We start from the raw sequence: 72,089 nt of genomic DNA, 5'->3' as shown, positions 1-72,089 counted from the left end.
TGGCAGCAGCTCAGCTCAACCAGCAACATACAACGGCTGCTCAGAAAGACCCGGTAAACAGACTCCAGTATGCCGAACAGCTACTAGAGAAAACCAAGATAGACATCAGAAACAAGAATTCTGAAATCAGTGCTTTGAAAGACCACCTTGAAAGGTACAGAACTGAAACGGACAATCTGACCCAACAACTAGACTAAACCAACGATGAGCTCTACATGGTCAGAAAAGAACTCCAAAATGCTTACAAGCAGAAACAAGAGCCAAGAAAAGAGAAACATCTCCTAGCCTCATCACTGCTGAGCAGAACAGAGTCCCACGTCAAAGAACTGGCATATGACGAAAGGAGCGAAGGGCCACAACCTAAAACTTCACTTGCCTTCGCCACACAACCCTTTCCTGCCAACGAAAGAAAACCTCCCGTCCAAGACCTTGGAGCTGCACACCGAATGACCATCAAAGACCTCAACAAGCTTAAAAAGTCTAAAAACATCAGCAGGTTCAACCCGGACTCCACAGAGAGACCCGACATCAAGGCTTACCTGTGTCACGGCCAGCTCGATATCGACCGTAACATAAAATAGGAGCGCTTGCACAGATTGGTTGACTTGCAAGTTTCTTTATTCAAGTGCCAAAATGATACAATACAAAAGAACATAACATAATGTCTAGGGTTTAAATAAAGAGAAAAATAATAATAATCCAAATGGTGAGGAATGATAAATAAGGAAAGAAGAGAAAGTTGGAGTAAATGACTTCTCCGGAGGCTGCCAATCCCCCAGGTGAAGTGCTGTCAATGGAATCAGTCTATTCATTTATCCTGTCCACAATCAGTGGAAATCGCTCAGCAGGGCTGTACAATCGACCACACCCTCCTGAAGTCATCACGCCACCAGCAGGCAAGAAAAGGAAGCACGGGGTCGTAACACCTCCCTCCTCAAAAAGATTCGGCAACGAATCTAAAAGAAAACAAAAAGAGAAAAATCAAGCTCCACCCAAAGGACCAAACAATGGAATGTTCTAATTGTCCAAGAAGCATCCTCTACTCCACTTTGTTCAACACCTCTGGGCCCTAGAGATGAAAAAACGAGAAGAGAGAAACATACCACAGACATCTCGATGTTACGCTCGGGAAAGGGTGTCAGCTATAACGTTATCTTTTCCTCTTACATGTTTAATTTCCAAATGGAAAGGTTGTAAAATGAGACTCCATCGCACAAGTCGTTGGTTACGATTTCTCATCTGATTTAAGAAAACCAAAGGGTTATGATCTGTATAAACGATGATTGGCGCAGCAATTGACCCCAAATACACTTCAAAATGTTGTACGGCCAACACCAAGGCGAGGGCTTCCTTCTCAATAGTTGAGTAGACCTGTTGATGCCGATTAAATTTCTTTGAAAAGTAACTAACAGGATGTTGAACCCCGTTCGAATCTTCTTGCAAGAGAACTGCGCCCGCACCGCAAGCACTAGCATCAATTGCAAGACTGAAAGACTTTTCAAAATTCGGGGCGGTCAAAACAGGAGCACGTGCCAGCAAAGCCTTACAATTTTCCAAAGCTTGCTGACATGTCTCAGACCACTGAAAATTTATTTTCGGACTCAATAAATCTGTTAACGGTGAAACTACCCTAGCGAAATTCTCGCAAAAACTCCTATAATATCCCACCATGCCGAGGAATCGGCGTAATTCACGCCGAGTGGTGGGGGTTGGAAAACTACAAACGGCTTCTACCTTAGTCCCGATAGGTTTCACACATCCGTTTCCCACTACCTTACCCAGATACGTAACAGTCGCCTTTACGAATTCAGACTTAGCAAGGTTGATAGTGAGATTAGCCTCAGCTAAGCGGGAAAATAATTCTTTGATCTGGTTAAGATGCTCAGACCAAGAAGAGCTATACAGGACAACGTCATCAAGATACGCCTCACATCCGGACATTCCATACAGTAGACGGTTTACCAATCGTTGGAAAGTCGCGGGTGCATTACGAACCCCAAAAGGCATTACTGTGTACTGCAGGAAAGCATCAGGCGTAACGAAGGCGGATAACTCTTTGGCGCGAGTAGTCAATGGCACCTGCCAGTACCCCTTTAGAAGGTCAAACTTACTTACGTATCGGGCAGAACCAACATGGTCGACGCAATCGTCAACACGAGGTAAAGGGAAAGAATCTGGTTTTGTCACCGCATTAAGTTTTCGATAATCGGTGCAAAAGCGATATGAGCCATCGGATTTATTTACTAGAACGCAAGGAGAACTCCATGAACTAAAACTGGGTTCAGCCAGGGTATGAGCAAGCAAATAGTTCACTTCTTTCTTTAACAAATCTCGTTTCAGTGGATTAACTCTATAAGCGTTCTGTTTAACAGGACAGGAAGTTCCGACGTCGATGTCATGTTCAATGGCAGAAGTACGACCAGGGACATCAAGGAAAAGAGAAGGAAATGACATCACTAACTCAATGATGTCACTCCTCTCCTTCTCTGTCAAATATGAAAGATGAGAGGACAGGTTAGCAAGGATCTCAGAGTTGTTAAGTCGTCCGTCTACTTTTTCTCGAGAAAGAAGATTCCCATCCTCATCAGCATTCTCTGAAGAATCACCACTTGTACCGCAAGAAAGAGTTGGATTAAAAGAGTCACAAGTGGTTACCACACTAACAGAGACAGAAGGAACAGAAGCTACATAAGATTTCAACAAGTTACTGTGACAAACTTGCACTTTTCTCCAACGGTCAGGAGTATTCAACAGATAATTATTATCTGAAAGGCTTTAGCGACACTGTAAGGTCCTGTAAACTTTGCTTGAAATGGGTTAGCAGGAAGAGGCAGCAAAGCTAATACCTGATCACCCACCTGAAAATCTCTCAACTTAGCTTTCCTGTCAAAAAGTTGCTGCATTTTTGTTTGAGACTTACTCAGTTTCCTTTTAGCAATAGCTCGTGCCTCATACAGTCTACACCGAAATCCACTCACATAGTCTAAAACGTTTTCAGAAGGCTTAGACGAACGCCACTCATCAGCTAAAACAGCAGTAGGTCCTCGTACTGTATGTCCAAACACTAGCTCATTCGGACTAAAACCAAGGCTCTCCTGGATTACCTCACGTATAGCTAGTAACATCCACGGCAGACCTTCTTCCCAATCCGCATCGAGTTCCACACAATATGACCTTAACAGAGATTTCAAGGTTTGATGGAACCTTTCAAGAGCTCCTTGACTCTGTGGATGATAAGCACTAGAAATATTGTGGCTTACTCTAAGCTGACGCAGGGCTTTGGAGAACTGTTTCGACATGAAATTTGAACCCTGATCAGATTGAATCACTTTGGGAATTCCAAAGGTCGACATGAAATTAGTGAGGGCCTTCAAGACAGACCTTGTAGTGATAGACCTCAATGGATACGCTGCAGGATAACGAGTAGTCTGGCACATAAGAGTGAGAAGATACTGATGACCAGTCTTAGACCGGGGCAAAGGACCAACACAGTCAATGATCAGATGTTCAAAAGGAGTGGAAACAGCAGGAATAGACTGCAAAGGAGCAACCGGCACTTTCTGATTTGGCTTACTGGTAATCTGACATGTATGACAAGATCGTATATACTTAGCCACATCTCGTTTTACCTTAGGCCAATAAAAGTGTCGCATAACACGATCATATGTTTTCCGTACTCCTGTATGACCAGCAAGTCCTCGATGAGCCAAATTCAACACAGAGTCTCTTACTGTAAGAGGGATTACAATCTGAGTTCTAGGTTCCAGAGAAACATCTTTATGCATGACCTCCGTCCGACAAAGGAGACCATCGTCAAGGAAGTACGAAGAAGAGTGGTGATCAGAACACTTCTTAGACCCTGCTGCAGAAAATAAAGGTTTAAGAGTGTCATCACTCTGCTGGGCTCTTATTAAATCCTCTCGAGAGATCTGTAACAAGGAAATCAGAGAACAGCCACCAACATCAGAGAGATCAGCATTAGTTTTTTCAGGAGTGGACATAACCTCAGATGGATCAACAGATTTACTTCGCAGTACCATAAAATCTTTCTGGTCAGAAGACAGCGAAGCACAGGCCTTCAGGTCTTTCTGTTTAGAGCATTCAGACGCATCAGATTCTGGTTCACCTGTATTAACAGTATAAAAGAAAGTGTCATGAAGGGGAACCTCTACAACTTGATTTTCAGACAACGGTTCAGCCATCGATCGAGTAACTGCACAAGCTGGAAACAAATCAGGGAATTCTTTAGGATTTTCGACAGATTTTCTGGGTATAGATACTATTATGGGCGGAGCTGCCACACTACTCTCTCCCCAAACATTCCCCCCAGCTAAATCATTCCCCAGAATAAACGTAATCCCAGGAACTGGAAGTGCAGAACGGACACCAACTACAACATCACCAGATACAATGGCAGAGGAAAGATGGATTCGGTGCAAAGGCACTTCAACAAACCCCATCTCAAAACCTCGTACTAGTACATAGGTTCCAGTCGCAGTTTCAGGAGTTAAAGGCAAAATTCCTTCTATAAGGAACGATTGGGCAGCTCCCGTATCTCGGAGAAGACGCACGGGTACAGTTTCGTTCGACCCAGGCAATGACACGGTTCCTTCAGTGACAAAAGGGGTATAATCAGAGGAAGTTACACACCGATTGAAAACAGTTTTACCACCTGGAATAGGTAACGGGTGATCTCTCTCATCACGAGTATCATCAATGAATGGCAAAGCAGCAACTAAAGCAACAGGTTTCGACAGTCTTTCTTTCTTCTTAAGAACAACACAGTCAGATATTTTATGGCCAGGCTTCTTACAATAATAGCAAACTATGTCTCGTGAGAGTACAGGCTTACTAGAATGATCAGAAACTGTCGCCTTAACGTTCCTACTCATCATAGGAGACTTAGTCTTCGCTTGAGAACAAAACTTAGACTTACTCATGTCATTCTTAAAACTGACCGAACTAAATGACCCCCGATGGGTTAACACAAATTCATCGGCCATGATAGCAGCTTCAGAAAGTTTATTCACTTTGTGTTCAGTGATATGTATAGCTACAGCGTGAGGAACACAATGTTTAAACTCCTCCAAGAGCACCAATTCTCTTAACTGTTCTTTAGTGGTAACTTTCATGGAAGTACACCAACGATCAAATAAATTCTCCTTTTCTCTTGCAAATTCAACATAAGTGCAATCATCAATTTTATTCAAATTCCTAAATTTTTGGCGATATGCCTCAGGCACGAGTTCATACGCATGTAACACAGCAGATTTTACAGTATCATACTCACCACTCTGTTCCAGTGTGAGAGCAGAATAGACTTCCTGTGCTTTACCTGTGAAAACACACTGTAATAACAAGGTCCAAAACCTTTTCGGCCATTTTAAAGACAAGGCAACTCGTTCGAAATGATAGAAATATTTTTCTATTTCCCTCTCAGAAAATGGCGGAACTAATCTTACATTTCTATGAACATCAAACACAGGTTCGTGTAATTCACTCGGCTGACGCCGTTCAACGAGAGGCACATCAGCTCGCAAAGCTTCTGCTTGTTTTACTGACCACTCCAACTCCAACTTCTTTAACTGAAATGCTCTTTCAACCCGTTCTCTCTCCAACTCAAGTTCCAGTCTTCGCACAGCTAACTGCTGTTCTCTCTCTTCCGCTCTCTCTTTCACAGCGCGTTCTCTTTCTACCGATCTCTCTTTCGCAGCACGATCCTCCCGCTCAGCGCGGAGTTTCGCTGCCTCTAAATACAACTGTTTCTCTTGCAATGACATCTCTAGGAATTTTATCTCACTTTCACTGTCAACTTCACAAGGAGTAGACACAAACGATTCACTAGGAGCAGTAAACTTAGTGCTTACCTCTAAAACTCCTCTGTCAACAAGTGATCGCTTCAAAGTAGTCACAAGTGTTTCCTTCAGCCGCTTATCCTGAGTAGTGAGATCGATACTGAAGCGTTCGGCGATGTGCACCAGTTGCTCCTTTGTACAACTCTCAAGTAAGGTTTCTGAGGGACAAGCGAAGAAATCTTCGAGCACCGAAGACATTTTGTTAGTAAATACACTTAAGCTACAACAAAAAAACAACAACCAGATCACACGCGTGAGACGCTGTTTACCCGAAATACAACTCCCATAAGCCCCTGCTTCAAAGAGGAACTACGTCAGTGTATTATGTAACCTACTCATTCACAAAAATTCCGAAGACTAGCTACAAGTCGAAAACACATTGTAGGTACGAAAAGAAGAACGCACTATACACACACGAGCGCAATTACTTACCAATTTTTGTAGAATGGATTCACTTTTATAAACTGAGAAACTCCAGCTCCTATCTACGAAAACACTAACTAATTTCTACCTAGTCTTCAAAGGTGTACCGGGCTCGGGGCGGCATTAAACGCTGAACTCCGTAACGATCAGTTAAACTGAAAGTCCGAAAGCGTACCCCCTACAGAGAGTTAAATCTCCACCCAGGATAACCCTCAAAAACAAGAAAGACAAAATAATAAACAAAACAACAAACAGTGTTCCGTCGGAAGGATTGTATACACAACCCAGCTGGATACACTCTGACTAACCGGAGTTCTCATTCATAAAGGTAACCATTCACAAAAAAATAATCACATTACTCACCAAAGGATCGCGGACGAGACCCCAATTTATGTCACGGCCAGCTCGATATCGACCGTAACATAAAATAGGAGCGCTTGCACAGATTGGTTGACTTGCAAGTTTCTTTATTCAAGTGCCAAAATGATACAATACAAAAGAACATAACATAATGTCTAGGGTTTAAATAAAGAGAAAAATAATAATAATCCAAATGGTGAGGAATGATAAATAAGGAAAGAAGAGAAAGTTGGAGTAAATGACTTCTCCGGAGGCTGCCAATCCCCCAGGTGAAGTGCTGTCAATGGAATCAGTCTATTCATTTATTCTGTCCACAATCAGTGGAAATCGCTCAGCAGGGCTGTACAATCGACCACACCCTCCTGAAGTCATCACGCCACCAGCAGGCAAGAAAAGGAAGCACGGGGTCGTAACACCTGTGAGATATCGAATTTCATCTGGAAGTGAGACCTCATGTGACTGACAGAGACTGGTTATACCTCCTTAGAGCCACATCCAGTCCCGAGGTACGAAACTTTCTAGATCGACAGCCCAGTCAAACCAAGTCAAACTACCAGCGACTTCGTGAGGTCCTGATTAAAGAGTTTACAGACCCAGAGTCTGAACATGGACTGTTAACTGCCTTGGAAACCACACAAGGTCGACAAGAGACTCCACAAGCTTACTACAACCGACCCTGACAAGCCTACTTTGGTGCACACAACAACCCTGACCTTGAAGAGGATGTTAACTTCAAAAGCCTCTTTCTAAGAAATCTGCACCCTGGAGTCAGTCACCATCTAGGTGTCATGGTCTGTCCGAACTCCATGACCCTCCAACAGTTGCGTGACCTAACACAGAAGGCCTATAACAAGCAGAAGATGGCCTCAAAGAAAGGTAACAGAACCTCCACACTCTTGAACTCTGTCAACAAAGACTCAAGCCTTGCACTGGACGACACCCAGTGGCATCACAATGCCAGAGGCTTCCATCAAGAGCACAGAGAACGTGACACCCATATCCACGACCGTTTTCAGCCCAACTGCTGGAAAAATACATGGGACCAGCCACGCTTCTCAAGAAACCAAAAGGATAAGAACATCTGGAAACCTAACCAGACATCCAAGGGTAATCAGCTGACTCATCCAAGAACAACTCGTGTGGGTAAGCGACAACAAAACCCACCTCAGCACCACTCAGACACGCACAGTGCTGAGTACTCACAAGAACATGACAGCTTACAGTCAGAAGACATGAAAAAACTGAGAGAGTTCCTTCAAGACAATTTATATGCATATGACCACAACGTTGAGTCATGCTCGCTGTGACCAGCGACAGAATGGAAGGCCGGTGATCACCGGGTGCACCACATCAGAGATGACGAGCACCTGTTCAACAACGACCCAGAACGAACAAGTCTTTCACGGCCAACCGTTTATGAAAAATCTGAGGTACCAAAGGACATCACCTCAGTCACTAACAAACTGTCAAATGAACTCCAACTCCAAGAACCACATTCCCTGTCTGTGCACCAGCAACCACCAGAGCACAGAAGGTCAGAAAGTCTGCTACAGCAAGAAGGCACCACAAGAAGAATGCAACATAGGAGACAAAGTTTTGCAACTCAGCTTCACACAGCCATGCCAAACTGCCTCCGACTGTCTGCTAAAGAACTTCCTGCCTTGCTGGACTGACCCCCATTAGACTATGGACACGCCCTCATCCAAGCCAAGGATGCAGAGAGCCAGTCTTCCGTGACATACTAGAAAGAGGGGGAGACAACACAGACTTGAACAGATCAGACCACACATGCACCACATCATTAACAGACATCACATTACCTACACCCAGAGGTAACCACATCTACTGATAACACATTCAACAAACGTATTCTTCCCACAGGTAGAATAGCCAACTTTTAGCGTAACAAAGTTACACAATACCCACCATGAAGAAACGTGCAGCCATCCTCACAATAGGTAGAACACCTGACACTAAGTTAAGGTTCATGACACACTAGCTGCACCTGACATCCTAGCTCAATAGTAGTTGTAACCCATGCTAGGAAAACCCACAGCAGCTTTGTTTTGTTTTGTTCTTCTTTTACCTATCCTTCTCCTCTTTCCTGAGTAGGTGAAACACCTAGACACCCTGCAAGGGTCAAAGGTCTGATATTAGGATTGACTCTGAACACCTAATATCCACCAGCCAGAGAGCTCCATGCAAGATGAGAATGAAACATGAAAATGAGATTACTAGAAAACTAACGGTAAACGTGTAAAGTAATACAACCTAGAAGAACCAAACAAAGTTAACCACAAATTTTTATTGATGAATCAAAATAAAACAACGATTTCCAAAACGATCTAAACTATCCTCAATGTGCTAGACTACATTGACTAATTGAACTTAACCAGGTGTACCTAAATAACCTGATGCCTGCACCAGTACAGTAACTGTCATGTAGGTGTTGTCTTGTTGTTTGCTGTGTTTGTCTGCTTCTTCTGCCTTTGTTTCTCCAGCGATCGACGATGTCTTCAGCTAAAACACCTCGCCGATCGAAAGGGGGATATGTAGCAGAAATGACTCGAACCAGACAAATTAAAGAGTCGATCGGGGCTGTGTTTGAAACACGAGCTGAATTCCTCAAGAAGTCATAAAACATTCTGTGCCACAAGTCCCAAGCAAGATAACCAACCAACCAAAGCTTTCACAGAACAGCTATCAACATTAACACCACTAGAACAATTATTGACAATTTCAATTCGGAGAAGAGATTTGTCAAATTTGTTGTTCGTAATTGATAAGCAATGCCAGGACATCGTGTAAACCCATGAGAGTACTACACAAGATCTTTTAACCCCCCCCCCCGCCCCCACCCCCCACCTAGCAGAACCAGACTGAAATTCCTAAGGGGGAAGGGGCTTTGAACCTCTGGTCTCCACAGAAGTCTTTGTCAAGAGAATGGCAAATAAACTTGTCTTAAACTAGTCTCTTGTACATATATATGGACCAGAATGAACTCAAAAAGACTTATAAATGAATCAGTCCATCGCTTCACTCCATATTCATTTATATGTAACCCACACATTTGACTATCACGTTATAATCACTTATTGTGTATGTCTTTTAATAACTATGGGATAACTTAAAAAAGAAAAAAAAAAAAGTGACGTGACATTCAGCCAAGTATGGTGACCCATACTCAGAATTTGTGCTCTGCATTTAACCCATCCGAAATGCACACACACAGAGCAGTGAACACACACACACACTGTGAGCACACACCCGGAGCAGTGGGCAGCCATTTATGCTGCGGCGCCCGGGGAGCAGTTGGGGGTTCGATGCCTTGCTCAAGGGCACCTAAGTCGTGGTATTGAGGGTGGAGAGAGAACTGTACATGCACTCCCCCCACCCACAATTCCTGCCGGCCCAGGACTTGAACTCACAACCTTTCAATTGGGAGTCCAACTCTCTAACCATTAGGCCACGACTTCCCAACTTAAGGATTCATAATCATGTTTGGTATGTTTGTGATGGAATGCTTGCTTTAAATAGGCCTGAAAATCAAATATTTATCAAATGTATCGTATTCGTGTTATAGGAATCATGTCCAAAATTATACCCTGCAAGAGCGGGAAAATTCGGACCACATGCTTGGTAAGATAAACATATGATTTATGATACCCCCGAGCCAAGACTATATCTGATTGGTCAAGACAACTTTTGAGGTATGGCCAACAGGCCAGTTTAAATACCCAGGACACCATAAAATCTTGCTTTTAGTCTCTAGCTATGCTTTTAGTTGTAAGCTTTGCTTCTGCTACTAGTCATGCCATCTTTTAGTTCTAGCCTTGCTTTGGCTATCAGTCATGCCAGCTTTTAGCTTTGCTTCTTAGCTTTAGCTTTTAGCCATGCTGTTTGTCATCACTGTTCTTTGAGCACGGTTCCAGCGTGCTTCAGCCTGCACGCCTGCTGCTACTTAGCCACGATGAGAAGAAACACCACCGATAGTCTCGTCAAACTTTACTTCTTTTCTTTTCCGTTTGAGAGTTTCGTGTTCTGAGTTAAGTTTTGTAACGTCGAGTCTCCGACGCCTGACCTCGGGTGCCCGTTCAACTTCAACCAGCCACACAACTCCATCTTCAGCCAACGCCCAACCAGGGTTTCCCAAGACGTCACTTCAACGACTACTGAACTTCCAGCCAATCAGCGACATCGGGAAAATCCCCTTTCAATGACAACAAAGGGGACTCCCTTTTTCACAGGAGACGCAAGTAACCTCCAGACTGTGACCTTTACTGGTGTATCTAATATAATTTTAACCTCATTGAGGAACTCAATGCGAGGGCTAATTAAGTGATTGATGGTTGTTCATGTCTATGCAATTTAACATATTGCTGTAAACTTGGGATTCCACATTTCCATTCTCTTAAACTCATCTTTCCCTAACTTTCGATCTTCCTGCAACTTGTGTGAATGTGTGCGTACGTGCGTTTATGTGTTAGATTAGTTTATATGTCTTAGATTTATATAATAAAGCCTTATTCATATTGAAAAAAGAAGTATCTTGTGTTTTGTGCTTACAAGTTAATGTCTTAAACTGCCGATCTTGTTACTGTGCTAATTGATAGTGTTTTCACTATACTTTGGATATTAATATCCAGCGCAGATTTGATGTTAAACGGCTCGTTCAGTGAATCGCAGGGCGTCTCAGTGATCAGCCGTGAAACAGTGATTCTGTTCAAATTCCCTTTAAAATCTTAAATGATTCCCTTTCAGCTAAATTGACCTGTTTCCTTTACACTATTGATTTCAACATGGATAATAATCAGAAATGTTTCATATTAGAGTGATTTCTTAAGGATCATGTGACACAATATTACTGTTTTTACTGTTTCTAGTTTTTCTGTAAAAAAAAAAAAAAAAAAAAGTAGAAGGACAGTAGTGTATTTTACATTTATTGCAAACTACTCAGATATATAGAGCTCACGGTAGGCCATGAAAGATTTTTGTTATTGTTAAAGGTCTAGACAGAAAATGATTGGAATTTGACTTCCATAACCAGCATGTTTATTTACCAGTGGTTAAGATGCTAAATTATGCAAGGTAAGAGCACTTATCATAATGGAAAGCCAATGAAACTATCCACAAAAAAAAAAAAAAAAAAAAAAAAAAAAAAAATATATATATATATATATATATATATATATATATATATATATATATATATATATATATATATATATATATATATATTCTACAGAAGTCAATGGCAACCACCAACTGTTTGATTACCAACATTCTTGAAAATATCTCCATTTATGTTCAACAGAAGAAATAAACTTATACAGGTTTGGAATAAGTGAAGGATGAGTAAATGATGACAGAATCTACATTTTTTGGGTGAACTATCACTTTAAAAGTTAAAAAGGAGCGAAAGTCTTTCAAGTTAATCTCATTGCTGTATAGCAGAAACAAATGAGATATCAGGGAGATCTCATTTGTGATTTTTCTTTCCTATGAGACAACCCTGTCTCTCACACATGCTCTAAATAGTAAGTTACACAGCTACGCTCGGGACTGGAACTCTTCCTGATGGCATGATGCCAGTATCCTTATCACGAGGAAACTATTACAGGGGCATCTGAGGTCTGAGGTTATGCAATCGCCAGGGCAGGTTAGTAGAAACTGCAACAAGTGCTTTACATGCATACCAGGTTTGTTTCCAAAGGCCTCAGAGAATGTACAACACAAACATGCAACCACACAGCGCAAACACACGCAGAAACCATCGCATCAGCAAAGAGAATTAAACAAAATATATATCCTAGAGACTGTTGGTTCAGAGCAACAGGAAGTGAAACTCTTCAAACTATATGTGACCCCGCTGCGCTTTATTCACAGACACACAGTGTGGTTAAAATGTCACCTCTGTTTTCTCACTTTCGTAGAAGTGTAGCCAAGGAAGCAGAAAACAAAACACAGCAAAGCAGAGAAGTGTAGTCGTATAAATAACACACAATATGTCTCACATTCTTTAAATATTATTTGCATTGGATAAATTAGCACACTGCACAACAATGCACCTAAGCGGTGTTTGATATGAGAAAAGAAAAATGCTCTTACTTTTTATAATTGTTACCTTTTATATTTTGGCCAATAGCAACCACCGAGCAATGCACTAGCAACACAAAAAACAATAGCAACTGCCTAAACTGCCTCAGCAACTAAGCAGAACGCCTTAACAACTCAACTACACTCAGAACACCCAAGCAACTGGTTACAAGTTAAAAACCACTCAACACTCCTTAACAACAACCTAGAAAACTGTAGCAGTCCCCTAGAAACCAGTCACAACCCAGTAGCAACCACCTGGAATTCCCTCAGAAACCATGCAACCAATTGACACCCTAATAATTCAATTGCACTGTACTGTACGTGGGGAAGTCGTGGCCTAGTGGTTAGAGAGTCTGACTTGCAATCAAAGGGTTGTGAGTTTGAGTCTCGGGCCGGCAAGAATTGTAGGTGGGGGGAGTGCATATACAGTGCTCTCTCTACCCTCAATACCATGACTTAGGTGCCCTTGAGCAAGGCACCGAACCCCCAACTGCTCCCCGGGCGCCGCAGCATAAATGGCTGCCCACTGCTCCGGGTGTGTGTTCACAGTGTGTGTGTGTTCACTGCTCTGTGTGTGTGCACTTCGGATGGGTTAAATGCAGAGCACAAATTCTGAGTATGGGTCACCATACTTGGCTGAATGTCACATCACTGTAACTCAGAACACTCTAGCAACTGCACAGAAACAGGGTAAAAACCACCCAAAACCCCTTAATCTTGCAAAACGCCCTTGCAACCACTCAACTATGGCCAAGTTATCACCCAAATTGTCCTAGTAACTGCATTGCAACATGCTAGAAATATCCAGTACTCCCTGATATCAACACTAATTACATGAGCAACTATATAGTAACATGCTAATAGCTACTTAAACACCTTAGCAACCACATAGCAATGTCCAAGGTATATCACGATCAAAAAGTCATGTAAAACATCCTAGTTACTGCATTAGAACATGCTGAAAACCACCCAGAGCTCCTTAGCAACAACCAAACACCCTGGCAACCACATAGTGATATGTTAACAGCTACTAAAACACCTTAGCAATGCTCAAGTACTCATGCAAAACTCTGCTGGAATGGACCCTGGACTCCCTTGCAACCACCTTGAATGTTAACAGCTACTAGCAAGTGCATAGCACCACACTAGCGACCACCCAAAAACATGCACCACTAACACTATTAGAACATCAATTCTTTGTTTTGCATGAAGTGCACATGTTGGATGCTTTTTACTGATGTATTTGTAATGACATATGTTTTTTCCCACAATCACAAACGCTTTCTTTGGCCTCCCGGAGCTCTTTTCCTGCATGGACTTCCTCCGGCTGAGGAATGCAGTAAACAGCCAGAGAGGAAAGTACATTGGGTCATTATCACAGGGAATGGAGCCATCGGGAGGGGAAGAGATGAGGTTTGGGAACAGTAGCGGCCTGCAGGGAATGGCACTCTGTGTCTGTGGAATGCAGGTCTGCTTTTAGCTGACAACCTTCAGTCTGCAGAGCAGCAACTCCTGCTAATGAGCCAAGGAGACACTGGCTGGCATGAGACTGCGAAACACACACACAAACATAAATGCAATAAGGCTTGGATGAGCATGCATCCTTGAGATTGCATTAAAGATCTATACTCTCCTTACTTCCCTCTCTCTCTCTCTCTCTCTCTCTCTCTCTCTCTCTCTCTCCCTCTCTCCCAATCTCCAATCAGCCCAGTTGCTGAATAATACAAAGCAAACACTGACCTACTTTTACACACACAGGGAACATGCGAGAACGAAAACCAGGAGTGGATCGGCAGAACTGGAGCAAGAGCGCTAAGAGCGAGAGACCGGAGGGGTGGAGATGAGAGGAGAGAAGTGCAGTAATCTGTGTTGAGTTCACTTGGAGTTAGTTTGATGCTCAGGTGCAAGAGGCCTCTAAACTGTATACATCTGTGTTACCCCTTTTCTAAAAAAAAATGTTCAGTCAAGCCCCATTCCACATATATTCTATTAACATATGCATTATTTAGTTTGCCATATCTAATGTGCAACGTCACGTCTAATCAGCACATGTTGGAGCAAAATTTAAATTAATGCAATTTTTTTTTACTTTAGAACTTGTGTGTGAGCATATTATGTAGAAACTATAACGTAGCCATTGTGAACAAGCTTTATTTTCTTTCAGGCCAAACATGATTTCTTATTCTTTCTTCTGATTCTGTGCTTAAATCTGACCAGGACACATTCCTGACAGCTTTCACAAGCAGCTCAGTGGACTGCAGTGGGTCTCCGGCTCCAGGTTTCCTGAGAGTTCGTAATGTGATTAAACACCGCGACACCACAGGAGGGCCTTTCCTCTCCTGGAGGCCAGTCTCCTATCCTCCTCTCTCGCTCGCTCACTGAGACACACACACACACACACTACAGGCTCTCAAGCATATTTCAGACCATCCATCTGATCCACACACCGTTTTTCACCTCTCCCTCTCCTTGATTTTCATGCAGGAGGTGGGTATTTTCCATTCCATGCCAGGCAGCGCTCCAGACAAGATCAGACAGGCTCGTTCTGGGCTCCCCTGAAGCCAAAAACACATCCCTTGATCTCAACTCCACAGCTTCGTTCACGGCTCCAGCTGATTTCGAGTGGGCCAAAGTCTTTTAAACTTCTCTGTCTGCCATCTGATGAAGTAGAACAATGTGTCGCCCCATGCTGAGAGCGAGAGAGATTGAAAGAGAGAGATTGCTGCTCAAAAGAAATTCTTGACAGACTGTCAAGAACAGGCTGACAGACAAACAAGTGTTTAAACGATTGTGTGAAACACTGAATCAGTTCAACTCAAACACTGCAGCCAATATCATCATGAGATGTTGACATTAGAGCCAGACATCAGACATGACTCAAGATTTTTACCTCTCTTTGAATGAGAAACAAAGAAAAGAAAGAAAGAAAGATCCGTTTTTCCTAGACAGCAATGAGACCGAATGGATATAAATCAGAGACTTTTTACTGAAGTCTAGATGATGAAAATACCCTAGTAATCACACCTGTGTCTCCTCTAGAGTTTCAGAAGGGATATCCACAATGTCTCAAACTCGGCCTGGAATCAAAACTTAAAGATCTCAGTATGATCTCATCAAATGATCCAAGCTGCTCAGCTGTAAACTCTACAACTACTGACTCATTTGGTTCTGTTTTAAATGTTCCCTTTAATTCCAAATGGAATCTGAGACAAAGTAACTTAAGGGTGGAATATGCTACATGACTTTATAAATCGGATTTTAAAACACTAGGCGTCATAACTTTCCTTAGTGTAGAGAATATTTTAATAATCTAAAGAACATTTTGTTAGAAGGGAATGGAAAGGTTCCAAGGACGTTAAAGGTTCTAGAACCATCAATGCCCATAAAGAACCTTTATTCTTAAGAGTGTAGCCAAGAAAATCATGAACAGTTTCTGTTGTAAATCTTGTTTCTCCTAGACAGCAATGATATTAAATAGGAAAAACACATGGAGACTTTAACTCCTGAAAATGTGACTCTGGGATGTAAGTGAGGAGTCAGAGGTGATACAGTAAATGATACCCCTGGCAGGACAGCCGGTCTCTAGGTTTATTATAAACAGAGATGTGGTGCACTCTTACTGAGAACCTATCTTCCTGGTACCCAACACACACACAGACACACAGGAGGACTCATATCATCAAAGGACACACACATTGACTTTTCACCTGCATTCTTTCCATCTCTCCATCTCAATAACCACTTCTCTGCATAAGCTTCAGGCACCATTGTACTCAAAGAATGAATTGATGTAACACCATTAAGAACAAAAATCAGACCAAAAACGAAGTTAGTTTTGGAGGTTTTTCTGGAAAAGCGGTCTCTTTTATATAATTCAGACACCTGGAATAAATCCGAGTTTGTGCACCCGTGTCTGTATTGTGTTTTAGGTCCAAACTTTAATGCTTGTCCAAGACATACAGCAGGCTAAGCGATACATGTCAGTCGTATGCAATTCGACATGCAGGATCACAGAATGAAACCATAGCAACAAACCTCATTAACTTGACTGAATGAAAGGTATTAGTCTTAATCAGCAATATGCATTCACACATATGGCTTCATTTGGATGCTTCGGCATGCCATAAATATAATACTGAATCAAAGAAATATGCTCTAGTGATGGCATTACGTAACATTAAGAGAACAGCTTCAATGTTTGTTTAATTTATTCATTGAAAAGAACAGTCCAAATTAACCATTTTGTGGAAATGAATCAGACACATCACTATTAGTGACCAAATTAGCTCCATTGCATTGATAAGGTCTATTAAAGAGGAGTCAGAACTTAGGTATCAATTGTCAATTCCCAACGCTTCTGAATCGATTCTTTTTGGAATAGACTCCCAACCCAATGCTAATCTTCTCCTGTTCATCTGTTTTTTTCTGTTCAGTCTGTTGAAGTCAGACACAATTAACAACATGAGCACTGTTTCAAGCTGCTTGCCTTAAAAGCAATCTTTTGTATAAAGTGCTATAAAACAAAAGTGCCTTAAAAATTGCTTTTAAAGAGGAGTCAGTTGCCTTTGACAGAATCAATTCCAACAATTTGAATCCCAACACCTCTTAAATGACTCTTTTTGGAATCAGTTCCCAGCCTAATGTGATCTTCTATGGTTAATTTCTTTGGTTCAGTCTGTTGAAGTCAGATGCAAGTAACAACATCAACACACTGGAGAGCTGCTTTACATTAGAAATTCGAGTTGCAATTCTAATTGAAAGTGAGACTGACACTGTTTTTTATTTTATTTATTGGTTCAAATCATTCTAAAATATAGTGCTATAAAGTGCTATGGAATTATTGTGACTTCATTTCACTATTTGCGAGTGACCAAGAGGCGATTTAATGATTTAGCTCTATTGAACTGAAAAAGGCTATTAATGGGAAATCGATTCCCTTTGACAAAGTCAGTTCCCAATTTTAGAATCAATTCTCGATTTTCAAACTCCTCTGAATCTATTCTTTTTGGAATAGATTCCGAGGAAATCCTTTACATTTAATTTCTTCTGTTCGGGCGGTCAAGGTCAGAAGCAAATAAAAACACACTGGAAAGCAGCCATATAGTGGAAATTGGGGTAGTAATTCTAGTTTAAAGCGACACTGACAGTGTTTTTCATGTTTAATGCTGTAAAGCTGCTTGCTTTAAAGCAATCTATTCCATAAAGAGCTATATAAAAAAAAGTGTCTTCACATCACTATTAGGGAGCGACTGAGAAGGTAATAAATGATTTGCTCTACTGAACTGAAAGAGACTATTTGTAGCTGTTTAATAGAATCGATTCTCGACTCCTAGTACCTCATTCTTTTTTTATCACTTCTTTTTTAAATTGATTCCCGTGATTCTTTTTTTTTGGGAGAATAAACTACATTTTCATCACAGGTTCTGAGCAAAACCCGCTTGGATCTAATTGGAATGTGTACAGTAGTAGGAAAGCTGCTGCTCTGTCTTTTGTTTGTTAAAATCTACAGCAGTAGAAAGGCAGGAAAGTAGTGTCCTGAGAGAGGAGGCCCGGAGCAGGGGACAGCGTCCATGAGGCCCCTGGGGGTCTGGAGATTCTTGGATATGCTTATTCATGCAGGAGAAAGACATCACAGCCAAACGACGAGCCTTTCATCCTGACCACAGCCTTTCAGTGCAGCTAATGAAAACAGACAGGGAGAGAAAGAGAGAGACGGGGCAGCTTTAAGATCTTAAAACAAACTCAGAAGCAGCTTTCAGTGGATGCTTGTCCTTGTGCTAACATTTACAGCAACGCACAGGTATACAAAAGCACGGCCAAGAACGCCATTGAGTGTCTAATGCAAACTGCATTTTTTCCAAACTGACTGGTTGTCTTTATCTGAGAGTCAATGGTTTATATCAGTGCACCAGCTGATATGCCATGTTAACAGTGCTTCAATGAGCACTTCTTAATTTATTGGCATCAAATTTTCTACAATCGGAAAGATATATTTCTCTTTTATAGCTCTGTTTGATTTTTACATGTTAATCAGACCATAAATGGACAGGTATTGGAATAAAGCTGCAAAATATGCTGGACTTCATGCTGATTATAAGTCGTCTTTCTCTGCAATGCTGTGCGTCACTATAAGTGCTTCGTGGCACCTGTCCATCCCACGCGGTGCATCTCTGGTCAGAGTGTGTGTGTGTGTCTGTGTGATTTTCAGCTCCTCTGAGGTCAGAGCGTTGTCGCAAATTCAATTTGGAATTTTGGTGATGAGTGTTTGAATTTTTGAAGTAGTGCCACGGCGATCTCCTGTAAAAACAATCAAAACAGAAAGTGTCCCTTGTCAGATGCTACATTACAGTCATGAGGCATTCTTTAGTTGATCTTGTATGTCTCAAGGCTACAAAGAGCCGGGCGATTTAGAATACAAACACTTTATGAATGAGATGCATTTAATTTACAGTAAGTAGAGATGTTCATGCAGTGCTGTGGGTTGGCGTGACAGAGATGTAGAGCAGATCCAGAGAGGCAGACAGAGAGAGCGAGGCCGCTCAGATTGGCTGACGAGAGATGTCACGGCATGCATAGATTTGCTTTGTTTCCGTGGGAACAGCAGACAGCTCTTGTTGCTGAGTAAACCTCATCAGGGGAAGTGCGTGTGACAGGATGCACGATTGTGTGTATGTGTGCGTGAGCTGACAGAGAGCTGCGGTGAAAAATCACCAACATACAGAGTTACTAGGTTCAGAATAGCACACGACAAGACTCACACTATTTCTGCAGTATGTTTACTGTTATCAGTACATAAACTCCTGTATGTTTTGAAAAATACTTATGGATTACTATATTTTTCAAAACATTAATTCAATGCTCTCAACTTAAATGAATAAACAGGATGGGATATCAACTACAATTTTTAACTGCAATCTCATTTCGACAGGTTTTGGTTAAAAAAATTAATAAAATTATATATATATATATATATATATATATATATATATATTTATATATATATTTATATATATATTTATATATATATATATATATACTAAACTGAGGTTTGTTTTGTGAACAAATCATTCTTGTGAACCTTTCTTTTTGGTTAAATATTGAACCAGTTCATCAAATCAGATTGATCCATCTTTAACAGTTTGCAGCTCAAGCAGCACAGATCTACACAAGTAATTCAATCAAAACTTACTTTTGGACTTGAATTTCACCTATCCAAGTGCACACCCACACAGTAGGGAATAGTGACCCAATTAAAAAATACAGAGTAACTCTGTTTATTAATAATTTTCACCTTGTGGATGATAACCATCTAAAAATACCACAAGCCCAATCAAGCACTCAGAGCACCCTTGCAGTACACTAGTATGCCTTTGTGAGCACAGCCCAAGAAGATCGTTTAATATTCAAACCTGTGTGCAGACATGCTATTCTATGTAAATCCTGCTTACGACTGCATGATCTCATCAACAGTCAGTATCACTGTCCTCACTGAAAGGAAAATAATATATAGAGCAGATAATGACAAAAACCTGATTAATATCCTTCTCTGTCTACATTGGAAACTACTTTGACTTTTCTATGTAAAAAGACGTCCACTCTCAAAAGAATCAATTAGAAAGATGAATGGAAGCTGATAAAAAATGAATTCCAAAGATTTGGGAATTAAACGGTCCTAAATGTTGCGCTGCATCCCACACATGTGTCTTTTTGAAAATGCAGAATCAAGAGGGTCTTAAAAAATCATCTTGAGAGTTTTTTTTTTCTTTTCTTTGACACCTCATGACTGTAAGGGCAAAATCATGTTTTGTGTGAAATGCTTAAGAATTAGCAATTGTAGATGAAGGGGAACCTGAAACACCCGACACAGACAGCAGCACCACACAACTAGGCTCCTATGGAAAGCAGGCAGGGCCAAAAGTCTTTTAACTGAACCATGTTAATGTGCCAATTATGAAGGCTTTTATTTTGTATGTTTAAACACATATTCTGCCCATATTAAGGAGTCAGATTTGTTGTGTTTCTATAGTATGTGTAAAGTCAGCATTTTAATACCATTTTAAAACTACAAATTTGAACATGTCTCTCAGTGTGCTCATAGTTTGGCCATGTTTTTAGTGCAATACTTCTTAAAGCAGATTTACCCACGTATCAATCCTTTAATTCATTGCAGAAATTGCAGGAATATTGTCAGAGTTGTATGCCAACAGTAGACTGAGTACTCAATGCTTAGATAATGTGTTTGTTCACAGTTCTCAATCATAATTTTTTTTTTTACTGGGTACATTTTAATGTGTCTATATTAGGTACTTTCCTGTACTGAATGAAATAATCACACTTACAATAACTTCTTATTCTCATACTGCAATGCATTCTGGACCTACTGTTTGGTCAGCTTTTGTGCACTACAATTAAATTACAATGCAAATCTAGGTGGACTGCTATCTAGGTTTTAAAACGGAGTTATGAAAAGTGTAGTGGGTGTGTTGTGATATTAATCAAATTTAAACTGTACGTCCGTGGGAAGGGAGGGATGAAAGTGTTCAAGTAGATTTAGAGCTGTTCTTGCTCAGGTTGTGGATTCTTTGCTCTATTTTTGGAGATGGATAAGTCGAGGACATTACAGTCTGCCAAAACAGCTCTTTGGTAAACAGTCATTGTTTATCTGCCCAGTCCTCCCCAAACAGCACAGAGAAAGAATCAACTTTTGCTCGTTGGATATCATTCCCTCTCATATATATATATATATATATATATTTCTTAAGAAGCCAAAATTTGACCCTGCTGATATTTCAAATTATAGGCCCATTTCTAATCTGACTGTTCTTTCTAAAATTCTTGAAAAAGTTATTGAATTCCTGTCTTTTCTGCTTCAAAACTGTGTCTATGAAACATTTTTGTCTGGTTTTAGAACATTTCACAGCACCGAGTCGGCTTTACTAAAGGTTTTAAACTATTTTTATTTGGTAACTGACCAGGGTGACAGTGTAATATTGGTAATGTTAGATCTTACTGCTGCATTTGACATGGTCGATCTTAAGATTCTTATCGCCCATCTCGAGTCCTATGTGGGCATGGCGGGAACAGTTTTAAGCTGGTTTAGTTCCTATTTAAAGGACAGGAGATTCTCAGTTCGTCTTGGCAACCTCATGTCATCAGCTGCCAATCTCCCATAGGGGGTCCCACAGGGATATAAACTAGCTCCTACCCTTTTTTCTCTATATATGCTTCCATTGGGCTCTATTTTACAAAAGTACTGTTATCTTTTCATTGCTACACCGATGACACCCAGATTTATTTGCCCCTTAAACAATCAAGTAACATCTCCCTGGACCCTCTAATGGAGTTTAATTTTCTTAATCTACATGAAAAGAAAACTGAAACCATATTATTTGGTCCACCTAGTGGCATTCCCACAAAGTTTGTTAACGATCACCACGTCAACATTTCAAGCCAATACTCAAGTTAAAAACTTGAGCGTTTTGCTTGACAGTGAGTTGAAACTTCACAAACAAGTAAATGCAGTGGTTAGATCCTGTTTTTTTAATTTGTTTTTTTTTCTAAAATTAAGTATTTTCTCTCTTTTCAAGATTTTGAAAGAGTAATTCAAGCTTTTCTATCATCACGGTTAGACTACTGTAGCTAACTTTATTGTGGAATGAACACTACTTCCTCGACCCGTCTCCAGTTGGTCCAAAATGTGTCATCAAGACTTTTATTGGGACTCCATAAATCCACTCACATCGTATCTGCTGCCTGTCCGGTTCAAAGTTGAGCTCAAAACCCTAGTTTTTCTTTTTAAGTCCCTAAACAACTTAGTCCCCTCATATCTATCTGAACTTCTATGTCCACATAGCCCTTCTCGAGCTCTTCAGTCCGGTAGTCATAGATTGCTCAGTGTTCCCAGAGCCAGACTTACACTAAGAGGTGAACGTCCCTTTGCTATCATGGGTCCTAAACTCTGGAATACATTACCACTTCATATTAGATTTGCTCCTACAATACAGATTTTTAAATCTTTGCTTATAACTAATTTTTCCACTGCTTTTTATGTCCATTGATGATTAATTTTTGAATTTGACTTCTGTTGGTGGTTGGATTCAGAGAGGATGACTTTTTCAGTGGAGGAAGCGTTATTATGAATTATGAACTCGTATTTAGCTGAAAGCAATGGTTTAAAAGTTAAAACACCTTAATGATGGACAAGCATGCAGATTTTCACTTCACAAGATATCATTTGATTAACTGGAGTCATGTAAATTATATATGGATTATTGTGATGTTTTTATCAGCTGTTCACCTCTGACGGGACGACACAGAAATGGACAAGGAAATGCTAAAAATAGTTGAACAGAAGCAATCTATTACCATTTATCTTTACAGACTAACTTTCGAGCTTCATTTGAAAGGAAAGGACAAAAATGATTCATCCGTTTGTCTTTTGCTTCATTTATCTCTTGTGATTTGCAAAGAGGGAGTCTGACGGATAAAACCAGCCCTCTGAAGCTGATTGTTTTAATATCTCTGACAGAGAAGGAAATACTGGATCAGTGGTGTCAGGCAGATACTAACAGCAGTAGTGATACTGATAGTGTACTTACAGCCGAAACTAGTGTGTCTGATGCCCATCTAGAGCAAGCGCATTTGTATAGAACTGCACCTGGACTACAAGATATCATCAGACAGACAGATAGAAATCAACTCAATCTTGATGTCTTTATAATTTAAGGTCTTCTTAGGTGTGCGCTCTGAAAGAGAAAACGGAGTGAGCACAGTGATGTGACAGCAAGAGAAAACACACACGCTTTCATGAATTTCCATGCTTAGACTCCAGATTCCATACAGTCACATAGTAGTTTTTTTTTTAAGTAGTTGTCAGTATGCAAGTATAACCTGTACAGTATGCTTTTTGTTCATCTAAGACCTTTGAACCATTTGAATCCAGCTGAGCTCTCAGTGTTTTAATTCAGTAACCCGAAGGAGACTCTCTGTGGCGTTGACCTTTAAAATCTGTCTTTTCAGTGCTTTATCAAACACAGACAAAAAGTGTATAATCTGCAGGTCTGCAGGAACACCAGAGCCACAAAACCACAAAAACAACGTCATGACTACAGAACAACTAAATTTAAGAAGTGGGTCATGTTCACATTAGGGTCATAAAACCGCATCTAAACACTCCTGTGCAATGTGGTGACTTCCTCTTCTGAATCTCAGCTTTTTATGCATCTTTATTTATTTATTTATTTATTTTTTGTGATGAGATTTTCATCTTTCAGTATTGAAAGCACTCTAAATAGAGATGTAATAGTAGAGATGCAGATAGATAACTAACCTATATCAAACTTAAAATTATAAAAGACTTAACTTTTAAAACAACTTACAGTGTACTTAAAACTTATGTATATAGATATACAGAAAATTTTACTTATAACTTGTATAGAGTTTAAAACATAAAATAATTTATAGAAAAATTCCACTTCTGAAAAATGTATAAAATAAATTTCTAAGAACTTAAAACGTACAAATAAACATATGGAGAACTAAAGACGTACCATAGTTTATTGGTAACTAACTTAAAATAACTAAAATAGAACTTATGGAGAACTTATGTAAAAAAAAAACGTACAGGAAATGTAAAACTTTAAAGAGAGCATCTAATGTATTAATCCACATTTATCATGGACATAAAGCCCATTTGCTTTCTGTCTTTTCAAGTTCTCTTTGAATACTCCAAAAGACTCACTAAATAACATTCATAAACACTTGGATTAGGTCAGAAAAAGAAAAGAAGTAAAAATAATAATATAAAAAAGAAAACGCCTAGGAACATTCTCGAAGGTCCTCAACCCTGGACTCAATGAGAGCATGCTGTTCATGACACAGATGTCTGGGTCATTCATGATGCCCTGAGCTCCACAACCACGCAAACAGCTTTTTATAGCTCCAAAGGGAAATTAAACACGCCATCGGTTTGTGTTTTAGGGAATATACCATACCATACCATACCTGCTATATCTGCCATATCTGCTATAAAACCATTTATGTGAAACCTAGAGGCAAACAGGGATGTATTTATCCACTGCAAGATAAGGATGTCTAATTGCAAAACCCCAAAAAGAATAAGAAGATAAAAGAGATTGAACTAAAAATATGTTTGCACAGCAGAAGATTAAGTAACTATCTGATTGTTTTTATATCTCCTAAGATTCATTTCTTCCAGTAAATGGACAACGAATCTTTCTGCACTGAAGCCCCTTCAACGGAAACCCCATCAGCACAGATAACACCTCCTGCACTCAGGTGTCCAGGTGACAGTCGCTCTAATTTACAACATAATCAACAGCCAGGACTTCCTGTTGACAAGAGCTCCACTGAGACCCAAATACAGCCACAACACATACACTGCTGATGGCAAAGACCCAGAATGCACCTGTGAGGCGGTCTGACAAGCAGGAGGACATCTGCTCTAAACCCTCTATAAGAGAGGAACAGCATAATTACCAGAGAGAGAGAGGTGAAAAGAAGCAAATATGAAATATGTAAATAAATATTATACAAGAGAGAGTACCATAGGACTTTGGGCCCAACCTTGAGCAGCTTGGAGGTTTATTAACGGGGAGAAGCCCAAGGGTTGCAGCAATTCAATTGGGTTTTTACAACTTATACTGCTTATACAACTTATACACAGGGTTCAGCTGTCAAACCTTGAGTGTATTTATGACTGATGTGTGTGTTACAGATGTAAAACACTGCCTGTGGCTGCCAGTAGTCACCGTTAATCCTGTGCTAACATGGAAGGATAGTGTCATGTGTGTGTGCAAGCAGTTTGGCACAACATTGCCATTAGTGTCTAATTAAAGTCTGGAAACACAGATGTCTCCATTCACACGCTTATTGATTAGAGAGCTTGTTTAGAAACAGCACACAAACAAACCTGCCATATCTGCTAACTAGAACAGTTAGTCTGGCAGTGAGCAGGTTTGTGCTGCTCTGATAACAGATGGATAAACATTAAACTTGCTTCGAAAAGCGGAAAATCTTGGTTTATGCCAAGTCGTGTAGAAACGGACCGTGTTCTTGGGTGTGTGATGTTGAAAACAACATGAAATAGCATTCATAGCATTGAATATTGAACTCGATGAGATCAGGCTAAAAAGATAGTCGTGAAACTAGGTGAAACTTTTTTTTTCTTCTTGAAATAATGCATTACAAACATGCATTAAGTTAACTGGATCCATTATGATTTCATTTTTGAACAGAAGTTCTTTACGTAATGACATACTTATGAGATAAAAAAGTCATAAATTGAACCAAAAATAAATAAATAAATAAAATTATGACTCAAATTGGAGTCAAATTATGAGATGAAGTGTCAACATTTTTAGTTAAAGAGTAAATTGATATAAAAAGACATCACAATTATGACATCATACCATGTCAAATTTATGAGATGAAGTCAAAATTACAACTTTAGTTAATTATGAGATACAAAGTCATGACATAAAGTCACATTTTCACAAAGACAAGTATGATATAAAAACTAAACTAAAGATTTAGTTTAGAATTATGACTTTTTATCTCATAATTTCAACATGTCATAATTATGGCTTTTTATGTCAATAAATTGAACATTTAAGTCATTGACATTTTCAACATATTCATTTTACTTCTCACAAATTCAATTTACGTCGTCATAATTATTATTATTTTTTTGTCCATTTCAATTTATGATATCATAATTATATCATATCATGATTTATCAAACAATTTCTTATGTGGAGGAAATGGGCTTCCATAAATTTGCACCTGTTCCCCACACAAAATGATCACATGACTGCTGAAGGCACAGAATATAGTGCACAAGTTGTAATATTGTTATGTAACTTTGATGGTGCTTGGAGATTGCAATATTCACTTTGATAACGCTGAAAACAGGAGCTCAGACATACTTGTCCTTTGGTTTTCACAGAGGACTCGATACACTTAATTTAACAGAATAGTGAGAAAAACATTCATTTATATTCTGGAGTGTGATACTTCGAGGCTGATTTCATTGCTTCGACACACATCTGCTGCTCCAGAGCGCCTCTATGAGGGAGTCAATGCACCTGCAGCACACATTTCCATTCAAAGACCCAAGAACACACACACAATCTGAAACACCATCTGCATCCAGAGAGAGCTAAAACAGATGCTCTTAACCCGGCTAACCTGAGTCTTTCATAATGTAATCTCTTCACGACCGCTTCAGAGCCGCTCGGACCCTGACCTGCGCCCCGATGGGCCCCGAATTACACACTCCCAACACAAAAGAGATTGTTGTTTGGCTTTGTGATTTCAAAATAAGGATCACAGGCGATCAATCAATGAGCTAAATGCTGAAAATAGCCAATGAACACTGGAGTGATTGTCAGAGGTTGTGATTGAGTGAGTTTCACTGTGGACGAGGACGGAGCCAAGACTAGAACCATCTTAACATCATCATTTATTACTTTCGGGATTTTCATGGGGAATTACTCACCCTCACACTGTAAAAAAAAAATAAAAATAAAAACTTTTATATATATATATATATATATATATATATATATATATATATATATATATATATATATATATATATATATATATATATATATATATATATATTTATATTCTTTTTCAGTAATTTTGTAGTTTTTCAGTACAACCATCTAAACTTTCTTAAATCATGATGCATTTATTGGAGGCTCAAAATGTCAGGTCATTTTCTGTATCAAAAATAAGTAAGTTTATACTTAAAAAAAAGGAAATAAAATAAAAATAAGCCAATGGGATCAGAAATATTAACTTTAAAATGAATTATATATATATGTGTGTGTGTGTGTGTGTGTGTGTGTGTGTGTGTGTGTGTGTGTGTGTGTGTGTGTGTGTGTGTGTGTGTGTGTGTGTGTGTGTGTGTTTGTTTGTTTGTGTGTGTTTTATTTCTTTATTTGTTGAATGCATCTTTCTGGACTCATGAGAGAAAACTTAAGCTTGACCGAAAAACTTGGGTAATTCACTAGAAAACATTTCCAATAAGTTCAGCTTTTTAAAATAATAAATAAATAAAAATGGCTGTACAAGTCTTTACAACTTATTTATTTTCTATTTAATCTTGATGAACTTCCCATAATCAAAAAAAAAAGAAAAAAAAGAAATTGAAACTAAGTTAAATAACGGAAAAACATGATGCCATGATTTAGTTATCATATCATTATCTAACAGTGTACCACAGCACTTTATTAAAAATTATATCAGTTTCACAGAGACATAAAGTAAATGTAGTGACGAAAAGCAAAAATGCCCAGACAAGGTATTATTGTAACACCAATTCCAAAAAGCCTTGGCAATAACACAATACTTTTTTCGTGAAAGTGATAACCTCATGTATCCTTGACAGAGATATATGAACTAAATTTATGGACCAAATCAATATTAACAATAAAGTGTTACAATGGCACCATGTCCAAAATACCTTGCTAACAGCATGATTATTTTTTTGCAAGTTGATTTGTATCTAAAATATTTACGTTATTGATGTACAATACTGAAAATGAAAAAAACTACACCATAGCACTACTTTGTCAGTGAATAAAATATACATAACCTAATTTACAGAGAATAACTAAATGTAGTGACCTAGTGAAACAGCGGCGAGATAATCAGCTTGAGGCTGATCCCTCGCTGACCTCTGGGTCAGGGGCAGAAACAGGGTTCTGGGCTAGAGGAGGATCTAGATTAGCCACAGCACAAAACAACGATCCACAGGGGTCTGGAACCTGCTTTTGCATTTTATTGTTATCAGGAAAATGACTATATGTTGCTACAGAGCCCAAAAGTCAGACTGCACAAGTAAAAATCAAGTCAATTTGGTTTGTAAAGCGCTTTTACAACACACATCATCTCAAAGCAGTTTTACAGGAAATCATTAGAGATTATAATATATCTTCATGCCTTATAGGTGGGTGATAATATCCACATTTATATATAGTCAATCTAATATCTAAATTGATATATAGAACTGTGCAATGGTAATGTGCAGTTATGGAGCCAAGATTTGCAATATAGCATATCGATATTTGCTATATAAATAAATCCAACTTTATATATTGATAGTTAAAATTTTGCAACAACATTAACAATCGAACGATTGAATTTGCTAGTTACTATAGGAGATATCCTTCACATGAGTATATGTATGCAGATAAATTTGGATGTACTTTGTCTGACTATCGTCTGTCTGTCTGTCTGTCTGTTGTCTGTCTGTCTATCGTCTGTCTGTCTGACTGACTATCTATCGTCTGTCTGTCTGTCTGTCTGTCTGACTGACTATCTATCGTCTGTCTGTCTATCATCTGTCAATCTATCGTCTGTCTGTCTGTCTGACTGACTGACTATCTATCGTCTGTCTGTCTGTCTGTGTCTTCTGTCTGTCTATCGTCTGTCTGTCTGTCTGACTATCGTCTGTCTGTCTGTCTGACTATCTATCTATCGTCTGTCTGTCTGACTGTCTATTGTCTGTCTGTCTGTCTGTCTATCATCTGTCTGTCTGTCTATCATCTGTCTGTCTCTCTGTCTGTCTGTCTGTCTGTCTGTGTCTATCGTCTGTCTGTCTGTCTGACTATCTATCGTCTGTCTGTCTGTCTGTCTGTCTGTCTCTGTCTATCGTCTGTCTGTCTATCTGTCTGTCTATCTGTCTGTCTATCTATCGTCTGTCTGTCTGACTGACTATCCATCGTCTGTCTGTCTATCTATCGTCTGTCTGTCTGACTATCTATCGTCTGTCTGTCTATCTTTCTGTCTGTCTGTCTATCGTCTGTCTGCCTGTCTATCGTCTGTCTGTCTGTCTGTCTGTCTGTCTGTCTGTCTGTCTGTCTGACTGACTATCTATCGTCTGTCTGTCTGTTCATGGGGAATTACTCACCCTCACACTGTAAAAAAAAATAAAAATAATATATATATATATATATATATATATATATATATATATACTTAAAATAAGAAAATAAAATAAAAATAAGCCAATGGGATCAGAAATATTAACTTTAAAATGAATTATATATATATATGTGTGTGTGTATGTGTGTGTTTTTTATTTCTTTATTTGTTGAATGCATCTTTCTGGACTCATGAGAGAAAACTAAAGCTTGACCGAAAAACTTGGGTAATTCACTAGAAAACATTTCCAATAAATTCAGCTTTAAAAAAAAAAAAAAAAAAAAAAACATGGCTGTACAAGTCTTTACAACTTATTTATTTTCTATTTAATCTTGATGAACTTCCCATAATCAAAAAAAAAAAGAAATTGAAACTAAGTTAAATAACGGAAAAACATGATGCCATGATTTAGTTATCATATCATTATCTAACAGTGTACCACAGCACTTTATTAAAAATTATATCAGTTTCACAGAGACATAAAGTAAATGTAGTGACGAAAAGCAAAAATGCCCAGACAAGGTATTATTGTAACACCAATTCCAAAAAGCCTTGGCAATAACACAATACTTTTTTCGTGAAAGTGATAACCTCATGTATCCTTGACAGAGATATATGAACTAAATTTATGGACCAAATCAATATTAACAATAAAGTGTTACAATGGCACCATGTCCAAAATACCTTGCTAACAGCATGATTATTTTTTTGCAAGTTGATTTGTATCTAAAATATTTACGTTATTGATGTACAATACTGAAAATGAAAAAAACTACACCATAGCACTACTTTGTCAGTGAATAAAATATACATAACCTAATTTACAGAGAATAACTAAATGTAGTGACCTAGAATACTGAAAGAGTTCGGCTTGTTAGTGAAACAGCGGCGAGATAATCAGCTTGAGGCTGATCCCTCGCTGACCTCTGGGTCAGGGGCAGAAACAGGGTTCTGGGCTAGAGGAGGATCTAGATTAGCCACAGCACAAAACAACGATCCACAGGGGTCTGGAACCTGCTTTTGCATTTTATTGTTATCAGGAAAATGACTATATGTTGCTACAGAGCCCAACAGTCAGACTGCACAAGTAAAAATCAAGTCAATTTGGTTTGTAAAGCGCTTTTACAACACACATCATCTCAAAGCAGTTTTACAGGAAATCATTAGAGATTATAATATATCTTCATGCCTTATAGGTGGGTGATAATATCCACATTTATATATAGTCAATCTAATATCTAAATTGATATATAGAACTGTGCAATGGTAATGTGCAATTATGGAGCCAAGATTTGCAATATAGCATATCGATATTTGCTATATATAAAAGTAAACTTGGATGTACTATAAATCCAACTTTATATATTGATAGTTAAAATTTTGCAACAACATTAACAATCGAACGATTGAATTTGCTAGATACTGTAGGAGATATCCTTCACATGAGTATATGTATGCAGATAAATTTGGATGTACTTTGTAATCAACTTTAGCTTGCGATAATATAGATTAAATCTGGCAATGATATAAACAATTACAGAGCGGAGATTTGCTATATAGTACATATTGCTTTACTTGAGTTTACAGTAAAGTGTGCGGGTAAAGTTACATTAATTTATATATTTAACTTAGCAGTTTGAGAATGAAGTTTACATTTTGTAACAATATAAACAATCGGATATATATATATATATATATATATATATATATATATATATATATATATAGACATACAATAAAATATACATACTGTATATACACACACACACAAAATAAAAAGTGTTTGACATTTGCTGTATAGTTTATACAGTATGTAATTATATATACAACTTTATATGTGTAGAGAGAAAGCTATGCAATAAGTTAAAATCTTGCAATGAGATATACATACATACATATATATATATATATATATATATATATTTATATATATATATATATATATATACATAAAATATTGCATTGTTTTTCCTATTTGATGTCAATGCTTTTTATTTTTTATTTTTTTTACCAATCATCCATTAATTCAAGTGCAAAAGTTGCAGGTCCTCTTGATGTTTCATGCATATTGGAAAGCTGCAAACAGAAATAGTGAGAGAAGTGTTAATCCATAAACAAATGACTCGAGATGAAATATATTCACAATATCATTCATTTTAATTCAAAGTAAAAAAAAGTCTTGTTCACAAAGTCTTTAATGCATAATATGGGTCTGATACCTTAAACAGAGACGTTCTGCTTTAGCTTGAACAGTCCTATCTGTGTCAGCTCAAGACAGAGGAGACATGTCTGAACAGGTGTGATGGAGGCAGATGCTGCAGTCTGACACTTCTTCTCTCGTTTCCTCTCATCAGCATCACTCACCGCCCGGTCGCCATGGCAACGCCTCCCACATCCGTGATTCAGAGTGATGTGTTCATTACAGCCTTAATTTACCTCCCACCTTCTCTCTTTCCATCTTTCAGCGTACTGCTGTTGCCTTTTCCTGCTGTCTGACTGATGAGGTTTGTTTGTGTGCATTACCATGATAAATACAAAGAAAAGACAAATATTTAAACTGAAACTGCACAGGAAACTCCACAACAGCTCGACCCTGATGAACAGCTGAAGTTAAGGTCTCCGTTCATGGTCTCCTCTCTTTTATCTGACAGCCATCAGGCGTTCACTTCACTAAAAGCGCCACAATGTCAGAGTCTCATATTACAGGCACATAAGAAACAACATTTCTAGACCAATTTGGTGTAAACAACACAGGTATGTCACTTGCAGCTGCGTGCATTGTGGTGACAAAAAAACACTTGTCACAAGTGGAGGGAAATCCATGGAAAAAGAGGAAAGTGGATGTCAGAATCAGAATGCAAATAGTTTTTATAGAATACTGTCGACAAAGACTCCATTTGAAGCTAAATGCAGACATTTAAATGGACAGATGACACCTGCTATGATTACCAAAATTTAAAGCATAAATTTGATTTAAACAATAGGTCTATATAACATATGCAGTTCATAGGGGACATAGTGTACTAGACCAACAGTTACAGCATTAAATAACCAACTATTTAAACATTGACCTATTTTATCTCAGAATTATTTTTGAAAATAAAAATAAATAGTCATTTCAAACTATTTTATCCAAAAGCAATAGAATTTCAAGTGATTTTTAAGACTTTCTAAGAAGACTTCTGTGTGATTAGAGCAAAATCTCAGGCTGTACGGATGAAGTGTGTTCACATTCAGCCCGAGCCCCTCAGGAGGTCAATCAAATCATCTTTACTAACAGTGCGCTGAAGAGATCTGTACTCTCCAGAGATCCATCTTATGAAGAGAGGTTAAAGGTTCAACTATTTTCGGTGCATGAAAAAAAAAAAAAAAAATCTAGACCACATTAAAAACAGCGCATCTGTTAAGATCATCTGTAGGACCACACGACTTGAAATGTACCTTCTCATGCACAAAATATCAGCAGCACAAACTGCAGCGCCACACAGTGTTCATCTGAGGAATGACACACTTCCGGTTTAAACACTCATCCATCTTACCATATTTTGGCATTATTTACCCAAATCTGAACACACCCTGTGTGACGTATAACAGCTCTAAAAAACCTTTTACTCTCCATTTAGAAACCTTTTATTTGAACTTCACTTAAAAGAAAATAAATCTGCCCAATATTAAGCAACAAAACTGTTTTCAACATTGACCATATTTAGAATTTATTTTTTTTAATTAGCAAATCAGTATATTAGAGTGATTCCTGAAGGATCATGTGACGCTGAAGAGTGGAGTGATGATGCTGAAAACACAGCTTTGATTACAAGAATAAATTATATTTCAAAACATATTCAAATTGAAAACAGTTATTTTAAATGGACATAATATTACCTTTTTTTGCTGTATTTTTAATCACATAAATTCAGCATTTGTGAGCATACGAGACTTCTTTCAATGACAATGTTAATAAATATCTAAATATTATTTTTCTATCTAGTTATTATATGTATTTAATTGAAGAAAAGACAAGAACATCAAAAGAATAAGGTTTAAATTAATTTATAAAAAAAAAAAAAAACCCACTGAAGCAGAACAAACATCAATCATATATTTTTTTTGCTTTTGTCTGAAACATATATAATCCGTCAGACTCCCTCAAATCATTAAGCCCACACCAATACAGCCTATAAAGAAAAAGGGAACGAAACGGAAAGAAACAGGGGAAAAGTAAACAAAAACAACAGTCTAATCAAGTGCAGACCCGGTCTGATTCAAAGCAGTTTCTTACATCATGTTTTCTGCTCTCTTCCTTTTCTGAATGAGATGTTTAAATCGCCGGCTCAGGTACATGTGTCTGGACTGTTACATGCATGCTGGATGAAAACAGTTCGACTGCACATGGAAGTGACACGTCCACTCCAGCACCTGGATGAAAATATGTCGGTGTAACAAAGACGGTTTTGCTCAGATTTAAAAACAAACAGAAAAGGGAAAACACGTGAAGGAAATACTCCACTGATACATTTTTATCCATCTTAGAAAAGAAACTACGCTTGGTTTCACAAAACAGAAAACACACACAGTCCAGGATGTCCACTTCTGCTCATATATATATTGTTATTATTACGTCTCTATAACTGAAAACTCGCCCAGATCCTATGCTCCACGTATGAACAACAAAATACTGCATATTATCCACTACGATGGCTGGGGGATGCTGTCAGGCTAGCTGCCGAGAGTTCAGGAATATCTGATGTGTTTCGGAATATTTTGATCCCTTTGGCTCCACGTTCAGCCCTAGTATGCGCTACTTTAAAAAAAAGACAACAACCTATTTGTGGTTCATGGTGTGTAACTGCATTCCAGGTCATCCTCTTGGCTTTCCACCTTCTGAGGTGGGCTGCCAAACTTTGGAATGTTGGATCGGAGCCCGTGTTCCGCCGTCAGCGGCAAAAACACACAAATACATAAATAAAATAAAATCGGGATTCCGCAAGTGGGAGTTCTGGAATTCCCAAGTGTGCTGTGAGCAACACACGAGTTCCAGAGGTTATAGAATCCTTCGATGGGATCAACATCTGCACATCTGGAGGGCATCGCACATCACAAAGCCCACATTTTTCCCTAAAAACCCCCATGACTCCCAAGGAACGGAATCCATGCCGATCGAACGCCTCCAGGGTCTGTAATAAAATGCCCAGTATTGGGCCAGATGGCAGTTGCTCTGGTGTGAGTTTTTGTTCAATCAGGCATTCGAGAGATACAACGGAAAACAGGCAGAAGGTTTGCTACAGAAACAGACAGTAACGGATCGCATTTTATGCATTTGGTTCTTTTTTTGATGTTTTTTGCTTCGGTTCAAAGAGTTATTGTCCAGGCCTTGAGTTTTGGCACCATGAGCTGCTGGACGGAGGAGAAACCGGGATGAGAAAAGAGGAGACTAGAGAAGGAGGAAGGGGAGGGGAAGAGGTGGCTGACTAGTTGTGCTGCTGGTTGGTGGAGTTTGTGTTCGGGTCGGAGGTGACGTGGTGTTCCTCGTCCTGGGTTCTCATTCGCTTGCTCTCCGGCGGCTCGCTCCCGTTCTCTCCGTTCTGTCTCTTGGTGGGGAGCGAGGCGGATGCCGAGGCGTGAGCGGCCAACATGTGTAACGGACTCGACACTGGAGACGAACAGAGAGAGCTTTCACATCACCATTCTCTGCCTGACGTTATTATTAATACACAGGATTATTATTCATATTTCTAAGACATAAATATCTCACTACTAATACCACTACTGTGAAACAACAGCACTGTAAATAAAAACATGAGTTCCAAGGCGATACGTTCAAGAGTTTAAACATTAACATTAGAAGTCACATTTTCTTCACTTCAATAAGTTACAGCGATTGTAAAAAAGAAAAAGAAATAAAAAATTATACATAAATTTCATAACGTAATAATTTTACTTCACAGTAGTACAATTACAAGAATTGTGACTTCAATTTTTAAGAACTTAATCCTTGATTTTTTTTTTTGACATTAGAATTTTTATTTTTTTGCTTCAGACTTGTAAAAATATTTATGTTTTAGAAAATTAATTATTTTACTGTTGCAAAACTACATTTCCTATGTATTTTCTTCACTTTTGAGAGAGCTCATTAGAGCTAACTTTTGCATTACTTCAAAGGGTTAATGAATATAATATAATATATAATAAATATATTATATACATAAATATATAATAAATATATGCATTATTTTAAGTCATAATTATTGTACTTTCACTATTATAATTTCCTCACTTTCAAGAGTTAAAGTCTTGAGCTTTTATTTTGAGACAGACTGAGCTAGAGAAAAAGTGAACAAAAATGTATATTCCCTATAGAAATGTAAAGCAAATATAGAAATATAATATAAAAATGTCATTTTCTACATTGAAATTCACATGACTTTCAGAGTTAACAAACATCTTGAGTTGTTACCAAAAAATTTTAATTAATAAAAAAGAAAAGAGAATTGGTATTTAACTTCATTTTTCTATGGCGTGATATGACTGATGTTTCCTGCGATCTGATACCTGTGTTAGCCTGGCTCTGTATGGCCGTGGTGATGGGCACCATATGAGTGCCGTTCTGGGTGATGGTTTTGATTGGCAGCTGGTGCTGACCCAGTGGGGCTTGCTGCACTATGGTAACCGTCTGGAGGGGCGTGGCTGCAGTGCTGTTTTGAATGATCCTATTGGCTGAGCCTATCGAGCCGTGATTGATGGCGGGAACCGACTCTACCTTCACTGAAGACAGACAAAGACACATTTTGCTACTAACAGTATCTGTAGAAACCCAAACCAGGTCAAGCTTCTCGACCGAAGCTCTCACCTTTGACCTCGTCTCCGTTCTCCAGCGCTTCTGCTTTGACGGCGGGCTGCAGGTTTGCTCCACCGACGGCACTGACGGCCACCGCGGGGATCTGATGCACCACGTGCAGCGTCTGCATCAGCGTCTGCGCAGACGTGGGGGACGTGATGGGGGCGGCCACAGCGTACGTGACGGGTTTGATCGTCTGAGCTAACGACCGCTGGACCGCGATCAGAACAGGCTGAGAGGTGATGGGAGACGCTAAGAGAGAAGACAAATACACACTTCTGAACTAACTGATGCACAGACAGCGGTGAACAGTCTTATTACAGTATCACAGAGATCCTATTACGATTTTATCATGATTTTATTAAATTTAGAATATTCTGTATACATTATATATATATATATATATATATATATATATATTTAGTTTTAGTAATTTTGATCAATGTTTTTAAAAATGTTTATTTTAATTTTAAGTAATGCGGTACATCAATTTAAAATGAGAAATATTACCATGGCTATATATTATCTTATCTGAATATACATTTTTTTCTTTCAGTATTATTTTTTTTATATATACTTAGTATTACAAAATATTACAACCTTGCCAATAATGAGTAATTGTTTTTGTTAAGACCCACAACAAAAACACAAATAAATACATTTATCACATTTAATTAAATAAATAAATAAAATAAGCAGTCTCCAATTTTAATGTAAACTAAGACAGACAGACAGACAGTTAGATATAGATAGATAGATAGATAGATAGATAGATAGATAGATAGATAGATAGATAGATAGACAGACAGACAGATTGATAGATAGACAGACAGACAGGCAGACGATAGACAGACAGACAGAAAGACAGACAGAAAGACGACAGACAGACAGACAGACAGACGATAGATGGATAGTCAGACAGACAGACAGACGATAGACAGAGGTAGACAGAAAGACAGACAGACAGACAGACAGACAGACAGACAGGCAGACGATAGACAGACAGACAGACAGAAAGACAGACAGACGATAGACAGACAGAAAGACGACAGACAGACAGACAGACAGACGATAGATGGATAGTCAGACAGACAGACAGACGATAGACAGAGGTAGACAGAAAGACAGACAGACAGACAGACAGACAGACAGACAGACAGACAGGCAGACGATAGACAGGCAGACAGACGATAGATAGACAGACAGATAGACAGACAGACGATAGACAGACAGACGATAGATAGTCAGACAGACAGACAGACGATAGACAGAGGCAGACAGACAGACAGACGATAGACAGACAGACAGACAGACGATAGACAGGCAGACAGACAATAGACAGACAGACAGACGATAGATAGTCAGACAGACAGACGATAGATAGACAGAGGCAGACAGAAAGACAGACAGATTATAGACAGACAGACAGACGATAGACAGACAGACAGACAGACAATAGACAGACAGACAGACAATAGATAGTCAGACAGACAGACAGAAAGACAGACAGATGATAGACAGACAGACAGACAGACAGACAGACGATAGACAGACAGACAGCCAGACAATAGACAGACGATAGACAGACAGACAGACAATAGATAGTCAGACAGACAGACAATAGATAGATAGTCAGACAGACAGACAGACGATAGTCAGACAGACAGACGATAGACAGACAGAAGACAGACAGACAGACAGACGATAGATAGTCAGTCAGTCAGACAGACAGAAAGACAGACGATAGATAGACAGACAGGCAGACAGACGATAGACAGACAGACGATAGACAGACAGACGATAGACAGACGATAGATAGTCAGTCAGACAGACAGACAGACAGACGATAGATAGTCAGTCAGACAGACAGGCAGACAGACAGACAGACAGACAGACAGACAGACAGACAGATGATAGACAGTCAGACAGACAGACAGACAGACAGACAGACAGACAGACGATAGACAGACAGACAGACAGACGATAGACAGACAGACAGAAAGTGTCACACAGATTCTTACGGATACTGATATTCTGTAATTATTTTGATAATAAAAATAAGAAATTATAAAAAAAAAGTTCTATAAGTCTATAATTATATATATCTATTATCTTCTAAATCAGACCATCATAGATTATATAGATGATAAAAATAATGTTAAAGCTCATGAATCTCTGAGAGTAAAAGGTGAACACAGGCGCGAGTGTCTGAGCACCTGTGGTGTTCTGGGTAAATCGGGTCTCTTGAATCACAGCTAGTTTGGGTTGGATAGCAGCTGGAGGAGCAGGGGGCGGGGCAGAGGCGGGCTCTGGCTCCATGGGAACAGGTGAGCCTTCTCGTGATAGGCTGTCGGGGGTCTGGGCGGCGCTGGAGTGGGCGGAGAGAACGCCCGAGTGGTTGGGCGACGCCGGGGCGCTCCTGTTATTACAGACCAACACATCAGGATGAGCTTCACATACACCACCGGTCAGAAGTTTGAGGTCAGTAAGATTTCGTTTTATTCAGCAAAGAAGCATTAAACTGATCAAAAGTGACATTTATACTGTCAAAAAGATTTCCATTTCAAATAAATACTGTTCTTTTGAACTTTCTATTCATCAAACAATCCTGAAAAGAAAAAAAGTACCAGTTTCCACAGAACTATTAAGCAGCGCAACCGTTTTCCACATTGATAAGAAGAATCGTAGGTTATAAAGGTGAGTGTCACGGGCCTGACCTGGATGAGAGGGGTCCCAGCGGGGTCCTGAAGCACGGGACGCCCCGCGGCCGGCGTTTCCTGAATGCCTGCTCCACCAGTTTGCTCTCAGATGACGGGTCTATCCTCCAGAAGGAGCCCTTGCCCGGCTCTTCCTGTGAGCGCGGGACTTTGAGGAAGTAACGGTTCAGCGACAGGTTATGGCGAATCGAGTTCTGAAAGAGAGAGATGCATTCATACTGCCAACTGACATCTTCAGCCGTCTGAAGCACAGATTCAGACAGACACGGTCATCAGACGTTATTTTGTGTTATTCTTCATTTTAAACATAACAAAGCAATGAAATAATAAATAAATAAAATTAAAGAAAACATAGAAAATTAATAAGTCTAACATTTTATATTTAATATCATTCTTAATCAGCCCAATCTAGATAATACTGATGCTATACATACATACATACATATATATATATATATATATATATATATATACACATATATATGTACACATACATACACACACACACACACACACACACACACACACATATATATATATATATAAACAGTTTTAGGTTATATACCCAAAAAATATGCCTTTTATAAATAAAAAGACAAAACTACAAAATTTCTAAAAATGCAATGTAAATCTATACTTAAAAATAACAAAAATATTAATATTTCAAAATAAATATTTTAGAATTATTGCAATATTTTCATAAAAAGCAGAGCATGCAGGACATTTTCTTGCATGCCTACAAAATGAGTTGAGTTTTGTTTTTTTATGTTTTTAAATAGAGATTGCATTTTCCCCACAATTCTGAGGGAAAAAATAGGAATCGGACAACTAAACTTTTCTTAAAAATGCAATCAAATTAAAAGCACACTGCTCATAGAGCGCCAAAACAGCGTGATGTTTTCCAGATCTCCCCGAGACTGATGACAGACTGTAACTGGGTGCAGCTCTGACCTGCCAGCCCTTGTCTGCCGTCCTGTAGTACGGGTAGTTCTTGGTGATGTGTGTGTAGATGCCGTTTAGTGTTAGCTGCTTGTCCTGCGCCAGCGTGATGGCCTGAACGATCAACTGAGCGTACGAGTACGGGGGCTTGGAGTCATCCTAGAGAAACAGAAGATTTCAGCTTTCAGATCAACTAACTCAGATTGAATCAGAATCCACAGACAGTGCTGTACACTACTTGACAAAAATATTGAATAAGTAAGATTTCTGGAGGAAAGAATCTCTTCTGTTCAACAGTAAAATGTGAAATATTCTTACTAATTAAAAGAAAGTGTACTGTGTGAATATATATTCAAAATAATTTATTCCTGTGATCAAAGCTGAATTTTCAGCATCATTACTGCAGTCTTAAATGTCACATGATCCTTCAGAAATCAGTCTGATATTAAACATTTCTGATTATTATCAGTTGTGCTGCTTCATAATTTTGTGGAAACTGAGATACATTTTATTTTTTTAAGATTCTTTGATGAATGTTCAAAAGAATCACAGTTTCCACAAAAATATTGAAGCATATCAGAATGATTTCTGAAGGATCATGTGTAGGGCCCTATGAAATCAGTTTTATTTTTTCCCAAAATTCCTTTTTTTCCATTTTAATTTTTCTGGATTCCATTTTTTTTTCTGTTTACATTTTTCTCAACTCCTTTTTTAATGGTTACATTTAATTGTATTAATAAAAAAGCATGTCTAATTAATTAAAATCATAACACATACATTTTCACAACAATTTATTAAAAGTTTAACAAACATTACATGTTTAGGGCCCTATGAAATGTTTTAGTTTTTCTTCACCATATTTTTTATTGTTACCTAATTCTGTTTTTAGTATATCTAATTATTTAAATGCATAAAAACAACTTAATTTATTCAAATATTTTCTTAAAATAGCCTTATGAAATGTTTTTTTTTTTCTGTTTCAAATTCTGTTGTGTATTTACATTTTTCTGGTTATCAAATGAAGGCATAAAACACTCATTACATTTTTATTTTAATTACTGAGTATTAAGCAAACTTTTTTTTTGGTAAACAAAGGGGGTTTACTATTAAAAATAAAACATGGAAGACATGGTGTGATTATTCCTTAAAAAATCATGTTTGTTTCATTTTAGTAGTAGTAGTAGGCTGTGTACATTCTGCTGAACAATAATAGCCTAATAGATTTCTGGCAAATACTTGTCTTTAAATTAAACCAAACTTTTATTTTGAAAGGGTGCCGTGAATACCTTTACAGTTCTATGTGATGTGACACTAGTTTTACTCAAATCAAACGGTGAGATGCTCATGAAGTGACTCTCAGTGCAGTTCTGGAGATGTTATTCATGTGTTTACGTCCTCATTTAGTGAGACGACAGAAGCAGAAATCACGCACGCTTCCGTGTGTGTAATAAACGGAGTCATTCATTAACACAGACACGCAGAACATGCAGGATTCATATTTAAATAGACTTTTCCGGCTTAATATTTACAGATATTAGTCCATATCGCAATTTGATGTAAGTGCAATGACCTACTTTTGATTAATTGATTCAAAATTGGACAAATTCTGTGACATTCCGCGTTAAACTGTAAGTTCCGTTTTTATGACTGGATTCCGTGATTCCGTCCGCGTTTTCTGCATCACAGAAAGCAAAGGGCCCTACATGTGACACTGAGGACTGGAGTAATGATGCTGAAAATTCAACTTTGATCACAGCAATAAATTACATTTGAAAATATTTTCAAACAGAAAACGTTTATTTTCAACTGCATTAATGTTTCACAATTGTATTGTTTTGACAGTATTTTTGATCAAATAAAGAAGCGCTGGTGATCAATAAGAGACTTCCTTCAGAAACATTAGCCATCTTCTGACCTCTCTGGTCATCACACGTCTGCTAGTGTGAGGTTTATCAGTGCAGGACGTGTCAGTCACCTTTGGGCTGTCCCCTCCTGACGCCTCCTTGTCGTTCTCATTCATGAGCTGCAGGTCAGGCACGATCCTGCCCAGCCTGTAGCCGGACGATCCCGCACCACGCGGACTGGATGGACACGAGTTAGCAGCACTGATGGAGAAACACAGAGAAATGCATTACACTCCAAAACCATCATCTGAAACCGAGCGGTGGAAACAGATGGACCGCGGGGAAGGAGGAAGTTTAATTTTCTATGCAGAACAGGAAACTGCCTCATTTGTGTGCCAGCCAAACTCAATTAAACCAATCAAATCGAAAGTGGCCCATAAAGGACACAGCTGCAGACGCAAACACACAACACCACCAACTCAACAAGAACATCACCGTTTCTCTTGAAATCTTTTCCAATACAGAAAAGATTTCATATCATTCATATATCCGTGTTGTTTCATTAAAGGGATACTCCTCCCCAAAATGAAACTTGTTGTCATTAATCACTGACCACCATGTTGTTCCAAACCCGTAAAAGCTTCATTCATCTTTGGAACACTATTTAAGATATTTTGGATGAAAACCGGTAGGCTTGAGTGTGTCCCATAGACTGCAAGTAAGTTACACTGTCAAGGTCCAGAATAAGATACTAAGAATAATAAGATGCTTGAGTTCAGCTCATATTCTCCAAAATGGTGCTGCTGTGCTGATGCGGAGAGACACAGAGGAGACAAATTGTTGAATCATTATTTTTGTTTTATTTTCGCGTACAAAAGTATCATCATCGCTATATCAATGTTACAGTGGAACCACTGATGGCAGATGGACTATTCTGATGATGCTTTTCATACTTTCTCTGGACCTTGACAGTGTAACTTACTTGGCAGTCTATGGGACAGTCACAAGCCTCCCGGTTTTCATCCAAAATATCTTAAATTGTGTTACAAAGATGAATGAAGCTCTTACGGATTTGGAACGACATGGGGGTAAGTGATTAATGACAACAATTTTATCTCTTATCCATAAAGAGTATCCCTCTAACTAAAACGTTTATATACATAGATTTATAATTACATTTAATAATTTCATTTATATGCAACAATTTACCTCTACATCAATTATTTATATTTTAATAAATATAACAAAATAAACAGACTTTCATGAGCATCTTTGATGCAAATTAATTGTTTAATATATATTTTTTTTAATCAGTTCACTGAATCTGACAAGTTTAATCAATCCACTGAAATTGCTTTTATGCTTTTTAATAAACTTGATAAACTTTATTCACATGCATTTTTGGACAATTACTTTTTTTTTTTTTTTTTTAATGTATTAATTGCAGTTTCCAGTCCTTACAAGGCAACGATACTTCTGTTCTGCCAATGGCAACAAATCAAGCTGTTGCATGCCAATTAAACAGATGCATCTAACCTAAATGGGAGATTTATTTTTATTTAGTCTTTGTTCCAATGCAAACTCCCATTCTTAATCGCTAGTCGATTGTGAACAGTGGTAATTTTTGTTTGCATGTGCAAGAAGGAATGAAACTTGGCCAAATAAAATGCACATAAAAAATTTAATCCGGCAATCTTCATCACCAACAAAATAATAAGAAAAATATTGTACATTTTTCACAAATTGCTTGGTCCATCAACCTAATGGTGTGTGTTGGTTATAATGTGTTTGCATCTAAAGGAGTGTGTTGGTTATGATATAAAGTTGGCGGGTTGCTGTGTGTGTGCTGATAATGCTGTGTTTGTACCTGATGGTGCCGGTGGGCGAGGGCAGAGGACTCATGAGGTGAGCGATGTTATCGGGGATGTTGATGGTTAAAGGGGAGATCTGTGGCTGAACCGCTTTCACTGGAGACTCCGGTTCCTGCTTCTCACGCTTGACGCTCGCCAGCGCAGTGAATGTGATCTTGATGTTTGTACTGGGGAACCGAAACGTGCACCTGAGACAGAGAGAGAGAAAGTGATCATGCAACTTGAGAGACACAATCTTTATAGATCGAAGAAGCATCAACATGAACCTAACAATGAGATCTGTGGCCAAAACAAAGCTTCCGCTCCCAAAACACATGTGTGAAGCATTTAAGGCAGAGAAGAGTTAACACAGAAATACATTCAGCTCATGGTTTATAAATGAGTCCCAGTGAACAAGCACATTACAGGTTTTGCGTGCAAAATGAAATCAGAAAAACAGAGAAACTCACAGTTCGGGATGTTTATATATGCAGTCAGTTTAATAAGTGTAATCGGTTTATTAAACACATGTAAACACTCTTAACGTGCCTCAAACAGAAGTTTCCTTTGGCTGAGACGACTGTGGTAATAAAGCTCAGGAGTATAAGCAGATCTCCAAGCGATGCTAAAATTAACCGCCCCTTGACAAACTACTATTTAGTGTTAACACTACCAGTCCCAGGAGTAAACAAGTCACTACACCCACCAAAACATGACCAAACACGGCTCACAGAAACCAGTTATCTTAGCACTGCTGATCACACAGCATTACAAGACAACACGTGCAATAAATAATAATAAAATGCATTAATAAATCACAATTAATACATTAATAAAGCCCTTTTACTTAAAGTGAAATATTAATATTGTTATATTTATTTTATACTATTTTTATTTATACAAATTTATTTTATTGATATATTTTATATATCATAAAATATATATATATATCATTAATATATATAAAATTAATATGAATATTATATCTTATTTTAGCTTTTTGATATATACAGATTGATTTTTCACTACATCTCTAAATATATTAAATACAATTAATATCGTTAACTTATATGCAATAGAGGTCGACCGATGTATCGGTTTTGCCGATTAATCGGCACCGATAGTTGATTGCTGGAACAATCGGTTATTGGCAAAAATCCATGCCGATAGTTTTCCGGGTTGTGTTCATTGCTGGAACGGCTGAGAAGGCTCTGTTTTCATTATACAGTGTGAGAGCGGCTCTAGTGGTTGAAATCACTGACAGCGCATGCTATTTGTTAAGACACGTGATGCTGCACGCTGAACAGAGCGAGAAAATTTAGGCCCGGATTTAAATGCATCTGACAGAAAATCCTGCCCTGCCACAGTGCGCCATTCACATAGTTTTCCGTTAAATTACATTATATTTGTCCATATTTTAAATATACATTAAATATACATAAATAAAGCACTATTGTAGTTTTTGTTCAGTGGGGCTGCAACTAACGATTATTTTGATAATCGATTAATCTGTCGATTATTTTCGATTAATCTTTATGCAATTATATATTTTAGTTTTGCCCATTTTTTTCCAATTAAATTATTAACAAAGGGTCTTTATCATTCAACATAGACTTTTAGAGATTTTAACCATTTTGCATGGTCATATCCTCATCAAAAATATACCTGGAGTTTTGTTTTATTATGTGTTAGTAATTCTTTGTCAAACTCTTCTGCAATCAAAACACTGACCCATATTCTAGCAAATTTCACAAGATTTCAAATAATGTTTTCACCATGGCAGTCCTTAGGGCTCCTAAAGTAGTTTAACATCCCGAACAAAGCTTATTAAAGAATCTTATTCACGAAACATAAGAATAAAACAGAATAAATTTGCAGTACATTGCATTTTATAATTTTTTTTCCTTTAATCACATAACTTATACCTGGGAAACAGCTTTATAGCTTATGCTGTGAAATTGTAAACAATCCTTTGAATAAAGTTCCAGTGGCATGAAACCTGAATGGAACTCACATTTTAAAGTAAAATCCATCAGAAGGTTGTCCAGAAAAAAAAATGACACACAAAAAACCTGCTGTGTGAAAAAGAGCAGTGAATACTTAGAAAAAAAGTGCATTTCAAATACATTTACACATTTACCTCTCTCATTCAGTCATAATTAGGCTGCAAGACTGAATTATGACCTGGTAAACGACAAACTGATCACAGAACATGTTTGTAAATCTTTAAATGTTAACTGTTAAAAAGCAATGTTATCAGCTTTAACGACTAAACATATCCAAACAACATTGTACTGTAGAATCTGCACAAATAAAAGTCTTAAACAGTTAGTTCAGTAGTGCAGAGTTTACAGGTTACTCTTCTTTTTTTGAAGGCTCAAAGTAAAGTACTCCCACATTTTTTCCGCTTTTTTTCTTTTTCTTTCTCAAGCTTACTCCACTGCCGTCTGTCTCCACCATCTCGCTGAATGCTGCAGACGCAGATGGGAAGCACGTGACATAAAACGAGGCCAGCTATTGGCTATTCGCTACTTCTCCTGCTGTACTGGCTGAATAAAACCTGCAGTGGCTCATTACTGCCACACTTTGGTCTTTGCAGATTTAAAATATGCACAAAATGAGCTGCTTACGGCAAATAAAAGTTGTTTAGCAACTAATCAATGACTAAATTAGTTGACAACTATTTTAATAATTAATTTTAATCGATTAAATCGATTAGTTGTTTCAGCTCTATTGTTCAGTATCCATTTGAAAAACTATCGGTTAATTAATCGGTATCGGCCAGTGCGGTCCAACATAGCTATCGGTATCGGCAAAATCCACTATCGGTCGACCTCTAATATGCAACAATATAGCAATAGACAGCAACATTTACATACATTTTAATAAAATATATATATATATATATATATATATATATATATATATATATATATATATATATATATATATATATATATATATATATATATATAAGAAACATGGAATACATGAGCATTTATATTAGCATTTTTGACGCAAACTAAATGTTGAATCAATTGTTTTGAATCAGTTTGTTGATTCCGACAGGTTGTTATATTGTTATAAATTATATCAAGTTATTAAAACATTTCTCAGTCATAATAAACTTATCTGACATGTGTGCAATTTTATCTATTTTAATTTCATGCCTTTTGATTTCTAATTTCAGTTTATTTTTAATTTTGACTTTTCATTAAGTTATTTTGAGGGGAAGTCGTGGCCTAGTGGTTAGAGTGGTTAGAGAGTCAGACTCCCAATCGAAAGGTTGTGAGTTCGAGTCCCGGGCCGGCAGGAATTGTGGGTGGGGGGAGTGCATGTACAGTTCTCTCTCCACCCTCAATACCACGACTTAGGTGCCCTTGAGCAAGGCATCGAACCCCCAACTGCTCCCCGGGCGCCGCAGCATAAATGGCTGCCCACTGCTCCGGGTGTGTGCTCACAGTGTGTGTGTGTGTTCACTGCTCTGTGTGTGTGCACCTTGGATGGGTTAAATGCAGAGCACAAATTCTGAGTATGGGTCACCATACTTGGCTGAATGTCACTTCACTTTTTTTTTTTTTTGATTGGGTCTTTGAACTACTATTTTTGATAAATTTTTATGTATAAATTTGAGTTTAAGTTTTCTTTTCTTACAACACATCACCAACAATCCTTAAATTCTGGGAACGATTACAACATTTTATTGGAAAAAGCAACAAACCAATCAACAAACAGTTTGCATGTCAATTAAACAGATGCTTCTTGTCTTATTATGAGTTTTTTTACATGAATTTTTTACATGAGTTTTTTTTTTTGCATGAATAAAAAAAATCACAAATAATCCTTCCAAAATTAATTATAAAAAAAAAAAATCGCATAAATATATTAAAAATGAAATTAAAAATGCATGTACTCTTCTAGTCTTTCTCAATTAGGTAAACATTGCTACAAGTTTTGAATTATTGACACTGCTGTAGAAAGACTTACAACAATGATTTGTATATTAGTTTAATTCAGAAACATGCACTTATTAACCCAAGAAGACAAAAGGGAAAGAAAACCTATCCAAATTGGTACATTTCTGTTCAGGAGTTCAGGAGCAGTGGATGAGGGCCGGTCTCTCTGCTCCGGCGTCACGTTCATACGCTTGGCACTTGTCAAGGTGTTTCTGTGCCAAACCTTGTATTAAACTTTGCTCCATGCCCTTGCAGACCTGGCACACATGCACACCAATCACACCCAGCGTCTTCAATTATCCCCAAATCCTGCTTATTCACTAACAAATGAAAACAGGTTACCATTCTGCCTTCGTTCAGGAACAGATTCGACATTCATAGGTGTCTGGATTCTGGAATAAACACCGTCCCGAGTCAAGCTACGGCCAACATCTGGACTCAACTTTAAGAAACTAAATGCATGAGAAGAAAATGTGCTGATCTGAAATCAGATTCCACTTTTACAATACAGACAAACTCATCAGTATACAAAAAGTAGATTGTCAATTTTAGTTCAGATAATATCAACTGTACATAACGTTATTTTGTTATGCATTTTATTATTATTAAAAATTATTTTTTATTGATTCTGCCAAAAACACATTTATTGAAAAGCAGGCAACATTTTGCATCTCATTTAAATGGATCCTAATTGTTTTGTTGTTGACTTAAATTAGTCTTTGTTCCTTTGCAAACTACCGTTTTCTTCACAACTATATATATATATATATATATATATATATATATATATTTATTTATTTATTTATTAGGGGTGTAACGGTTCACAAAATTCATGGTTCGGTTCGATACGATACACTGGTGTTACGGTTCGGTACGGTTCGGTACGTTTTAGATACAGCAAAAAGAAAAAAATGGCAGATAAATTTCCTTGATTTTTTAAAAACGTTTTTATTTATTAAAACTAACAAAGTATGATTTTTTTTTTATATTGAACAATGGTGGAGCTATTCTTTACACATCTTCTATGGTGTTTTCTTAGCAGCATACTGTATAAAACAAAAACAGCTCCTTATAAAAAATTTTTAAATGTTATATTGTTGTAGTAGTTATGAACAAATAAGATGTAACTTTTTATATGGAACTCTATAACTCTTTATATTGAGTGTGTTTTTACTCAATTGGTTCTCTATAGGGCTTATGTTTTTTGGAACAAAGCAGGAATTACGGTCTGGTTGAAATGGGCTCGTGAAGGAATATTGTAACGGGGCTCAATTACATTAAACATGTTCTTATAACCTGCGTTTTCTACTACAGAGTAAGGTCTCATATCCGTGGCTATAACGTAAATGTAGCCTACCAATCGCCGCGGTGATGTCTTTTGCTATGTTTGAATCCGTTGGAAATGTCTGTCTAAATGCTGCGGGGATAGTTTGTTGTGTGTATGTTTCTCCTTTTTTTCGTCTTGTTCCAGATACTGACACACTAGGGTGATGTCGGCGTAAATGAGTTGACATGTTTGAAGTATTCCCGCTGGTTTACCCTATTGTCATGTAGCAGATGCGACACACCGTTGTTGTTTTTTATCCACCACTCTCTTGCCATCACCATTATAGCTTACAGGGAATCCAAAGTGCACCCAAACACCAGACCTGTTGGTTATTGGAGGATCTTCTATTTCTGGTCTGTTAAATGCATTAGCGATTTTGCAACAAGCCTTCAGCGCGTATTACTGAGTGAACGAGTGCCTGACCGAGTAACCTAACATAAACATACAAGTTGGTGTTTTTTTTTCTTCGGGGGTGTCAGGGGCGTTGCCTGTTACGTCGTTTGGGTTATTGGGCTACCTTGTTGAGCGCATAACATTATATTTCACACACTTTTTTTATTTTCCAAATATAATTAATTAGTCCAACGAACCATTCGGTACATAATGCGTACCGCGTACCGAACCGAAAGCCTTGTACCGAACGGTTCAATACGAATACGCGTATTGTTACACCCCTAATATATATATTAGGGGTGTAACGGTTCACAAAATTCACAGTTCGGTTCGATACAATACACTGGTGTCATGGTTCGGTTCGGTTCGGTACGTTTTAGATACAGCAAAAAGAAAAAATTGGCAGATAAATTTCCATGATTTTTAAAAAATGTTTTATTTATTAAAACAAACAAAGTATGTTTCTTTTCTTTAAATTGAACAATGATGGAGCTATTCTTTACCCATCTTCTATGGTGTTTTCTTAGCAGCATTCTGTATAAAACAAAAACAGCTCCTTATAAAAAAAAATGAAAATGTTATAACTCTATAACTCTTTATATTGAGTGTGTTTTTACTCAATTGGTTCTCTATAGGGCTTATGTTTTTTGGAACAAAGCAGGAATTACGGTCTGTCTGAAATGGGCTCGTGAAGGAATATTGTAACGGGGCTCAATTACAATAAGCATGTTCTTAAAACCTACGTTTTCAGCTACAGAGTAAGGCGCTCGCTCAATCAATACGCGCTGAAGGCTCGTTGCAAAATGGCTAATGCGTTTAACAGACCAGAAATAGAAGATCCTCCAATAACCAACAGGTCTGGTGTTTGGGTGCACTTTGGATTCCCTGTAAGCTATAATGGTGATGATAGAATGAATGGTAAATAGTAAGGTCTCATATTCGCGGCTATAACGTAAATGTAGCCTACCAATCGCCGTGGTGATGTCTTTTGCCCTGTTTGAATCCGTTGGAAATGTCTGTCTAAATGCTGTTGTTAGGTGTGTATGTTTCTCCTTTTTTTCCGTCTTTTCCCAGATACTGACACACTAAGGTGATGTCCGCGTAAATGAGTTTACATGTTTTAAGTATTCCCGCTGGTGTTTTCTTTTGTATTCCTGCTGGTGTACCCTAAATGCGACATATCGTTGTTTTTTTTATCCACCACTCTCTTGCCATCACCATTATAGCTTACAGGGAATCCAAAGTGCACCCAAACACCAGACCTGTTGGTTATTGGAGGATCTTCTATTTCTGGTCTGTTAAACGCATTGGCCATTTTGCAACGAGCCTTCAGCGTGTATTACTGAGTAAGCGAGCGCCTGACTGAGTAGCCTAACATAAACATATAAGTTGGTGTTTTTTTCTTTTTCGGGGGTGTCAGGGGCGTTACCTGTTACGTCGTTTGGGTTATTGGGCTACCTTGTTGAATGCATATCATTATATTTCACATTTTTTTTTATTTTCCAAATATAATTAATTAGTCCAACGAACCGTTCGGTCCATAATGCGTAACGCGTACCGAACCGAAAGCCTCGTACCGAACGGTTCAATACGAATACGCGTATCGTTACTCCCCTAATATATATATATATTTTTTTTTTTTATTAAACTAATTTCCAAATTAAGCTAATGTAACTTTATTACACTGGTGTTTTTCTAACCAAAACCACATTAGTATTAGCACTAGTTTATGCATTAACTAACACGTAAAGCATTTATTAATCTTGGCTAATGTTGTAAAAATACATCCGTTTAGTGTAATTTTAGTATCTCTGAGATATGACTATTATAGTTTGTATGAATTATTTTGAACCAGTTTTTAGTTTTTCTAATTTTCTATTTTTATTTAAAATTTTAGTCGTTTTGTTGTGTGTGATTGTCATTAGCCCTATTCGGACGGGACTAGTTTTCTAAACTACGTTTGAGTTTCGATTCTTACCACCTGACGTCTGCGATTTTCATGTACTAATTCGGACGGGACTAACATCTCCGTGTTTATTACAGAGGTGGGAGGGTCTGATTTGTGCATCTGGGCGTCACAGAGATCGAGCGCTCTGTATGCGTGCATTGCATACAGTCGTTCGGATTGATTAATATTATTAGACAATAAACACTAAATGGCTAGTAAAGTAAAACCATGTTAATGTGTGGTTTCTTTAGTTTAACTGGTTTACCTTTCCTTTTTTTATTTTTGTAGTAGGCTAAACCCATGTTTAATTTCCATAAAGGTACATCTGTAATTAAAACATTATGTAACAGTGCGTAAATGAATGTGATCAATCTTACCTGGTGCTGATATTATAATAGCCAGTATTAACAGTTTACGTGATCTGGCTCATGATTTTATTATTGTTATTATTATTAGTAGTATTATTATTATTTCTTTGCCGGGAAGCAAATATATCAAACATGCGCGCGGTAAGAGCATCTACGGTAATTCGCGATGGCCAAAACACACGAGGAAACCCATTGTGAAATAAAATACCGCTGGCAATCACAGACATTCGCATTCGGACGGGATTATTTTTCTCAGAGGATCACCGAGTTTGCTGAAAAACAGTAGGTAATTTGCTGTGGAATTATCACAGAGGTTGTGTGAGAAAAACACAGACGAGGCAGATTCGGATTGGATTAAAATCACCAAGTATGTCTGTGAAACACACAGATTTCTCTAACGACCCCCTGTAAAACTAGTCCCGTCCGAATAGGGCTATAGTCTTTGTGTTTATACAGTTTATATACATTTATTTCAGTTTTGGTTTTTAGTTCATCTTTTTAGTTAATTACACTAAAAAACGTGAAATGTAGCTGAAATAAAATGTTTTTATATCAAATTTTATTTTATGTATATAAATGTTTTTTATTTTCCACTACTGTAAACTCATGTAAACAAAAAAAGAAACATTTTCCACATCCAACAAGACTCACGATATGAACGCCTCATGATTTGTGTTGGAGTAAAACATCTGCACACTGGGCAGCAGTCATGAACGAGCAGCGCTTCATCAACAACATCTGCTGGACTTCTCTGAGTGACGAGTCTGTTCCTCCAGGTCATGTTGATGTGGAGCTTGATGTTCTACATGACACAGGAATTTACTGGAATTCCTCTCCAGTCCAAACCACAAAGTTTATTCAAACTGAACAGCTACATTTAAAAATATTCATATATTTATGACTGAGACATTACACACATATTAAATGGTGAGCTGATCCTAGAATGAAAACTGTGTCATCATTGACTCACTCTGATGTCATTCCAAACCCATAAGCCCTTGGTCAATCTTCAAAGCGCAAATTAAGACACCTGCAAGTTTCCTGTCCCTTCGCTGAAAGTCCAGCTAAACAAAACCTCGAAAAAGATCTGTGTGATCGAAAAACTTCTGAAGATTCATTCAATTTTAAGCAGCAAAGATTTTAAAATATCTGCCCACCAACTTAATTTAAACGGAAACAAGTTTTCATTTTTGCCATTGACTGATTTTGTGCTTGTTTTAAGCACAAACTGACTTTTGTTCAATTTCCCATAAAACAAGACTTCAACTATCTTCATTTTGCATCTCAAGTAAATGCATGTAGATTCAAGGATCGAAAACAAGCCAGAAATACTGAGTGTGATAAATGTTTATTTATTTAAATAATTTGTTTGTTTTATTTTCAGTGCATGCAACATTTAATGCCACTTCATTCTTCTCTGATTTAAGACTTTTATAAAAGGCTTTAATCTTTGAAAGGGACAAATTAATCATTAATAATTTTTTAAGATCTCTTGCAGATCTGCAGAAACCCTGTTTTTGGATCTTCTAGGTTCTGGTCAGATGGATTTTCAATAAAGTGACAAAGGTTTTTGAAAAAAAAAATATGTTACTTTGCATTTCAAAGATAAAAATAGATTACTTTGCTTTATCATATCTCTTTGACCATCAATGTGTCTATAAACACTCAGTATTCAGCACTGTTTACTTAATTATAACACAATTCATTTACAAACTGAGACAGAGACATGATAGAACAACAACAACAAAAAAAGTTGAAGAAAAGCTAAAGTACTAGTTTTTAACAAATGAATTTCAGAGAAGAAAATAATCATTCTCACATAAAATTTTGAAACTCTTTCAGTAAACATTCATTAAACTTTGCCAGCTGTCTTTGTCAGATATCCAACAATTGTTCTGTTCATGCAAATTGTAATTTGATTATTCAGGATTGAATGTTAAATGTGTTTCTGCTCCAGGCAGCCATTCCAAGCACAATCCATCATGGCAACTACGAGGAACTCTTTAAAACAGGAATGCTGGGATCTCAAGGCCTCACATTCCTCTCTTTGGGGCTGTGTGTGTGTGTGTGTGTGTGTGTAACCCAAACAGACTTGTTCCTGCATATCTCCTTGCATCTCAACTACAAAACACCAGAACACAGTTTTTACAAAAAGATCTTGCACAGGAAGCATTTTTTTTGTATGCTTGTGTGTTCATTTTCTAAAAAATAATAGCTGAAAAGTAAATCAATTCGATGCACTTTTTTTTCTCAAAGTGAGATTTAAGACAAGTTAAATTAAATGTGTCCTTTTATTATTGCTTTGACAAAATGCTGCAGATGTCTTTGTGAAATTGAAATATAACACTAATAATATGCAAATATAGCACTTGCATTTTATTGCTCTTTTGTTGGTTTTTATTGCTTCTATTGCCCTCATTTGTAAGTTGCTTAGAATAAAATTTACAATTTAAATATAATGTAAATGTAAATAACAAAACTAAACTGAAACTTTAAAACAAGCCTCAAATCAAATTAACAATAATTTTCATGGGTTTTTTTTTCTGTAAAGCTGCTTTGACACAATCTGTATTGGATAAAGCACTATATAAATAAAGGCCACAGAAAACCCGTTTCAATGTTACAACGTAACAAATTCAATAAAATGCAACTGCAACATGAAACATTGTTTAAATGCATTTGACATTAGTCAGTTAAATCACAGACACACAACGTCTAGGCCATCCTTAAAATATTTTGGTTTGCAGTAACAGTAATAAAAAAATAAAAAAAGGGTCGGTAGGTTGGCCTAATTTTTTTTTTTTACGTTTCAATGTAAAAAAAAAAAAAGGAAAATTTTGGTGATGGTTATGACGTAGGTATGAATTTAAACAAATTAGCATATCGTGACGTCATTGACTGGGTCTTCAACCTGTGCCTTCAGGCGCACAATTGCAAACCTCATTTTGATGCAGGCTATGTAGACCACAAACAAATTAAAATCTTTGTCAAAAACATAATTATTGCATGAATTTCAGGTGAGGAGAAAAAAATGAGGTATGGTTATACTGTTTTACTTGCATCCACCGCTACGTATCAATGCAACCTACAAATGAGAGACCGTTTACTTTGCTTTCTTTGGGTTGTCACTTGTGAAAAAAATCCTGTTTGATTTGAGTGATTGTGTGTTCATTGAACCGATTGGAAAACGCATATTTTGCGCATTTTCTAGAGGGACACCGTTGGACTCGCGTCTCGCACAAGAGAGCCGCATGTTTAGAAAGACATGTAAAATGAATGTATTTAATTTAATTTTCTAAAAATATCTCGAGACTTTATGTTGGGTTTTTGTTCCCCATCAAACTGCATCTCATGTTTTTAAATGAAAAAAAAAAAATTCTGTGACTGGTTTTCCGCCCTTTTTATTTATTTAACAATGCATGTATAGATGACGCTGTTTTGTTTATAGTTCTTTACGCAACTTAATAATAATTGGTTCATAAAAATGATTTTAAATATTATGTTGTTTTTTCTCAGTCATGTATTCTAATGCTTTGAATAAACGTGCAGTAATATTTTGCTCGATCTTGAGGCCTCAGAAGAGAAGCAAAACGCTTTTCTTCACCCTAACTGAAATTATGCATTTTAAATTCGAATACAATTCGAATTTTTTTTATCATATTTACGTAAAAAAATTCAAATTTAGTTTTTCAGCTATTTTGACAGGCCTAGGCGATTCTAGCCCGAAACTGTATGAGACTGTCTGACTACCGGCAGAATTCACATTTCTGTTGTAAAAAGAGAAACATTGTGCAGAAGTATTATTTGCTGTTATGCGTGTTTGTCCGACGCGCTCCAAAAAAAAAAACCTGGACGCACTTCAAGAGAAGGTCGTTTTCGAAACTTGTGTTGGTTGGTCCAATCGATTAGTGCAAAAGATTTTCGAACATAAAGTGACAGTCGACATGGTCACGGTTTTAGACTAGACGGGAGAAGGGATGGGAAAAGATCTGGGCACAGTTTTTCCAGAACTTCGTGCCAAGTTATAGCAGTGTCGAGCTGTTTTAATGAATTTTTTAGATGTATTATGGTGCCCGAACCCGTATGACTTTGAACAGTGACCGCGAACATTTAGTTCACTGCAGCCGCAGCCATCATTACCAAGCGCGAGTCGTTGACTCTGACAGTGAGTAAGAGGAGCCTTACTAATGAAGAGATCAATGGCTGTTGATTGTTTTACCAGCAGACGCTTAGCTTTCTCTTATTGTCGTTGTCTTTTCAGGAGTGCGTGTGGCAAGATATTCATATCAAACAACAGAAATTAAAATAAGGAGAACTCAGGATCGCACGTTTTTTGTTTGTTTTCGTTTAGTTTTTTTTGTCAGGAGAGAAAGCTTAGTTTATCAAATGGCAAGGACAAACAGCTACATTGTTCATTTGCCATAAGGACAAAAAAAAACATTTAAATTAAATAACAGAAGATATTAAATGTGTTCGACTGTAAACTCTTAAAAAAGTAAACATTTTAAAAAAGCTACAGGATTAAAGAAGAACTGATCTGACTCTAAAACTGGATAACGTCATCAGCGGGGGTGTATGGGCTCAAAGACAGACCTAAGCTCCAAACCCTAACACTTTCCAGACAGAAACAACCCCATCCCCAGTGACTCACTGCCTTACAACAGGAAAAAACTCTCTAGGCTGTTTTATAACAGATATTAAACCCTGACTCACTCCTCCAGCGGTCTAGTCTTGTCTCCAAACACTATGGAGGCATATTTGACACATAAAATATTGATGAATAAATTAATAAAGTCATTAGCAAATGGTATGGTATTTTTAAATGTTATAAAATAAAATGTAATTATATAGGCGTGTGTGTGTGTGTATGAAAAGAAATATTACTGTTTATTGTTATATTACAGTGTTCCCATGGCTCAGTGGTAGAGCATTGCGTTAGCAGCACAAAAGGTTGTGGGTTCGATTCCCAGGGAACAAATGTTAAGGTAAAAATGTTAGCCTGAATGCAAGTCGCTATGGATAAAAGCGTCTCTTAAATGCATAAATATATACAATTTATTTTATATATAATATATATTACGGCACATAAATTAATATATGATAAACAATGTGGAAAATACTTTAGTAGATTTTTACGGTCTTTTATCTGCTTGAATGCATCAGCTGTTAGGTCAAAATAATGGCTGACATAATTGAAAATACATATTTTCTTGTCTTCATCAGCATTTTTATCCATCTTTAGATGTCCTGGGAACTAAAGGTTCACTTAAAGTGTGAACTAATCGTCTTTCCCAACTTGAGAACTGAATCTGTGCTGATATCACGGACCATAACTATATCAGCATCACCTGGTCCTTGAGTGTAGTTTGGGCTAATAATCAATGCATCCTATAAATGTTGTCTTATGTCTTCAACACATCCAATCTGTTTTTTTTTCATAAGTAACATGCAATTACATAGGTGGTGTTGAATTTTATCTTTAGCTACTTGCTTATTTTCTTATGTCAACCGGTTAAGTAAAAATATGAATATGTAATAAAGTGCATACATTTTGCAAAATGCTCCTCTTTATAGTTATTTTGTTTCTAGCTGATTGGTTATTCTGAGGTAAATGATTGTTGTGTGGCATGATTCACAAGCTTTACTAAGACATTTCAGTAAGATGTACTGTATCTTATAAAATACCTGTTGATGTCCATTCATGATTGTTTTGTAGTATAGTAGTAAAGAGAAAGAAATCATGGATTCACGTGCCACTTGAACTGAGGCAAATTACTCTTGCATTTAATTAAAGAGCACCTAAATGGTATTTATTGTTTGAATTTCGTAAAGAATTTGGGAGATCAGTTTTCAACTAATACTGTTTATTAAAGGTAACTGAGCACAAAGATTATTGTAATTATTGGACGGCAAGTGCACGACAAATAATGTCAGATACACAGAACACAGCACAGACTAAGATCTTGATAACAAGAATTTAGATGCAAAAAAAAGGAATTACATGCAATTTTTTAAAACACAACATGTACATTTTAGTTAACAGTGTCAACCTCAGCAAAAATATAACTCGCAAATTTTTTTGGTTGCAAAGCGACTGTTTTAGGCATAATCTGGAGATCTGAATTACACAGTGAATGGCCTGAAATGTCAAAAAGACTATATAAAATGAGGATGCTTCTGACATTTCACCATGTTTGAATCCATTACGCAGATATTCCCCAACAAGGAGGACAAAAAACACTTGAAAAACTCATTGGATTCTGTTGTTTCCTGATCATGACATCTGTGGAAACGATTGCAGCTCTTTGTGCTGACAGAGAGCCAATCAGAACAAAACTCTCCACCAATTAAATGCTCTTTAGCTTCTTGATCAATATTGAAACTCAAAGCGCCTCTACCTCCAACGTGCTGTCCATTATACTCCATACAAACCATCTGGACATCCTGCAAGTCTCAGATTGATTTCTTGCTAATAACAATATGTGGGCGTGGCTCTTTTCTAATCTTCAGATAAGTGTCAGTCTAATTAGCATACATTTATAAACAAACTGCATAAATGCAGACTATATTGTATAACACGGAATGCCATGGAATTCTGCAAAATATTGGATAAATGAATCAAAACTTGGTGCACTTAATCAAAATAATATGGACTATTGTCTGTGCATGTTAAACCGCAAATGACTTATATTGAAAAAATAAAAATAAAAAACTGTATGTAAATTTGTATTAAACAGTAAAACAGAACCTGGAACCATTTAAACAGACAACACATACTTTCCATAAAATTATAAAATTTTATATATAAATTTTCAGGCACTATCATTGTTAATAATTAATTTTAAGTTTCATGAACATAAAGGGATCATTTATTTACTCACCCTCATGATGATCCAAAGTAGAACGTGGGTAGAAGAAGGAAGAAGAAGAATGTGGCCAATCAGACAGTTGATGGTAGCCAATGACTTCCATAGTATGGAAAAACCTACTATGAAAGTCAATGGCTACCGTCAAAAGTTTGGTTACCCACATTCTTCAAAATCTCTTCTTTTGTGTTCAACAGAAGAAAGAAACGCAGGTTTGGAACAGCATGAGGATGAGAAATCATTTTTATATTTCATTTGGATTCAACATCCTTTTTGATTAATACAATTTATTTAAACCATTAAAACTAAAATGGAAAATACAAAATTTGGGGGGAAAATAAAAAGGAATTTGGGTTAAAATGAAATGGACTTCATAGAGCCCCAGTTTTTAAAACTATAAAAAGCTATAAAAAGCCTTATTCATGTCTGTCAGCACAAAGAATCTCTCTGCAACTCCATAGGACTCAAACAAACATGTGGACTATGCTTCTGTATTTAGAAAGCGCTAATCAGCCCAACTATTACATGCTCACCTCACTCTTAAAGGTCCCATGACATGAAAATTTCACTTTCTGAGGTTTTTTAACATTAATATGACTTCCCCTAGCATGTATGTGGTCCCCAAGTTTCTAAAAATTTTAATCGGTGTAAATCGAGATTTTACTATCTTTCTCTGCCTTTGAGAAAATGGAAGCTCAAACGGGCTGATCTGGAATCTCCTCTTTGTGACGTTGTAAAGAGAAATGTTACCTCCCCTTTCTCTGCTTTGTCCGCCCAAATATTTACATATAATTCAGTCACAATGTCAGCACAGGCGTTACAAACAGACTTTTATGAAATGGATTCGACAGCACCGCCACAAACAGTGAGTAACAGTGTTCATTAATGCCTGATCTGTGATCAGTGATTTCTGATGTGTAGCTAATCATTCAAGTTCACACAGACTTTCTTTCTAAATCGTTTAATACTGTTTATGCATCAGTGAATCAAGCCAGTGACTAAACGATCAACTTCACGTTGTTTCTCTTAGTAGCATGAAACAAATCTGTTATTTAAATTGTGATTTAACTACAGAGAGCGATCAAAGAACGCTCCTTTTTTTTTCGGAGCTGTCACACATCGCGAGTATATCTGCACCCCTTCCTAAACTGCCGTTACAATGAATGACGCAGTTATGCTGCACAACGGAGCTCTTACTGTATTCATGTGTTTGCTGTTAGTTGTGGTGAAAGCATTTTGTGAGAGAAAACGTGTTGCAATAATTACGAGATGACTGCATTCACGCGATAAACAGACTCTGTTTACTCAATGCTCATCACTGCAGCCTTTCATGTGATGGGAAAAGATCGAAAAAATAATTATATAATCAACAAATCCACGATTCGTTAATCTCGACAGCTGTAGTATATATATATATATATATATATATATATATATATATATATATATATATATATATATATATATATATATATATATATATATATATATATATATTTGAGAGGGGTCCACATGTAATACGCATTTCAAATGCAAAGATGTCAGCCAATCACAACAGTTGTCGTTTCCTCGGAGTCTCACAGCAGACACACCCCTTCAAACAGAGCATTCAAGCCAGAGGGCTAATATCAGGATATAAAAATGCTTTTTATTTCTAAATTTTAAATGTAAAAATCATACTAACAATATAAGTACACCTAAGGAAACATTAAGAAGCATTTAAAGAAAAGGAAATAATCCATGTCATGGGACCTTTAATGTGACACTACACATCAAGATGAACATCTAGAGGTGATATGTCTTGTGAAAAATCCACAGAAAGAATTGCAGGGCTGAAAATGGCTGTGCACAAAATTGCTTTTAAGGCTGGCAATGTAGGGTGCAACAGATTTGTTGTTATATTGAGATATTTGGGTCATGTGCTTAAAAAAGCAAAGGGAAAAGTGTGCACTACAGTCATGCTTGACGCTGTGATTTGATTAAATGCAGAAAAAATAAATAAATAAATAAACCTGAGAGATACAAATCTACACTGCAAAATCTTTCTGAAATATGCTGGCCGTGCAGCTGTGTGTGAGACGTAACACAAATCAGACATTCAAAACAGATAATGCACTATCCAAAGGTCGGCTTCAGGGTAATGTCAACACACCCAGATGTCCAACATCTTCTCAAGACAAACAAATAAAGAAATGGAAACAGCTGACAGCAAGCCTAAGTGACTTTCTGAGATGCACCAAAAAAAGGCTATACAAAGAATATATATGATGCACAGAGTCAGGATATAAGCCCCAAACCCCACGAATCTCACCATTTCAGTGATTTTACACTCCAACTGAGACAAAACAACACTCATTAGTTCGTGATAAAACACAAATTTTCTCTTTCACGCACATTTCTGACAATTATTACAGTGATATTTGCATACATATGTCTGAATATGCATATAAATTTGAAACGTAGTGAACTGCCTACCTGGACAGCATGTTTAGAGCATTGCTTATGATACCTAAAACTTCTGTACTTGTCTATGATGCTTAAAACTGGTGCTCTGTGCATCTGTTACAATACTGCACATGCATATGATGCCCAAAACTGCTACATGCACCTCTTATCACCCAAAATACTTCACATACCCAAGATGCACCTCAAAATGCTGCTGTATTTGCCTAGGATGCCCAAAACTGCTGCAGCATGTGCCTGTGACTCCCAAAATGCTGCATGCATCTATTGTTCCCAAAAAATGCATCTACACTTTCATATTATGCAAAAACATGCATCTATGATGATGTACAAAAACACTGAACCTATAACACCCCAAAACTATTGCATGCACCAATGATGCCCAAAAACGCTGTTAGAGGTGCCTATGATGTCCTGAATATTGCATGCAATTATAACACCCCAAACTGCTGCAAGCATCTATGATGCACCCCAAAATTCAGCAGGATGTGCCTATGACTCCCAAAATGCTACTTGCACATGTTGTTGCTCAAAAATACTGCTACACATGCCTACAATGCCCCAAAATTGCTGCAGCACGTGCCTATGCCACCCAAAATGCTGCATGCACCTATTGTTGCTGAAAAAATGCTGGCACACTTGCCTAAAAATGTTGCACATATCTATAACACCACAATCTGTCGAGATCAATGCCCTGAAAAAAATCTGCACACCCATGATGGCTCAGATATATCGCTACACGCGCATGTAAGACTCTAATCTGCTGCAGCACGCACCTATGACACCCCAAAAATATTGCATGCACGTATGGCGTCCAAAAATGCAGCACTCGCCTCCTGTGGCTCAAAAATCTTCATACGTCTGTCACGCTCCATGCACTTAAGCAGAAATGTTACGTGCATCGTATAAAAACGATGTTGTACATGACGCCCGTGAATGCTGTCTACTAAGGCAGCTCGCTAGAGTTTGAGACACAGCCCAGAGGCGCTGAAAGCGAAACGAAAAAAGAAATGTGCACCATAAGGACACAAGCACGTGTTCCCGGTGTTTCATCACAACAACACCGAAGCCGATGATGAGCACGAAGAAGATGAAGGTTATATCACTCACACTCTCGGCAGCTGCAGGGGTGGCGCCCCCCGCCGCAGAAACACCCCGTCCACGAACACCCCGTTCTTCCCCAGACAGCGCAGATAGAATTCCCCCGAGCCCGTGACCTCCGCGGCGGCGCTGAAGACCTCCAGGTGCCGGCGGGAGATGAAGCTCGAGTGGCCCATGCTCACGTCCACCGAGCCCTGTGACGAGTTCCGACCCACCGTCACCGAGCGCTTCTTCATCACATACTCAAACTCACGGCCCTCCAGGCGGGCCACCGCTGCCATCTTTATCTTTCAGCACACGGAACGGGACACGATTGATATGAATGGTAAATATGAAGGGGGAGGTGAAACGTTAAACGTGCCCGACCGGAGATACCAGCATCAGCGGCGGCGACTCGACCCACCGCCGCGATTCAGCACGGAGAGAAAGCGAACGAGGCAATAGCCAATCAGGGCGCGCTGGTGGAGAGGGAGATGTGATTGACGGAGAAGCCAACCAATCAGAGACGCGTTAAGGGATGCGGTAATTCAATCGCAACCAATGAGATTAGGAATATGGGTGTTTGGCGGATTGAAGGTCGGTTGCGCTGTGCCTCAACACCTCAACACGCATGCACGTGGAGAGTTGTCAACACTGGACTGGAGATTTACCGTGCATTGACGTAACATGGTTTTATAATATAATAAATCACGTAAAAGAATAATATGGCGAATATAGAGTAAAAGTATTATTTAATACAGTACTATAAAAAATAATATAAAAATAAACCGTTTATAATCTTGAAGAATTTTTATTTTTATATTGTTTTATTCATAGTTTTCTTGAAGCGTATCTATGGTTTTGGGAAAATTGCAAGCGCCTTTAAATTAAATGCAATTATTTGCAATTAATAGCGGGTGGCAATTTATATATAGAAACTAGAAAATTGATCTCTGAGTGAAATAACCCCTAAAGATTTGCTGTACGTTTGAAAATTGATGAGCTCAAGGGCAGAATCCCGTTGAATTCCACTCTTTGTTTTCCGTCTCTCCACGTCTGCAGTCGCCGATCCCCCATAATCCTCAGCGGCGTCAGCGTGTGTTTGGTGTGTGGAGTTCATGAAAACAAACGCGTTTTAAGGCGCACAAATGCCAATTCTCTTAAACAGCACGCAGAATGTCGTTTAAACCTCAAGCAGAGGTCAATTCATTAAACACGTGAACGCATACAAGGGGGCCGCGCGCACGTACTCGTGGAACATGTGCTTCTGCATGATGACGTCATCTCTTCCTGTTGTTTGTAAACAGTGCTGCTGGTTGTGACCCGCCCGGGCGCATTCACACAAGATAACAGCTCCTAGAGGAACTACAGAGGATACAATGACTTTGACACTTGTTAAAAAGCACCATGTTTATTTATTTATTTATTTATTTATAACCATGTATGCTTTTTAGATGTTCAATATTATACTCCTAATTTCCATCCTAGAGCTGATACACCGTATACCACAATAATAGTTAGTTAGTTGTACTTTATTGTCCAGCCTTGAATGAAAATTGATCTTTGGGCTCGCTAGACACACAACGAAAATCCACAAAATCCATATTGACACAATCAAATAAATGCTTCATGCAACATCGCCTACATCAGTCCATTTCCTATGTATTATTAAGAATTACTATTGCATATTTCCTGTGACTCAGCAGTAGAGCATTGCGTTAAGAGCACAAAAGGTCGTGGGTTCAACTCCCCCGCTTTGGATAAAAGCGTCTGCTAAATGTAAATATTTCCAGCATTATCAATTACTGCCATCAGGATCGTGTTATAGAGTTGCATTATGTAGAAGTAATCGCTACAAGAATTCAGTATAAATACCTGTATCTATCAGGATGTTAAATTTTAAGTTGTTAACTGTGATTGTTATGGGCAGTTTTGAGTTCAAGACAAATTGCATGTAAAGAACAATAGCTTATGACACATCTTTTTGCCCTTGGTGTCCAGTAATGACGGGCAGATTCAGAGGAACAGTTCCGATGGTGTGTTATGTCTTTATATTTAGCTAAAGTAAATGGTGGGTTATAATATTCTTTGCAAAAAAAGACTGGATATTTGTACTCGGTGTAAATGGACAGTGCCTACTACTGTCTTTCTACTTTACTCACTAGAGGGAGACGTTAAACTGTTGCAACTCACTCAGAGATGAAAATGACAGTGCAAGCTACCGTTTATTGTTCATTATGTTTATCTGACTCTCATATAATCCATTTGAGCCTCTCAAATGACCACTGGACAAACATGCTGGCAAATGACACTCAGTCATATCGACACAAACCCTAAAACACATTTTGAGATGTTAACAGTATAGCTACATTATTGAAAACAATAATAGCACTCATTCTTTTGTTATTAAGGGGAATAATAAAAGTTTTATGTTTATTCTGATGCTACATTTGCATTAATCATTCAGCAGCCTTATAAAAGAGGAACATACTGAGTGTTTAACTCAAATCAATAAGTTAATGTCTTGTGAAGTGAAAAGCTGCATGATTGTAAGAAACATCATGATGGCATTTTAAATATAAAGCATCACATTTCAGTCCATAATAAGCTTCCCCCAGTGAAAAAGCAGATCCACCCACATATTTGTTTAGAAATGATTTGGATTGTTTTTTGTTGTTGTTGTTTTTTTGCTTGTAAACTCTGCTTAATCTGTGTATATTTCACTCCTGATTCAGACAAGATGACATTTTCACTGGAGAAAGAATTATCGATTATTTGCCTGAAGAAATGGCTTAATGATGGATTTGTTTCTTACAAACATGCAACTTTTCACTTCTCAAGACATTAACTGATGGACTGGAGTGGTGTGGATTACTTGTGGATTATTGTGATGTTTTTATCAGCTGTTTGAACTCTCATTCTGACGGCACCCATTCACTGCTGAGGATCTATTGCTGAGCAAGTCATGTAACATTTCTCCAAATCTGATGAATAAACAAACCCATCTGCATCTTGGATGGCCTTTTCAGCAAATTTTCAGCTCATTTTTATTAAAGGGTGAACTATTCCACAATATGAGCTTCTGTAAAAATTGTGAAATATTCTTCATGCAAACTTAAATATATTCAGTAAATGGATTGTGAGAAATGAGAGACATGTTAATTCTAGAGAGCATTTGATGGAACAAAAATTGGTATACGCCCTGTGAAAAAGATGGGTCATTAATATTGTGGTACATTTACACCAAATGTACCAATATTTGGACTCGAGCACATCAACATGTTGGACAAGCAGGAATCGAAGGATTATGCCATCATATTAGTTTTCACATTAATTATGTGGACAATTTGAAATGCAATCCTTATGTGATGAAATATGATTACATGTTTGGCTGGACTCATCTTCTGTATGGCTTCTCTTTCTTTCTTCTCACACAAACATAAATTGATTTTTGTGCTTCATTGTGGTATTTTCTGCATCTACTGATGACCACCAGGATGCATGCTCATGGGTTATTAAAATAAAGAGCAGAGCGATCAATATTCAGCACTGCAGAAAGCCAACAATTACATTGGAAAGCTCTTACAGAAACAATTTAGGAAACCAGTGTAATAACTGTGGCTAACGACAGCATCCCACTTATGCAAAAATGGGATTTTAGCAGCTTTCATGAGCATTTATCAATTTATTTATGCTGCTTGTATTTTACAGGTCATAAATGTTTATTTAATCTTATAATTATATAAATCATGCATAAGTATGAAAGGCTGTTTCCACCCCAGTTCTTCTCTCAAAATTTTCAGGAAAAAAAAGTCAAAGAGTTGTGAGATATAAAAGTAAGTTTGGAGTTATAGCTTGTCAGTGGTGGATCTTTGGGGGAAATCAGTATTATGCTTGACATGACCAATGGAATCTTTTGTATTGGCTACAGGGCAGAGTTTTGAACTGGTTTGGGAAAACAAACCTTGCCATGTATCTGTCTGTCAAAGGGAAGAAGCCACGCCCTGTTGTGGAGTTCCCACCCCCATTTGAAGATCTCCGGGCTGCAGCTATATCCTTTTCATTTTTGTAGCTGCTTTCCATCACTATTTTGTTTTACCTTCTGCCCTCCTGCCCTCCTGCCCTCCTGCCCTCTACCTCCACATTGTCATTGTCTGATGGCTCCATCTGACACACCCACTGGACGAAAGTTGCAGCCCATAAATGTCCGAAGCACAGCAATGGACCCTTTTGTTACCTTAACTACGATTTTCCAGCTGGTAAGAACTTTTGTTCATATCTTTGACAGAACCATGAGTTCTGAGAGAGGTCCCTGTTAACTGTATAGTTGTTTGCTGAGACTATACACTATAATTAGCCTACCCCAAAGGGTAATCAATGCTTATGTAGCTCACCGTGAGCTACACAAGCCAAACAATAATCAAAATTATTACGATAACACAGGCTAAATAGAACAATTTAACATTTTGCAATGCTTTAATGCTCTTGACAGCTACTAATTCAACACTAACCATGTTTATATTCACTGCGAGTGAACATGCATTTATAGTAGTCTTGGTTGCATTTGTTTTGTGCACGAGGGTGTTAAACTGTTCATGATTATACAACTAGCTGCATTTTATTATTTGCATTCGGTATTGCTTTTAGAAAAAGTTTAATCATGATGACAGTGGACTTCGTACTGACATCTGCTGGTGTGGATGCAGCATCACAGAAAGTCACCTGATCAATTTATTCTGCTTTCAAAAACTCTGATTGGGGATCTGTATTATTGGACTGGTCATATGATCTCCCCAAATCAGGGAAGAACCTCGTGCAAAATAATGCATCTCATTGCTGATGTTTAAACTTGCATATCCAGTTCATCTGGTTTTCAGAAAGACATCTCTGACCAGAACAAAAGCCTAAAAGTGTCTCTGATTGTCATTGACCAAACAAAAACTTCATTTTATAAGTTAAACTTATGTGTCACATTGACAATAACCACAACATCATTTCAGGTCAGGTGTTCACGTTCAGCATCAACATTTGTTTGTTTTTATTGTTTATCCTGGTTATCGTGTCAAGAGCTTTTGTAAACATCTCTATAAAAAAGGAAAGATAGTGGAAAAGGAAAGAGATCAATCATAAATCAATCATTTGTTTTCAATACAGTGCAATAACCATAGTGTCAATTGTCAAGTTGAGGTTTACTAATGTTTTCTATAAATTGCATGACAGGATCTTCCAAAAAGAGGCAGGAACCGTACATGATGCTAAAAAAAGGTCTTTCACGACCAAGAAAGTGATCATGAAAAATGGCGGAACTGGAAAAAAAGGGAATCTTACTGAGGTAGCTGCAGTTTTGGGGTCATTGTCCAATTCTTTGCTGATAAAATTCATTGACAGGATTTATTTTCTGTCACTCCACATTCATTCTCATTCTGGAAGCATCTTTAGATGGTAATCACTGTTAAAGTTTAAAATCCCAAGACAATGGTGATCCAGCAATTGTCTCCAGTAGGCCTTCTTGTGACACGTCATTCATCCTTTGTTTTAGTTACTCAGTAACTTCATGAGTCCTTTCGCTTTCCGGGAGTTAATTTAACTTTTCCAGTCCATATTTCTCCTCCAATCCTTGCTCACTTGGGCAGGAGTTCGCGGTACGGCACTGTCAGGTTCCCCAGATACCAAAAGATCCAAAACACCAGGCTAAGGAAGATGATGACTGGTCCGGACAGAACAAAAAAGTCCCAAAAACTGATGGGTGCAAAAATGCCAATGAAGAAGAGAACTAGTCCAGTTAAGTCGAACAGAATGGCCAACAAGAGAAAGATGAAGCAGCGTCCCACTCTTTCCTTGCAGTCCATCTTGAAGAAGCTCAAGTAAGGAGAGCCGACGGACGTACGGCAGACTGATGGGCCTGAAGAACGAATGACAGGAACTTCCCCCAACAAGACTTTTATAAAGCAGCTCACCCACATTCTTACGCAGTGCATTTCTTTGAAGGCAACTATGCAACCACCAAAACAAGTTAGACTGCCTAGCAAACGCCTACATAAAAAAAAAAAGGCCAAGACTTATTTTTATGCATATTCCTCAGACTGGTCTCATCACCCTGACAGTGGATCTGCAAGATAAACAAATGTGAACAGATTCAGATATTTCCACTGACAGAAAAAAACCTTCATCAAAGCACTGGTGCAGATGCAGCATTATAAGTTGTGCCGAGTTGTTTACTCAGTTACGCAATCCTAAAAATATGAGTCACAGAGAGACTTTGCACATTTCAGGAAGTCGCTGAAATTGAGCCATTATTCAATTTGATGATTAACCCCAACATTCAAAGGTTAGGCCTTACAGCAAATCACTAACTGTATGATGTAGCAATAGTGACCAAGCAAACACCACGTGAATTTAAAACAAATACAGTCATTTGAGTGAAATGTGATTTAATTGTTAATACAAAGTTTACATGCATTTCATATTGCAACGGTTAAAACAACAGCTACAGTATTGTGAGAGAAAGAGGGAGTATTTACAGTCAGGGTTTGTTTGGCATGTCCGGATCATGTGCTTTATATTTACATAAATGCAATTTTTCCACATACAGTTATTTTCACATAACTCGCTCACTACTATAATATATAGCAAAATATACTTGAAAAAATAGATTTGATTTTTTTTTTGTGGCCTGGGCGCAGTATTAAATGTTTGTGTGCAAAGATGAACCAACAGGTCCCTTGAATGAACTATCAGTCCATTGTATTTGCTGTCAGACTGGTTTGGTCACTGTTGACGACCAACAAAATGAAATGGCTTGACTCTGGAGGACCTTGCATGAGCGCTCAGCTGCCACTTTGGAAGGGAAATGGATTCCTACAATACATGAGCTGATGCATGAATTTACAAATGAGGATGTGCAAAACCAAGCAGCATTTTACAACAACACAGTAACAAAAACACAAGTGCACATTACAACACACATTGAATGGCTATATATCAGACAATATTGGGCTATTTTGGGATTATCAAATCTGTCTGATGTAACCTCCACTTCTAGAGATACTTTGCCAACAGTTTTGCCAATTGCATTATAAATTCTTCTCATTAATTTTTAGTAAATATTGCGAAAATAAAGAGTTTGCTTCATCTCACCAATTTGGTGTCCATTAAAAGTATTAGAGTATTATATCAGCCACCCTGCTTTACCAACAACAGGCCATTGGGAATCTTCAACTCTAATACAGAAACACAACAGGCAGCTGTGTTGTACTACTAAAGCATACATGGTACTATAGTACCATTTGAGCATCTCTAGACGTACTGCTGATGGCAAATGTTTGAAGACTATTGAAGGTTCTTGGCTATTCAGTCATTGTTTTAGGACCTAGAAAAAGAAAACAAGCATCTTAAACTTTGGCAAGTAAGAAAAGTTTCTAATTCATGGATGAATCAGTGAGTTTGTTTCAATTTATACATGTACATGCACATCAGGTCAAGGATGATGTAGTTTCAATGAATGGTAAAAATACTACAGAAATGATTAATGATACATGCAAGTACATAACATGACTATACAAAAAAAATAATGCAATATGATATTATGTAAATAACCTAAAATAGGTTTAGATTTGCATCTTATCTTGGTAAACATGTACACACACACCAGCTTAATTAGAAACACAAGGATGTTTGTTTATGAAAATTCCATGTAGCATGGAACTGTGTAGAGTCATATACTGGGAGTTTATGATGTTGAATTTAATTTTACTCCAGTTGCTCTATTATTTGAGCTATTAGGGTTAATTTAACTCACCTCTTTTCACATCAGAACCTCAGTGCTCTCTGGCTGATCTTCTGGCTTCTCCTGCTGAGGTTTTTCACCATCTTTGGTTGCAGCTGATTTTGATTCTGATTCCTCGTACCCTTCGTTCTGGTAACAGGTGAACTGATCATCTCCAGACTTTGTCTCCTGTTTTCTATCTGAATCAGAACCGTCTTCTGACTGGATCTGGTCATCGCTCTCCTCCTGGATTGGTTTGCAGGACTCCTCGTCCTCGTACCCTTGATTCTGGTAGCACATGAACTGATCATTATCTGGCTTTTCTTTGGATAGTTCATCACATTTGATCATATCCGATTCAAGATCCTGGAGTCCTGGGAAATAGGTGGACTTGCCCCATGTCACGTTTCGAACGGTGGAAGCTTTGCTTCCTGTTTTCTCACCTGTGCAAAAATAATAAATAAGCTTCAACAGATCAATACACACATAAATATGATGCTTATTTCCTCATGTTTAATCTTAAATGTAGGCTAATCATAAAATAAAATAAATAAATAAAAATTCATTCATGAGACGCATCAGTAAATCAATAAAGCGCTTCTCACCGGTGTTGTCCTTCAGGTGTGTTCTGGAAAGTCTCTTCGTGAGCCTCCTCGCGAGCTCTTTGACGCTGTGCGCGGCGCTAGATCTGCGCTCCAAGCCCTCATCCTTCACCCTGATGTTCCCCACGTACCACACGAGCCACAAGGCCAGGCTGGCGAACAAGACCAGCGCGCCGGTGTGGATGAGGAAATCCCCGTAGAACACGCCGTTCATCCGCACGTCACCGAATATCCCGACGAACAGCAGGACCACGCCGATGATGTCGAAGACGATCGCCATGACGAATGACGGCAGGCAGCTGCCGATGCACCTCAGCGCCGTCATCTTCAGGAGGAGGATGAGGAGGATGCTGCTGCTCCTGTCGCTAGCGGAAGAACTGCCGAGCTCAGGTGAGACGCACCTGTCGCACAGGGAGGGAACGCCCTCGTGACGTCACGCTGGCTGCACGGCTGCTAACGGTAGGACTGCGATCAGCCCATTTGTTTTTGATAGCGGTGATACCAACAAATTATGGGTTGACTTAAGTACCTATGTCGCTAACCTTAAAAATGTGTCTCATACCTTTGTCCTCAAATACTTTTATTATCTTATCTTTTATTATGAAAACCCAAAGCTGTTATCGGTTGAATATGTTGTTAATTTTCTTATATTGAATGCAACATTCTTCAATCATAAACAAAAATGGCTTTAGTCTCCTTTTTCTTCCCGCCTTTTTCTTGTGGAACTGAACTCTCTTGTTTCGTATCTTAGACTTACAAATAACTAAAAGAGTGGTTTTTGAAGTATTATGACAACATTTCCAAAAGAATGTAGGCTAAGTTTATTTTTTTTTTTTTTACTTTTATGTATCCATAATACTATATTTTGACATGCAAATCCAGAATATTTTTATTTATTCTATATTTTTATATATTCTATATCTATATCGCTTCTTGTGGGAGTGTTTTTATGTCTCGCTTCCATGGCTGGACTGGCCATTGGGCATACCGGGCATTTGCCCGGTGGGCCGACATGCTTTTTGGGCCGATATATCTCATACTCATACTTTTTTTTTTTTTTTTTTTTTAAACGGCCCATAAAATTTGTACATCGGCGGCCCATTCGTTTTGTTTTGTTTTGCTTAATTGGCGGCGCTGGGTTTGTGCCGGTGTAATGCATTGGTCAAAGTCAGTGTTAGTTTTTTTTCTGACAGACCAGCCCATGAAACACGTAGATCAGCTGCCCATTGGCTCTTTTCTTGATTGACACTGGGCTGGCCCAATCACAACTTTAAACGAGTGAGCCAGCGGCAGCAGTGTCAGTGTGTATCTGTAAAAAAAGATGGAGAAGAAACGCAAGGAATGTGCAGATAAATAGCGTGAAAAAATAGAACCAGGCCCTTAAAGCAGACACTGTAAACTGTGTCAAAATATATGTTTTCTGACCTTCATCAGCTCCTGTGG

General features: G+C 37.9%; 2 protein-coding genes across 3 annotated transcripts; both read right to left on the bottom strand.

Moving 5' to 3' along the window:
- Window positions 1–34,003: 34,003 nt before the first annotated feature.
- Window positions 34,004–62,737, bottom strand: LOC132149609 (forkhead box protein K2-like). 2 transcript variants are annotated; one of them, XM_059558992.1, is made up of 9 exons: window positions 62,310–62,737; window positions 43,896–44,087; window positions 42,160–42,289; window positions 40,197–40,343; window positions 39,246–39,487; window positions 38,745–38,947; window positions 36,541–36,780; window positions 36,243–36,455; window positions 34,004–35,343 (listed from the first exon to the last, which is right to left on the bottom strand). In XM_059558992.1, the coding sequence occupies exons 1-9, from the start codon at window positions 62,579–62,581 to the stop codon at window positions 35,162–35,164; spliced, it is 1,821 nt and encodes a 606-aa protein (XP_059414975.1). In that variant the 5' UTR covers window positions 62,582–62,737; the 3' UTR covers window positions 34,004–35,161. The 2 variants fall into 2 exon arrangements, with proteins under 2 accessions (XP_059414975.1, XP_059414976.1); XM_059558993.1 differs by having other exon boundaries at window positions 39,246–39,439; window positions 62,310–62,736.
- A 5,956-nt stretch (window positions 62,738–68,693) lies between these two features.
- On the bottom strand, window positions 68,694–71,102 carry LOC132149610 (uncharacterized). The gene is made up of 4 exons (XM_059558994.1): window positions 70,650–71,102; window positions 70,088–70,487; window positions 69,563–69,648; window positions 68,694–69,137 (listed from the first exon to the last, which is right to left on the bottom strand). Exons 1-3 carry the CDS (start codon window positions 70,969–70,971, stop codon window positions 69,642–69,644), a joined length of 729 nt encoding a protein of 242 aa, XP_059414977.1. The 5' UTR covers window positions 70,972–71,102; the 3' UTR covers window positions 68,694–69,137; window positions 69,563–69,641.
- Between the last annotated feature and the right edge of the window lie 987 nt (window positions 71,103–72,089).

Source organism: Carassius carassius, chromosome 9, assembly GCF_963082965.1.
Source record: "Carassius carassius chromosome 9, fCarCar2.1, whole genome shotgun sequence".
Lineage (NCBI taxonomy): Eukaryota > Metazoa > Chordata > Actinopteri > Cypriniformes > Cyprinidae > Carassius > Carassius carassius.
This window is presented reverse-complemented; position numbering and strand designations above follow the sequence as displayed.

Excerpts from the sequence above, each read along its gene's own strand:
- LOC132149609 (XM_059558992.1), bottom strand. The coding sequence starts at position 62,581 with ATGGCAGCGGTGGCCCGCCTGGAGGGCCGTGAGTTTGAGTATGTGATG. Across the intron at positions 38,948-39,245 it reads CTGGGACCCCTCTCATCCAG|GAGCGCCCCGGCGTCGCCCA; the intron begins GTCAGGCCCGTG and ends CTGTAATAACAG. Across the intron at positions 35,344-36,242 it reads ACAGAGCCAGGCTAACACAG|TGTCGAGTCCGTTACACATG; the intron begins GTATCAGATCGC and ends GTTCGTCTCCAG.
- LOC132149610 (XM_059558994.1), bottom strand. The coding sequence starts at position 70,971 with ATGACGGCGCTGAGGTGCATCGGCAGCTGCCTGCCGTCATTCGTCATG. Across the intron at positions 70,488-70,649 it reads ACACCTGAAGGACAACACCG|GTGAGAAAACAGGAAGCAAA; the intron begins GTGAGAAGCGCT and ends ATTTTTGCACAG.